Source organism: Bos mutus, chromosome 8, assembly GCF_027580195.1.
Source record: "Bos mutus isolate GX-2022 chromosome 8, NWIPB_WYAK_1.1, whole genome shotgun sequence".
Taxonomy (NCBI): domain Eukaryota; kingdom Metazoa; phylum Chordata; class Mammalia; order Artiodactyla; family Bovidae; genus Bos; species Bos mutus.
In genome coordinates this window covers 93808385-93880473 of record NC_091624.1, presented here as the reverse complement: position 1 = coordinate 93880473, position 72089 = coordinate 93808385, and positions in this window count along the sequence as shown.

Sequence of the window (72089 nt, the reverse complement as noted above, 5' to 3'; positions counted from 1 at the left end):
TCCATCCTTGTTAGGACAAGATCAAGCCAATTTACATATAAAATGCTTTTTGTCTATGAAAATCTGCACTCTCATCAAACAGAATCACCAGTTTTCCTGACTCTTAGGGACATTTTTGACTCATCTGAGGAAGGTACCTGGGTTGAAACCTCTTTGACTCCAACCATTTCTGAACATGTCATATAGTCCCTTGTGTCCCTTGGAAAGGAGAAATAACATGGTTTTCTTTCAGCAGCAGAGACTGTGCTTGGGCAAAATGTGTCATCCCTGGTTTTCCATTCTTGATATTCTCTGAGGGGGATGTAGGTGGGACAAGAACATACTTGGGATTTTTAAAAAAATAAATGTGTCATAAAATCTATGGTGACAGGTTTTAAAGAAGTCCCTGTAACTGGGCAAAAATGAGATGACAACACTGGGAGACTGGACAGAAATGCAACAGCCCTGCAAATTTCTTTATTTCCCTCGTCTTTGTCTCTCCTGCTGAGTTGAAATGTTCCTTCCACAGAGTCTGTGATGCTTGCAGAGTGGAAGGTCTCTGGCACTCCAAAGCAAAAACCCTCCAACAGCCTTCAGTTCCTAAAGAAGAGGCAATTACAACCCCTCTTTCCTGGGAAGTGTCAGTCATGAAGGCAAAGGAGCCTTTGGAAATGGGTTGGAGTGTGCCAGTCATTCAAAGGGTAAATCCGATAGTGAGCAAATGGTGCAGTCCTGCGTGCAGTGCCAGCAGGCAGCTTCTGGCTACAAACTCTTTTGCAGGGATAAAAGCCTTCCAAGTGGAGTTTGAGCAATTCTAAATATTTCATGCCTGTGTTTGAACAAAAAGTTGCCATGGGAAGGCTGGCATGAAGATGTATTTTATCAGCTTGGTATTTTCTAAGTTAGTTTCTCATTAACTTGTCCTTCTCTGCCCCATTTCCACCCAAGTCAGAAACTCTGATGGCAAGCATTCTTTAGAAATTACTGTTCCTATCTTAGGTATCTTCTCTGTTGAAACCTGTCAGCTCTGCCTTGTGAGTCCTGCTAAAGCTATTGCCCCCGTTCATAGGAGAGGAAGCAGAAGCTGCTGTTAGGGTATGTTTAGAAACATTTGTGAAAATCAAGCTATATTAGTGATCAATTGTTTAACAACCCTAAAACTGAATAGCTTAAAATATATATATACCATCTCTCTTGGTTCCTGAGGGTTGGGATTTCAGATAGGGCCCCATGGGGATATCTTTGTCCACGTGTTCTACCTCAGATGGAATATTTGAAGGCTGGGCCTGACATCATCTCAAGGCCCATTTGCTCACACGTCCAGTAGCTCATATTGGCTTTTGGCTGAAAGGCTATGTAGGCTGACCATGTGGCTTCACCTTCCTGAGACCAAGGAGGCTGGATTTCGAGAGCAAGTCTCTTGAGAGATATACTGACTTTTATGGCCTGTGGAAGTTATGCAAGGTCATTTCTGTCACATACTTTTGGTTAATACAGTTATAATGTCCCAAATTCAAGGGAACCTCTCCATGAAGGCATGTTAACATTACATTGTAAGAGAATGTGGGATGGGATACATATATATGTAATAGTCCATGGAAAATACAATCTATTTCTCAAATGCAGTTGAGAAAAGTGTGTAGCTAGGACTTTGGGAGTATTGCCTATGTTTTCTAATTTTGGGCCAGGTAACTTACAAACTGATGGAAACTGTTCAGTTGTTATAATCTATCATATCTAGATAATGTTTTATAAGATCTCAGTTGTCTTTTTATTTGGTATTTAAGTATCACTTGAAGTTGGTAAGTCAAGGACTGTCACTTCCGCATTATGAATAAAGTTGCTGGAACTCAGACATAACATCTTAAAATCACCCAGGTATTTAATGATGGATTTGGGACTAGAACACAGCTTCTCTAACTCCTAGACCATTGTTCTTTTCATCAGAATTTGTAACGTCTACAAGCTATAACATCCTCAACGCATGAACAGCTTACTGAATACTTTTCATAATGGAGTTACAGTGGTAGACACTGAATTTATATGCTGGTGAATATGACACAGTCTCTCCTTTTAAAGAGCTCATGGACAGATGGAGAAAGTAAACACATAAACTCAGATATTCAAAAGTCTAGAGATGAAAGTAGAATGTAGAGATGAACATAGAAAGCCATTTAGTTCATTGGGGTTCAGGAGTGACTTTTGGAGGGGTAATAAAATATTTGAACTTAAATTTTCATTGCTCAGCTCACCAAACTAGACAGCTGTCTGAAAAAGGGCGCATTGGGTGCTTACATTTCAATATACCTTGTGTATATTTAAATACTATATGTTTTACTTGATATATGGTAAGGCAAATTCCCTTTCCTTTTGTCCTTCAATAATTGTGTACTTTTGTAGTATTTTTGATTGTGTGTGTTTTACTTTTTTTTTTTGCTATTTTGAATAGTAATTTTAGATATAACACTTTCTAATTGGTTGTTACTTGTTCATAAATATCCAGTGTTTCACTTGTATGGATCCTGCTGACTTCTACCTACCTGAGTAGGATGCTTAGCTTATTAATTTTCGGCTTCTCTTCTTTCCTATTGTGTGCATTTAATGCTATGTGTTTCCCTTTTATTATATGGTACTTCCTGCAAGAGAGATATTTAGTGATTTGGGTTTTCTTCAGTTCTGTGTATTATAATTTTCATTATAAATTCTTCTTGAAATCAATGCATTTTTAAGAACAGTTTCTTTTACTAGATATTTAATAAATCTTAAATATATATTTCTGTGTACACACACACACACACACACTATTTTATTATTGGTCTTGTTTATCTGAAGAATCCTAATTAACTTGGAGATAATGTTTTAGCCTTTTTCTATAATGCTGGACCCATACTCCTAATATTTTGGTGACAATTTCTATGTTTGTATTCATATGGGATGGTGGTCTATGCTTTTTTTGTTATTTTGATGTTTTTGTTAGGTTTGATATTGAGGTTATACTGGTCTCATAAAATGATTTGGAAAATATTTCTTCCCTCAGTATTGCCTGAAAAGGTACTTATGCCTTACATAAGTAAGGTTAGTAGTTCTTAAAATATTTGATAGCACTCACCAATAAAGCCACCTGGACATGGAGATTCTCTTATGACAAGTTTCTAACCAACTCTTTGTTTTTTATTTATATATTAAACAATTATGTATATATTTTTTATTTTTGCCTGGCTGGGTCTTCACTGCTGCACAGGCTTTTCTCTGGTTGTGGTAAGGAGGGGCTATTCTCAGTTCTGGGGCACAGGCTTCTCATTGCAGTGGCTTCCCTTCTGGTGGGGCACGGGCTGTAGAGCGCCAGGGCCTCAGTACATGCACGTGGGCTCAGGAGCTGACGTTCCCAGGCTCAGTAGCTGTGGGCTGGGGCTTAGTTGCTCTGTGGCATGTGGGATTGTCCCGGTTCAGGCATCCAACCCATCTCCTGCATTGGCAGGTGGATTCTTTACCACTGAGCCACCAGGGAAGTCCAGCTTTTGTTTTTTAAAAGCACATGTAATGACTGTTCATAATTTTTATTTGTTATTGTATCAGTTTTGGTAAGTTTAATCTTTCAAGGAGATGCTTCCTTTTTATCTGAATTCTTCCATATAGTGTCATAAAGTTGGCCATATTATCCTTTTATTTTCCTTTTAAGGTTCAGTGTGTATAATCTCTAATCTTTATTCCTCATATTGATAGTTTGTATTTTCTCCGCCTTTACCTTGATTATCCTTTCTTAGGGTTTACTAGTTTTATTAATCATTTTCAGAGGACCAACTTGTGTGATCCTGTTACTATCTATTTTTCACCTTCTTTCCTTTTTTCTTTGTTGTCAGTGTTGCACTTCTTTTTCTGCTTGAGATATAAGTTTAGATGATTAATCTTTAACTCTTCTCACTTCTAATACAAGCATTTAAAGGCATAAACTTTCCTCTAATAATTTTAGCCATACTCCCTAAATTTGGATCCATTTTATTTTCATTACATTTCAGATTGAAATATTTTCTAATTTCCTTTATACTTTATTCTTCACCTATGAATATTTAGAAAGGTATTGCTTAATGTCTAAACAGTTAGATATTTTATTGTTTGGGCTTATAATTGAATTAGTATGATTGGAAAATGTATTCTGGATGCTTTTAATTTTTTTGGAAATTTTTTGGGGGACTTTTCTATGGCCCCAATATGGTCTTGGGAACATTTTTGTTTGCTTGAAAACAATATATATTCTTTAGATTTTTTGAATGCAGTGTTTTATAAATCTCAGTTACATCTGGTTGGTTGAATGTGTTTAGATACTTTATATTATTTGGATTTTTTTCTATTTGTTGTTTTCAATTACTGAGAGAAGAGGGTTAAAATCTCTGATTATGAATATGAGTCTCTCTGTTTCTCTCTTTTATTCTTTCAATTTTCCTAGTTTAAGTTTCTGTTAGTATTTTGCCAGTGATAATGTAGGCTGCTGTGTTTCATGTCTCTGAAATGAATTTCATTCCTTTAACCATCCTATTACTAAACAGACACCACATAATCTAAATTTCATTATGAAATCATTACATGTCAAGTTACTGATTTCTCTGTTAGCCTAAGTAGGCTAAAGGTTTAAATAGTACAAAAATTGCAGTGATTTAAAGTTTACTTCACCTTCATGTCATAGTTTAATGTATGTTGCCAAGAAAAAGGCTCTTGTTCAAACAATCACTCAGGAATTCTTCTTCCAGTGGCTACACACTTCCCTATGGCACCAGCATCACCAATGTATTCCTGGAATCTGGCTAACAGAAGAAGAAAGAAAGTGGACCTGGAAAGGGGGGATTTCTCTTTGCCTATATTCCATGGTCAGAGAAGGTGATGGCACCCCACTCCAGTACTCTTGCCTGGAAAACCCCATGGACGGAGGAGCCTGGTAGGCTGCAGTCCATGGGGTTGTGAAGAGTCGGACACGACTGAGCGACTTCACTTTCACTTTTCACTTTCATGCATTGGAGAAGGAAATGGCAACCCACTCCAGTGTTCTTGGCTGGAGAATCCCAGGGATGGGGGAGCCTCGTGGGCTGCCGTCTATGGGGTCGCACAGAGTCAGACACGACTGAAGCGAGTTAGCGATAGTGATATTCCATGATGTATAATGCAGTTTCCCAGCCATTCCTATTAAAGCAGAAAGCTAAGAAGTGTAGACTGGCTGTGTGACCAGTTCAGTTCAGTTAAGTCACTCAGTCATGTCCAACTGTTTGTGACCCCATGGACTGCAGCACACCAGGCTTCCCTGTCCATTACCAACTCCTGGAGCTTACTCAAACTCATGACCATAGATTCAGTGATGCCACCCAACCATCTCATCCTCTGTCGTCCTCTTCCCCTCCTGCCTTCAATCTTGCCCAACTTCAGGGTCTTTTCCAGTGAGTCAGTTCTTTGCATCAGGTGGCCAAAGTATTGGAGTTTCAGCATCAGTCCTTCCAATGAACACTCAGGACTGAGTTCCTTTAGGATGGACTGGTTGGATCTCCTTGCAGTCCAAGGAACTCTCAAGAGTCTTCTCCAACACTTCAGTTCAAAAGCATCAATTTTTTGGCACTCAGCTTTCTTTATGGTCCAACTCTCACATCCATCCATGCCTACTGGCTGTGTGACTAGCAGAAGGAAATGCATTTTGGTGCCGTGTAGCATTCTTTCTACAACATTCTCTATTTCCATCAAGATCAGCTCAGCGTTATGCTTAAGTTATATTATATAACTAACATTTCATTTCATTCTAAGCGCTGAAGCAAAAGTAAAGTTTATGGGTTGCATATAATAAATTGAATTCCTGCTCACATAAAATGCCAGTCTTCCAGTATCTGGACTGAAATTAATTATTTTAGCTTCTGTCATTTTTTGGCTTTTGCTTAGAAACTTGGTTAAAATATTTACCACGTCCTTCTTGCATTAAAGGTAGTTGTAGATTCATTTTTCTTTTTCCCTCTAGATGGTGAACCCCTTGAGGTAAAGAAATTATGAATTATTAATCTTTGTATCCCCCAGGTGCCTAGCACAGAGTTTCAACCTCTGGTTCATAGGCAATCAACAGATGTTTGCTGAACTGATTTGAGGGAAGACTATAATTCAAGGAGCTATCAAACAGTTTGTAGACTTTCCATTTTTTATCATTTGATTGCTCCACAAACTGAGGACCAGAGAAATTACATACCATACCCATGCTTATATAGCTAGTTAAATGTTCAGACTGGAAGTCAAACCCAGGTGTTCTGATTGGTATTTGGAGTTGTTTTTAACTAACCAGTTTGACCATGATTATTGCATCTCAGTTGACATATAATAAAAGTGACATGTGTAAAAAAGCTTTTGTTGAAAACACCTCTGTTCAGAGCTATGACATTTTCATGATAATGTTTGTTAATATCACCTGTGCATCTCCAAAATATGTTTCCCTGCAGCTTTTTGAAGATTGTTTTCATTTTGGTAGTTGACAGATAGGAATGATATATGTCAAAAAGGAGCAACAGTGTATCATCTTTGCAACAAAGAAGCATAAATCGTATACATCAGACATAAACTATGCTTAATTTTTACACTTGAGAAAAACAGATCGTCATGAATTATTACTTCCTTTTCTGGTTATTAGAGTTAAAACTGAATCTCGTGTTCTTTTTGAGACTATGTAAAATGGAAAGAAATTTCTAACATAATTTAGCCCATGTCACTTTCACCACAAGGCACCCAGACATTTGATCAAATATTATTCTGGGTATGTCTTCTGTGAGGGTGTTTCTGAATAAGATTAACATTTGAATCAGTAGACCAAATGAAGCAGATTGCCCTTCCAAGTGTGGGCGGGCTCCTTCCAATCAGCTGAAGGACAGAATACAATGAAAAGGCTAACCCTACAGTGAGTAAAAGGGAATTCCTTCTGCCTGACTGTCTTCAAGGTGAGATATCACTTCTTTCCCATTTTGGACTTGGAGTGAAGCATTGGCTCTTCTTAGATCTTAAGCCTGCTGACTTTTGGACTAGTGCTGTACCTTTATTATTGTTTAGTGGCTAAGTCATGTCTGACTCTTTGCAGCCCAATGAACTGCAGCATGCCAGGCTTCCTGATCCTTCACTATCTCCTTGAGTTTGCTCAAACTCAGTGGCCAAAGTACTGGAGCTTCAGCTTCAGCATCAGTCCTTTCAGTGAATATTCAGAGTTGATTTCCTTTAGGATTGACTATTTTAATCTCCTTGTTGTCCAAAGGACTCTCAAGAGCTGTACCTTTGGCCTTCCTGTTTCTCAGGCCACTGGACTAGGACCACAATGACATCATCAGTTCTCATAGGTCTCCAGAATGCCTTACCAACTGCAGATCTTGGGACTTGTCAGCCTCCATAATCACATGAACCTAACCCTTATAATAAACAAACAAACAAGTAAATAATACATTTTCCTTTGTTAGTCAGCATTCTCCAGAGAAATAGAACCAATAGAATGTGCGTGTACACGTGATGATTAAACTTGGGTTCTATAACATTTCTATCCAGCCAACAGTGCTACAAGAGGGGCAAAACAACTAGGTTTGCCCAGATAACAAAGAGTTAATTGAGCCGCTTCAGATAAACATATGGAAAAAAATTATGCTTGGGGTGTTTCCCAAAATAGCAATGCTCACGTTTAAAATTCTAAATAAAAATGTAATTACTGAGTAATTCCTCTTGATTAGCACCTCTGTTCTCATGATGAGCTAGGATTCTATAATAATGTTAGAAGAATGACACTTAGTCGAAAGTTCAAGTGATATGCCACTGTATTAGCAGTACAATGTGGATCTCTTCAATTAAGTATATTTAACAGCAAGGGAGAAGTTATTTTTCTCTACAGAAATAGAAGGAAATCTTTTCCTGATGTTAAAACTGATTGTTTTGTTAACAGTCTATCTAAAACAAAAACTCTTCCTTGATGGCTCAAATGTCCAGTATTTTATTATTCCATATATCATCTTGAGGAAATTATTGACAAGTAACCTCTTTCTAATGAGAATACTGGATTATTCTTTCATTTATGGCAAGGAGTTATGCTGCTACTGATGAGAAACAAATACCATCCGGAAATGGCAACCCACTCCAGTCCTCTTGCCTGGAGAATGCCATGGATGGAAGAGCATGGTAAGCTATAGTCCATGGGATCGCAAAGAGTTGGACACGACTGAGTGACTTCACTCACTCACTCACTCATTGAGAGAAAATGTCCCTGTGCAGGTCTGAGTTTTTGAGTTTGTGTGTGTGTGTGTGTGTTTTCCATCTCCAAGTGATTGTGACTTGGATTAACACTGACATTATCATTTTAGCATAAATACACTTGACCTTCAAGGAGAGTCTGTTGATTAGTACCCTGAGGATACAGCTGGAATTTTCTTCGAAGGTTTGTTCAGCTCCACATTTATTGTGTTATATTATAGACAGAATGGTTTCCCAGGTGGCACTAGTGGTAAAGAACCCGCCTGCCAATGCAGGAGACATTAGAGACTCAGGTTCAGTCCCTGGAGAAGAAATGGCAACCCACTCAGTATTCTTGCCTGGAGAATCCCATGGACAGAGGAACCCGCAGAGGTTATGTCCATGAAGCCGCAAAGAGTTGGACACAACTGAAATGACTCAGCGCACAGAAGACAGAATCAGGAGACTCAGGTGCTGTCTGAAGATCAAGGCTCATCTATTGTGGAACTTCTTTACCACTGACAGATAACAGAATCTTAATAGAAGAAAGCTTTTTCTCTTTTCCTCCTTTGCCTGGAAAATTTCCTTCTGTGAAATGTATGCCTCCCAAGTTATTAGCTACCTTCTGAGACTCAAATTCCATCTTCTGAGCTGTCCTGAGACTCAGACACAGTGTTATTTTTCTTATTTCTTCTTGAAAATCTCAAACGGTGCCTATGTAAATATTTATAAATGGCTTATTACACATTTGAACAAATGTATTGGTGGTGGATTTTTGTGATTACTGCTTTACATAATGGTAGACTAATTTGGTTAGAAACTTTTTCTCACAGATAAAAATTACAAAATCCATAATACGTGTGTCTGTGTCTGGGCTTCCCTGTTGGCTCAGCAGTAAAGGATCTGCCTGCCAAAGCAGGACACCCGGGTTTGATCCCTGGGTTGGGAAGATCCCCTGGTGAAAGAAATGGCTACCCACTGCAGTATTCTTGCCTGGGAAATCTCATGGACAAAGGAGTCTGGCAGGCTACAGTCCATGAGGTTACAAAGAGCTGGATATGACTTAATGACTAAACAACATTTATCTATCTATCTGTCTGTCTGTCTATCTATCTACCAGGCAACCTGAAGGCAGCAGATAATGACCAAAAGTAGGTAAAAAATTGCAGAGGATGTTATGCTTGAAAGATGAAGTTTAACAGGTGAGATTTGCTATTTTGAAGCTCTTTATTTATTTATTTTTTTCGGTACGTGTCCAAATCTCCCAAAGGCTATGAAGGCAGAAAGCCACTGTCTTACTGGCCTGAGGCATCAGAGAACAGTGTGGATCTAAGAAAAAAGAAAAAAAAAAAAGCACAAGGTTAGGAAGAAATCCTGAAAGGAAAAAACACAAAGTAATTCAGGTCTCAAACCTGCTTATAAAATCCACTCAAATCTTTAGCTGCGTGCTGAACTGGCTGGCATGCTTCGAGAAAACCATATGGGGCCCAGCAAAAAATAAAAATAAATAAAACACAACAACAGCATTTCATCTGGAAGTTGAGAGAACTGTGCAGAAGTTTCAGAGAATGTGATCTCTGCAAGGGGAGAAATTTGGAGTTTAAATCCAGCCAAATTATCTGGTTCTAGAAGAAAAAATTCTCTCATCTTAGTAACATAACAGTGCCTAGTTTGTATAGTGTATTATCCATAATATCCAGTATATGAACACAATTCGTATGAAGAAGTAGAAAAATGTGACCCATAATCAAGAAAAAAATGCAGTAAATATAAATTGCTCTTGCAATAACCCAGATGTTACAGTTAGCTGAAAAGGATTTAAAAGCAGCTATTTTAAGTATTTTTAAGGACATGAAGGAAGATATATGTATAATGAATAAAATGATGAAGAATCTCAGCAGAGGAATAGAAACTAAATAAAAAAAGGAGCTTAAACATACAATAACTGTAATATACAGAAACTGCTTATTGAAGGTGACAAGAAAAAGACTATATTTGAAGATGGATTAATAGAAATTAGCAGTGTGAAGAACAGAGATAAAAAAAGATTGAGGTAAAATAAATAGAACCTTATAGATATGTGAACAATATTAAGTGGCGTTAACATACCAAAAATTATGGTCCCCAGAAGGAGAGGAGAAAGAGAATGGTGTAGAAAAAATAAAAATCCAAGCTCTACAGCGTACAGCCAGAGCCAGTCTTGTTCTCAGTTGTATGCCCAGCACCTAGGATAATATACATATTGTGCAAGTACACATTTGATGATTATTAAAACTTTGATGAATAAAAATATAGAGCTTCACAGATTGAGCAAACACATTGTCTAAGTATTTGCTCTATAAAACCATGGTGAATAATTCAGTGAGTGTATGTAGAGATTCTAGTAAACTGAGGTGGTAGGTGAGGTCCAGTAATCTGACTCTTTAGACTACAGAGGAAATACTGGTAGCTATGGAGAATTCTTAATTTTATGATTTCACAAAATTGATTTCTCTGAGTTTTTCCGGTTCCAGTGACTAGCTTTATTTTCCTCTCATGTTCTGTTTGTGAGGCCTTAACCTAGGAACCAAAACAGAAGTGTATCATTGCTTACTGAGTGGTATTGGCTGTCTGGTCAATAGAATGGCATCAAATTGCATTATTTTGACATACTTTATACTTGGGTGAAGGACTTACAAAACAACGTGAGTTAAATATGGAGGAGGGAGACTGTATCAGAACAGAGGCTGGTAGGAACAGGGACCAGCTATGATAACTTACATTCCCACAGTGAAGACCTAGTATCCTTTTTTGAGTTGATTTCAAGAGGTATTGTTAAGCTGTGGACATTGCAAAGCACATGCATGGGAACCCTGAAAAGATACTGTAAATCTGAGATCTTGGTTCCTCCAATTCTAATTTTGGGTTAAAATAAAGCCAGATATCCTGAAGTATATTTTGTATGCAGGGAAGAAAGTGATGAAAAGAAAAATTTCATCCTTCGTACAGTGAAAATAACACTTTGCCTAAAACCAAGTGACCTAGCCACATACCTGTTTTTTCCCTCTCAGTTGTATGATTTGGGTAACCATGTCATCTCTCTGAACTTAAATTCCTCATGTATAACCTATGAGTTTTTTAGTCCCTTTCAGTGTTGTGAAAGAGACAAAAAAAAAAAAAAAAAAGGTATTATAAGTGTTTGTAATTATTTTCTATAATGAGAACCAATTAATTACTCCAAAACAGCTTCTGCTGTTGTGTGCCCACGAGTATCACTATTGTTATATTTAAGCAAAAGCATAAAAGGGTATGGGGGATAAAATGATTGGACAGCATCATCGACTCAATGGACACGGGTTTGAGCAAACTCTGGGACATAGTGAAGGACAGGGAAGCCTGGTGTGCTGCAGTCCATGGGGTCACAAAGATTCAGACATGACTTAGCAACTGAACGACAACGACAGAAGGCGAGGGCATAGACTTCTTTGAGTAATCTTGTGATTTATTTGGTAAATTGAATATTTGAGGGAAGAAATATAAATAAGTAACAAAACGCTTAATGAGTTTGAGGAAATAGCAGGGGGTCTCTCTTTATCTTCATTCTACTGCTATGGTGTTCTTTGGAGGAATGAATTCTTATTTGTTTATTCAACAAATGTTCAATGTTCAACTACATAGTAGAGACTGTTTTAGAAACTGTAAATGGAGCAGAAATCCCTGGCTTCATGGCATATGTAGTTTGGGGCTTATTCCTTTTTGTGACCTGTCCTTGTATATGCCACTTATGCTTTTTAAAGAAACATAAGTTTCAGTATAAACACAAACCGAGGAAAATGTTTAGTATTGAATAAAGAATTGTTCTGGGAAATTAAATGATAGGAGACAAATTTTCCTGCAAGAGATCCGAGAGGACAGAATTCGACAAGACTTGACTCACACTTCATGCTTATAAATGGAAAGAGCCAACAAATGGCTCTTTGGATGGATCAAAGCCAGATCCATCCAAAGTCACCCATCTTTATATAAAGCCATCTAGCACAAATGCCAGAGAAGGCAATGGCAGCCCACTCCAGTACTCTTGCCTGGAAAATCCCATGGACAGAGGAGCCTGGTAGGCTGCAGTCCATGGGGTCGCTAAGAGTCAGACACTACTGAATGACTTCACTTTCACTTTTCACTTTCATGCATCGGAGAAGGAAATGGCAACCCACTCCAGTATTCTTGCCTGGAGAATCCTAGGGACAGGGGAGCCTGGTGGGCTGCCGACTATGGGGTCGCACAGAGTTGGACACGACTGAAATGACTTAGCAGCAGCAGCAGCAGCAGCACAAAATGCAGCCATCATATGTTACAATTTTCCCTGCCAAAAAATTAATTGGCTCAATCTGACTTTGAATTCATCCCAGATACGTAAAACTTGCTGAAAGGTTTGTCTACCTCAAGAAAACTTTTGATAAACCAGTTCCAAGTTTCCGAATTTTACAAAAACCTGAAATCAAGCAAGATTTTCTTGGTTTCCTGTTTTGTACAGCAAATTCTAATTATGAGGCCTCAAGGGAACATAGGGAAAGACAGATACACAAAAATGTCTGAAACAGGTAATTAAGGAGGAAAAACACATCAGGAAAACAAATAAGAATCAGGAGTTTAGCTGAAATCATAAAATTATTAATAATATATTTACATTGAAAAAGTTTATGTGGCATAATGGAGCCTATGAGATATGCATTTCTGGATGCATTGTGCTGCTAAAAGTTAAGAATTTTCAGAATGTATGCCAAACCTGTACAGAGGATGATCAGTAATAGATAATACAGCTATTACAGCACTTTCTTTCTTACCCTAAACATTGTAAAGTTTTACATTTTTTCTTTTTATTTGCTGACATTCAAAGATGAATTAGCATAAAATAGAAAAATGATTCAATTGGAAATGATATTTGAATCATATTCAGGACATACCGCACAGTTGGGATTTAAATGGTCAAATTAATTTGCCTTTGGGTGACTTAACAAAATCAGTCCCAATATTTGATTTCAATGTTTTTATTCAAAATGGTGCCAGATAATCAAATTGTGTTATTACGTTTCCCCATCCATCCTCAGTTTTAGGTCAAGATATATCAAGGGAGTCAACTCAGATTGTTTTTTCTTTGACTCTCTTAAATTTGGAGACAGTTGAACTGTTTTTATTTTTGTTTAAATTTTTATTTTTGTATTGGAGTATAGCTGATTAACAATGTTGTGATAGTTTCAGGTGGCCAGCAAAGTGACTCAGCCATAAACATACATACTTTCATTTTTGAGTCAGGGAATATTATTTCCTATAAGTATTAGTCCGATATGTAAGATGTGTTGGGTTTCTCATTGAAATGGAAACATCTGTGAATGTGTTGTAATTTCATTAATGAAGTAGATTTTTGAAAACCGACTATATGCTCAATCTCAGGAGGTATAGAAACTCAAGGATTTATTCACGGACACAACAGAACTGTGCTAGAGTACAAAACCAGACAACAAATTATGTGGAACATGTACAGTGTTTAAACAAATATTAGAGTGGGAAAGGAAGGGTAGCATAGCTGAGGATATAATTTAGCTGGATAGTTAAGGACACAGAAGTCTTGAAAAGAAGTAATTAAGATATTAAGACAAGAAACTGGTAAGATTAAAGACAAGGAGGAGGAAGACTAAGTGACTGATAAAGACGTATTTACTAAAGTTATTTTTCCTACTTAGGAAGTGTCTGAGTTGCCCAAAAGATTACACTTGGGGAGCCATTGTGGGTCTGGAATTCTTTTCTTTACTAGATTTTTGAGTCTCCCTGGTGGCAGGGGCTTATGAATAACTGTCTTCTTGAATAATGGGATTATTTGAAGCATCCTAACCTCAAATCCCATCTTGAAGACAAATCTCATCTTGGAGACAAATATCATGAGTTTTCTCTAGTCAAAGGTGCAGTCACTGGTGAGTTTGGCTACTGTTGTTGCTGTATTGTTTTTACCTGGTTTTTATTTTCCACGTATAACAATAATACAAAATATGCACGTAGTGCTTACTCTGTGTCTGCCACTGTTTTGATCACATGTATTTACTCATTTGCACTTCATAACAACCTCATCATAAAGATACTCTTAACAGTCGCATTTTTCAGCTTGTTGTTTAGTCGCTCAGTCGTGTCCAACTCTTTGCAATCCCATGGACTGCAGGCCTCCCTGTCCTTCAGTACCTCCCAGAGTTTGCTCAAACTCCTGTCCATTGAGTCAGTGATGCCATCCAACCATCTCATTGTCTATTATCCCCTTCTCCTCCTGCCCTCAATCTTTCCCAGCATCAGGGTCTTTTCCAATTAGTCGGCTCTTCATATTGGTGGCAAAGTATTGGAGCTTCAGCTTCAGTAACAGCCCTTCCAATGAATTTTCAGGGCTGATTTCCCTTAGGATTGACTGGTTTTATCTGCTTGTTGTCCAAGAGAGTATCAAGAGCCTTCTCCAGCACCACAGTTCAAAAGCATAAGCTAAGAGAAGATAATAATTTGCCTAAGATCACATAGTAAGTGGTGGAGCTGGAATCAGAACCCATGTAGCCCCATTTAAGAATCTGTGCTCTTCCTCATTATGGGAATCTGCAGATTCAGAATCCCAAGTAAAAATGGATGAATCATCATGTATTAATTTACTTACAGGTGCAATTGGGAAGTAAATGTGTAGTCAGGACAGCCCCCTCAATTTAGAAATACAAGGTCACTAAATCTAGAAAGTACCTTCTTCCTCAAAGCCAAGTCTCAATTCCAAGACTGCCCAAGTTATGAGTTTCCTAATTCAGCAGACAGAAATGGTAAAAGATAGATCAAGAGTCATTGCTAAGATTAAAAAAAAATTGTTTCAACTTTCTGATCATATTAGGTACACAGAGATTTTGAAAAATAGAACATATATTTCAAATAAAAGAAATTATCAAGAGATTTCTAAAAAACAGCTAAGAGGACAGGTACTGTTACTATATGAGAACAATGGATTTTAGATGTGAGCTACTCTCAATTGGGAATTAAATAATTCAAAGAACTTCCCTCTGTGGTGCTTAATATTTACTTGTTTATGCCAATTTACTAAGCAGAGATAAGCAACTCTTCATTTACATAGGAAGTTAAAATTTCAACAAAATAAAGTACTAAAATTTGGTTCATCCATGATGACACCCTGGAGTCAGATGTTTATTATCAGTGCCTACCAGAAAGCCTCAGGGAATTGAGACAGCATATTAAGAAGCAAAGACATTACTTTACTGACAAAGGTCCATATAGTCAAAGTTATGGTTTTTCTAGTAGTCATGTATGGATGTGAGAGTCAGACCATAAAGAAGGCCGAGTGATGATGAATTGATGCTTTCAAATTGTGGTGCTGAAGAAGACTTGAGAGTTCCTTGGACTGCAAGATCAAACCAGTCAATCTGAAAGTGAAAGTGAAGTCGCTCAGTCGTGTCCGACTCTCTGCAACCCCATGGACTGTAGCCTACCAGGCTCCACCATCCATGGGATTCTCCAGGCAAAAGCATTGGAGTGGGTTGCCATTTCCTTCTCCAGGGGATCTTCCCAAACCAGGGATCAAACCCGGGTCTCCTGCATTGCAGGCAGACGCTTTAACTTCTGAGCCACCAGGGAAGCCCAGTTGATCTGAAAAAGAAATCAACTGTGAATATTCATTGGAAGACTGATGCTGGAGCTGAAGCTCCAATACTTTTGCCACCAGATATGAAGAGCCAACTCATTGAAAAAGATCCTGATGCTGGGAAAGAGTGAAGGCAAAAGGGAAAGAGGGCAGCAGAAGATGAGATGGTTAGGTAGCATCAGTGACTCCGTGGACATGACTCTGAGCAAACTCAGGGAGATAGTGAAGGACAAGGAAGCCTGACATGTTGCAGTATATGGTGTTGCAAAGAGTCAGACACGACTTAGGGACTGAACAACAAATATTTGTATTTTCTAGTATCCCGTACAATATTTTTTCTTTATTTTTTTCCCTTTTGCCTACAAATAACTTTTTGTTCTCAATATAATTAAAGAAAAAAAAATTGAGTGATAGCCTAATAAGAGCGTATTGAGGGCAAAAGCATTCAAAACAGAATAAATAACATAGAAAAAGAGTAGGCTCAATTTAAGGTGAATATACGTGAATGAATAAGCATATTGGAAATCTAACTTGTTTTCTAAACTGAATTGACTTTCTAAGGGATATGGGTTTGTTTCTTCTCTTCAGTACACATACAAGCTTAGTGTTATGGAATGAAGGACATGAGAGGTGTTCGGGTTGTGACCAATGCTTTGGTTTCCCATCTTTACTGGCTCACTTCTGCTTGTCCTTTAAATGTTTGCATCAAGCATTGTCTCCAGCAAGGCATTCTTTCTTCAATTGCTTATTTTGTCACTTTCCTCCAAGCTATTAAAGCACCTTGACATCTCCATTTTGTATTTATCTAGTTGATCTGGAATTGTCCATTTATGCATATCACATATACTTGACCCTCACTCTTCAAGGACAAAGGTTATATCTTGTTAATATTTGTAGCATAATGTTTAGTTTGACGTAGATATTTCATAAACGTTGAAACAAACTGAAAACTAATACATCAAACTAATACATTGATATTATTAGTGACGCAGCAATGATCAAAAGCAAGTTGTACTATTTTTTTAGACCTCTTTTTATTCAACAAATAGTTTATTATTTATCAAACTTTTTAGAATATAATTGAACTTGTTTAGCCTGGTTCCATGGTGTGAAGTTCAGAGCTTGTACAATTTAAGCATATCTTTGCTTCAGCTTATTTGCATAAGTTTATCTAATAAATGACAAATGGCCTTGAATGGTAAAAGTGAAAAAAATCACTTCACCTATTTACTTTTGACCCCGACTAGACATTAAATAAAACTTAAAAAAAATAAAGATGTATACAAGTATTATCATACTTGTTTTATATTAATCCATGTGTAATATATATAAATAAAGTATTTGTAAATGCACAGTTACATAATTTTAACATAGTGAAGTAAGGAAGTCATTAATTTAACCAAGAATAATATAATAGACCCATTTTTTTAATGCATAGGGTTCACATTTCAACAGCTATGGAACTTGAACTGTCAGTCTTTAACTTACGAGCTTTGTGATTTTGGACAAGTTATTTGAGCTGTTTCATTCTCAATATTCCTCACATATAATGTGGGGCCAATTATATAATATGTGTCTTGTAAAATTCTGATTAGGATTAAATTAGATTATTTAAAATGCTTACGATAATTCCTGCCATTTGGTGTATAGTCAGTAAATGGTGGTCTTTCTGTTTTTGTGGCAATTGTTTCAGCATGTGTGTGTGTGCACTTGGTCAGTCACATCCGACTCTCTGTCACAGCATAAGAACAAGAAGCTGAAGTCAGATGGTTCTATGAAGACCTGCAAAACCTTCTAGAACTAATGCTCAAAAAAGATGTCCTCTTCAATATAGGGGGCTGGAATGTAAAAGTAGGAAGTCGAGAGTTCTCTGTACTAACAGGCAAATTTGGCCTTGGAGTACAAAACAAAGCAGGTCAAAGGCTAACAGAGTTTTGCCAAGAGAATGCACTAGTCATAGCAAAAACCCTCTTCCAAAAACACAAGAGAAAACTCTACAGATGGACATCACCAGATGGTCAATACCGAAATCAGATCGATTATATTCTTTGCAGCCAAAGATGGAAAAGCTCTATACAGTCAGCAAAAACAAGTCTCGGAGCTAACTGTGGCTCAGATGATGAACTCCTTATTGCCAAATTTATAATTAAATTTAAGAAAGTAGGGAAACCACTAGACTATTCAGGTATGACCTAAATCAAATTCCTTATGATTATACAGTGGAAGTGATAAATAGATTCAAGGGATTAGATCTGATGGACAGAATGCCTGAAGAACTGTGGATGGAGGTTGATGACATTGTACAGAAGGCAGTGATTGAGACCATCCCCAAGAAAAAGAAATGGAAAAAGACAAAATGGTTGTCTGAGGAGGCCTTACAAATAGCTGAGAAAAGAAGAGAAGCTAAAGGCAAAGGAGAAAAGGAAAGATGTCCATTTGAATGCAGAGTTCCAAAGAATAGCAAGACAAGATAAGAAAGCCTTCCTCAGTGATCAGTGCAAAGAAATAGAGGAAAACAATAGACTGGGAAAGACTAGAGAGCTCTTCAAGAAAATTAGAGATACCAAGAGAACATTTCATGCAAAGATGAGCATGATAAAGGATAGAAATGGTAGGGACCTAATAGAAGCAGAAGATATTAAGACAAGGTGACTAGAATACACAGAAGAACTATACAAAAAAGATCTTCATGACCCAGATAACCACGATGGTGTGATCACTCACCTAGAGCCAGATATCCTGGAATGTTACGTCAAGTAGGCCTTAGGAAGCATCACTACAAACAAAGCTAGTGGAGGTGATGGAATTCCAGTTGAGCTATTTCAAATCCTAAAAGATGGTGCTCCTGAAGTGCTACACTCAATATGCCAGCCAGTTTGGAAAACTCAGCAGTGGCCACAGGACTGGAAAAGTTCCATTTTCATTCCAATCCCAAAGAAAGGCAATGCCAAAGAGTGTTCAAACTACTGCACAATTGCACTCATCTCACACACTAGCAAAGTAATGCTCAACATTCTCCAAGTCAGGCTTCAACAGTACGTGAACCATGAACTTCCAGATGTTCAAGCTGGATTTAGAAAAGGCAGAGGAAGCAGAGATCAAATCGCCAACATCTGTTGGATCATTGAAAAAGCAAGAGAGTTCCAGAAAAACTCTACTTCTGCTTTAATGACTATGCCAAAGCCTTTGATTGTGTGGATTACAATAAACAGTGGCACATTCTTAAAGAGATGTGAATACCAGACTACCTTAGCTGCCTCCTGAAAAATCTGTACACAGGTCGAGAAGCAACAGTTAGAACTGGACATGAAACAACAGACTGGTTCCAAATCGAGAAAGGAGTACATCAAGGCTGAATATTGTCACCCTGCTTATTTAACTTCTATGCAGAGTACATCATGTGAAATGCTGGGCTGGATGAAGCACAAGATGCAATCAAGATTGCCAGGAGAAATATCAATAACTTCAGAAACACAGATGATACGACCCTTATGGCAGAAAGTAAAGAAGAAGTAAAGAGCCTCTTGATGAAAGTGAAAGAGGAGAGTGAAAAAGTTGGCTTAGAACTCAACATTCAGAAAATTAAGATCATGGCATCCTGTCCCATCACTTCATGGCAAATAGATGGGGAAACAATGGAATCAGTGACAGACTTTAGTTTTTTGGGCTCCAAAATCACGGCAGATGGTAACTGCCATGATGAAATTAAAAGATGCTTGCTCCTTGGGAAAAAAGTTATGACCAGACTAGACAGTATATTAAAAAGCAGAGACGTTACTTGACCAACAAAGGTCTGTCTAGTCAAAGCTATGTTTTTTCCAGTAGTCATTTATGGATGTGAGAGTTGGGCTATAAAAAAAGCTGAGCATTGAAGAATTGATGCTTTTTAACTATGATGCTGGAGAAGACTCTTGAGATTCCCTTCGACTGCAAGGAGATGAAACCAGTAAATCCTAAAGGAAATCAGTCCTGTATATTCATTGGAAGGAATGATGCTGAAGCTGAAACTCCAATACTTTGGCCACCTGATGCAAAGAACCGACTCATTGGAAAAGACCCTAACACTGGAAAATATTGAGGGAGGGAGGAGAAGGGGACGACAGAAGATGAAATGGTTGGATGGCGTCACCGACGCGATGGATGTGAGTTTGAGTAGGCTCTTGGAGTTGGTGATGGACAGGGAAGCCTGGTGTGCTGCAGTCCATGGGGTTGTAAATAGTCAGACACAACTGAGCAACTGAACTGAACTGAAGAACAAGTAATTTCATACTTTTGTTTTCTTACCTGACTTTAGTTTCCTCATCTGTCCAATGGTAATCATACTTTTCACCTCACTGATGGTTACAAAAGTCAAATGCGATAATGTCTCTGAAAGTACTTTCTAAAATGTAAGTTTTTGTCACATATAATAAAGTAACAGTTAAAGCTCATTTCTTTTTATTTTAAAGCATAGAATACTGGCTAGAGACAACACACTTTTAAAATGTTTCTGAACTGTAGTTTTATAAGCTACAAAACAATCTCTCTAAATTTCCTGCTTCACTTCATTTTCATTTTCTAGTATTTGGTCACCAGGAGGGTTTTTTTTTTTTTTTATTTCCTTCACGTCTCACTGTGCGGGAGACCTAATCAGTATTGAAGCAGGCTCTGCCAATTAATTGGAGGATGCACTTGTCTCTTTTTCTGATTGTGTACAAAACCCTGGGCTCTGTTTTATCAGTTTAAACAGGTTTGCTACATGACTGCATCTTGAGAAATGTCAATAAGTGTATTTAGACTTCTTGAAAAAATTGAGGTCCATGTGAAAGTTTATTTCTTCCTGGTAAACATTCTTTCCAAGTGAAGGTTTATTTATTCCTGTTAAACATTCTTTCCAAGTCTGCAGGTGTCACTTTTTTTTCATATTTCTAATGTTTCAGTTAAACTTGGTTTTGTTCTTTAAGCTTTTTTTCAAATTCATTCTTATTTCTAGTTTTGGTATTTATGTAATCACAGTAAGTCTGAGTGTTTCAACTTGACAAAATTCTGCCCCGAAACACTACAGCCCTAGTTATTTTTGAGAGCTATATTTTCCCTTCTTGGAATTCAATAGCAATTTAGTGTCCTTTAAAGTTTTGAAAATATTGTACAGCAAAAAGTCAACAGATGTTATATTTATACTTGTTTCTGAGCAAGAATATTATCAGAAACTTGATAGAAGCTTTAAAATTATTTTGTGTTAGTAATGCCCTTCCAGAAGGCTCAAGATACCACACCATAGTTTTTATTTTCCAGTTTTGTATGCCGCCCTTTGCTATCTGTTTATAAATGAGGCATAAGAAGAATAAGATCTCGACCTGACTTCCTTGACTGCCATTGAATACCCCTCTCTGGAACTGCCAGGCTGTCCTTACGCTCTCACTGTTCAGTGCTAGGCCTTCCATTGGTCAAAATTGCATACCTTTCTAGAATACGATGTGCAAATAGGGGGACCATGGAATTCCAAGTATGAATTCCAAGATATTTGACAAAATGTTCAAGACATGTCTTTTAATCTTAGAGATGCCATGGTTAAGAGCATGGACTTTCTAGTTAGATAAATGTAGGCCCAATGACATACTACTCTGCCATAAAAAATAATGAAATATTGCCGTTTGCAGCAACATGGATGCAACGAGAGATTATCGTACTAAGTGAAGTAAGTCAAAAAGAGAAAGACATATACCAAACGATCTCATTTAGTGTGGAATCTAAAATATGACAGAGATGAACCTGTATATGGGACAGAAACAGACTCATGGGCACAGGAACAGACTTGCGGTTGCCAAGGGGGGAAGGTTTGGGGGAGGAATGACGTGGGGTGTGGGAGTTAGCAGATGTAAGCTATTATATATTGCGTGGATAAATAACAACGTTCTACTGTATAGCACAGAGAAGTGTATTTGTTATCCTATGATACACCATGATGGAAAAGAATATTAAAAAATAACATGCATATATGTATAACTGAATCACTTTGCTGTACAGCAGATATTATCACAACATTGTAAATCAACTATACTTCAGTTTACAAAAAAGTAGGTTCAAAATCTAGTGTTAAGCCTTAAAAACTGGCTGATAAGGTGCAAATGACTTACTTTCTATGAGTTTCAGTTTCACTTTCTGTGAAATAAGAATAGAAGTACCCCTTTTATGAGGTAAATTGATGCGAAAATAAAATAAGACAATTGATGAAGCACTACTGCTATAATTACTATTTATTCATAACATATAAAAATATCAAATCACTATGTTATATATCTGAAGTCAATACAATTGTAAAAAAATAATGCAAAAAATGTTGAAGTGAAATTCCCCTATGTTCTTGAGTAGTTGTAAAATATGCCATTCCCCACATTGCATTTAAATCAGATAGGGATGCTTTTAACTGCTAGTGAGAGGAATCCCAACTGTTCTGGCTTATACAAACAGGGATTTAATTTTGTTTTAAAAAACATTCCAGAGGTAGACAGTTGTTGGCCTTGGTTTCAAAGTTTAATAATGTTGGAATGAATATCTCTGAAAATCTCTTGTACTTTATAATCGCAAAAATGTTGCTGCAGCCCTGGCTATGATATAGATGCAAAAATCCTTAACAGAATATTACCAGGTTGAATCATGTAATGTATAAGAAGGAGAAAACATCATGACTAAGTGATTTTTTTCCCAGCAAGACTTCAATATGATGTATAATGATAATTGGCCTTCTCTGGTGGCTCAGACAGTAAAGAATCCACCTGCAGTGCAGGAGACCTGGGTTTGATCCCTGGATTGTGAAGATCCCCTGGAGGAGGGCATGGCAACCCTCTCCAGTATTCTTGCCTGGAGAATCCCCATGGACAGAGGAGCCTGGCGGGCTACAGTTCATGGGGTCGCAAAGAGTCGGAAACAACTGAGCACTCACACCAAGCACACACACATAATGATAATCAATGGAAGCAATTGGATTAATGTTTTTAACAACAGTAAAAATGAGTTGTTATTGTTCAGTTGCTGAGTCATCTGACTGTGACCCCATGGACTGTAGCATGCCAGGCTCCCTTATCCTCCATTCTCTCACAGAGTTTGCTCAAATTCATGTCCTTTGAGTTGGGGTAATCCTATCTAACCATCTCATCCTCTGCACCCGCCCCGCTTCTCCTTTTGCCTTCAATCTTCCCTGGCATCAGGGTCTTTTACAGTGAGTCAGTTCTTTGCATCAGATGGCCAAAGTATTGGAGCTTCAGTTTCAGCAACAGTCCTTTCAAGGAATATTCAGGATTGATTTCCTAAATTTATATAATAATCTTAATAGGTGTAGGAAAAGCATTTGATAAAATGCAACAGTTACCACCTAGGAAATAAAAGGGAAATTCCTCAACCAAATAAACAACATCCACGGAAATCTACAACTGGTATCATGCTTAATGATAAACCATTGAAGGTTCTTTCCCTAATATTGAGAATAAGACAAGGACTTTTATTTGTTAAACATTGTAATGGAAGTCCTAGCTTGTGCAACGATGGAAGAAAAATATAAAGGCATAATGATTGGAAAGAAGGAGTAAACTGTCCCTCTTCACGGATGATATAATTCTTTACGTAGAAAGTCCTAAGAAATTAACCAAAAGGCTGCTAGAATAACTGAATTTACAGATATCACAAGACAGTCATAAAAAATTTAATTGGATTTCTGTATACTGGTGATGCACAACTAGAAAAACAGCGCCGTCTATCATAGCATTAAAACATAAAATACTCAGAGATAAAGTTTAGAAAATACGAATCCAAGAAAAATGAAAATATATATCCACACAAAGACTAACATATTAATAATAGTCCCAAACTAGAAACACCCCAAATGTTCATCCAAGATGAGTAGGTAAAAAATTGTTATATATCCAAACAATGTGATGCTACTTGGCAATCAAAAAAAATAGACCACTGATATATCCAACACCATGGATGAATCTCACAGGCTTTATGCTAAATGAAAGAAGTCATGTAAACAGAAGGCATATTGTACATATCCTTGTCTATACAAGGCAGATCAATAACTATTTTATTTTTTATTTCTAAATAAATTTTCATTGGAATATAGTTGATTTACAAAGTTGTATTAGTTTCTGCTCTACAGCAAAGTGAATCAATTGTACATATACATATATTTATTCCTTTTTAGATTCTTATCTGGTATGGATCATTAGAGAACACTGAATAGAGTTCTTGTGCTATGCAGCAGGTTCTTATTAGTTATCTATTATATATATCAGTTCAGTTCAGTTGCTCAGTCACGTCTGACTCTTTGTGACCCCATGGACTGCAGCATGCCAGTTTCCCTGTCCGTCACCAACTCCCAGAGCTTACTCAAACTCAGGTCTGTTGCCTTGGTGATGCCATCCAGCCATCTCATCCTCTCTTGTCACTTTCTCCTCCCACCTTTAATCTTTGCCAGTCTCAGGGTCTTTTCCAATGAGTCACTTCTTCGCATCAGGTGGCCAAACTATTGGAGTTTCAGCTTCAGATACATTCCTTTGAATGAATGTTCAGGACTGATTTCCTTTAGGATTGGCTGGTTGGATCTCCTTTCAGTCCAAGGGACTCTCAAGAGTCTTCACCCACTACAGTGCAAAAGCATCAATTCTTCAGTGCTCAGCTTTCTTTATAGTCCAACTCTCACATCTATACATGACTGCTGGAAAAACCATAGCTTTGACTAGACAGACCTTTGTTCGTCAAGTAATGTCTCTGCTTTTTAATATGCTGTCTAGGTTTGTCATAGCTTTTCTTCCAAGGAGCAAGCGTCTTTTCATTTCCTGGCTGCAGTCACCATCTGCAGTAATTTTGGAGCCCAAAAAAGTAGAGTCTGCCACTGTTTCCATTGTTTCCCTATCTCTGTGCTATGAAGCAATGGCACCAGATGCCATGATCTTAGTTTTCTGAATGTTGAGTTTTAAGTCAACTTTTTCACTCTCCTCTTTCGCTTTCATCAAGAGTCTTTTTAGTTCTTCTTTACTTTCTGCCATAAGGGTGGTGTGAACTGAGTTTCTGAGGTTATTGATATTTCTCCCAGCAATCTTGATTGCAGCTTGCGCTTCATCCAGTCTGGCATTTTGCATGATGTACTCTGCATAGAAGTTAAATAAGCAGGGTGACAATATATAGCCTTGATGTACTCCTTTCCCGATTTGGAACCAGTCTGTTGTTCCATGTCCAGAACAACTATTTACATATAGTAGTATGAATATGTCAATCCCAATCTCCCAAATTTATTCCTCCCCCATACACCTTTCCCCTGGTAACCATAAATTTGCTTTCTACATCTGTGACTCTATTTCTGTCTTGTAAATAAGCTCATTTGTTCTAGATGACTAGTATCAAGAATATTGACATAGAGTGGTACAAGAAAACTTTGGGCGGGTGCTAGAAATGTTCTATTATTTTAATTATGATTATATTTTGTCAAAATACTTTGTCAAAGCCTTTGATTGTGTGGATCACAACAAACTATGGACATTTCTTAAAGAGATGGGAATAGCAGACCACCTGACCTGCCTCCTGAGAAATCTGTACGCAGGTCAAGAAGCAACAGTTTGAACTGTACATGGAGTAACAGACTGGTTCCAAATCAGGAAAGGAGTACATCAAAGCTGTGTATTGTCACCCTGCTTATTTAACTTATATGCAGAGTACATCATGCGAAATGCTGGGCTGAATGAAGCACAAGCTGGAATCAAGATTGCTGCGAGAAATATCAATAACCTCAGATATGCAGATGACACCACCCTTATGGCAGAAAGTGAAGAAGAACTAAAGAGCCTCTTGATGAACGTGAAAGAGGAGAGTGAAAACACTTACTTAAAACTCAACTTTCAGAAAACTAAGATCATGGCATCTGGTCCCATTACTTCTTGGGAAGTAGATGGGGAAACAGTAACAGACTTTATTTTGAGGGGCTCCCAAATTACTGCAGATGGTGACTACAGACGTGAAATGAAAAGACGCTTGCTCCTTGGAAGGAAAGCTATGACCAACCTCAACAGCATATTAAAGAGCAGAAACATCACTTTGCTGACAAAGGTCTGTCTAGTCAAAGCTATGGTTTTTCCAGTAGTCATGTATGGATGTGAGAGCTGAACTATAAAGAAGGCTGAGCGCCAAAGAATTTGATACTTTTGAACTGTGGTGTTGGAGAAGACTCTTGAGAGTCCCTTGGACTGCAAGAAGATCCAACCAGTCAATCCTAAAGGAAATCAGTCCTGAATATTCATTGGAAGGACTGATGCTGAAGTTGAAACTCCAATAGTTTGGCCACCTGATTCAAAGAACTGACTCATTGGAAAAGACCCTGATGCTAGGGAAGATTGAAGGTGGGAGGAGAAGGGGATGATAGGGGATGAGATTGTTGGATGGCATCACCGATTCGATGGACATGAGTTTGAGCAGACTCTGGGAGCTGGTGATGGATAGGGTAGCCTGGCATGCTGTAGTCCATGGGGTTGCACAGAATCAGACATGACTGAGTGACTGAACTGAACTAAACTTATATTTTGGCAAAATTCACTTAAGCATTGATTCTGGGCATATTTTTCTGTGTGCAAACCATACCTCAGTAAGATTGATTTATTAAAAAAAGAAACATTATCCTTTCTAGTCACAGTTATTCTTAGAAAATGCTCTAGGTAGAAAGGGCAAGGATGGTGGTGCATCATTGACTGGAAATGATACAAGTGTCCTCAAAAGTCGGGGAGTTAACTCTGGTGCCTCTATGCTAATCAGAGCCTGTTGAGCCTCTTAAGGGGGAAAAATTTACTGAGTCGCAAGATTCTAAACTGAATGAAAATATGTCCAATTTACAATCAAATGAAAATGCTATGGGCATAGAGCCAAAGAATATTCTTAGATTGGACTTTGTTTAGCAGTCTAAATTTAACCAGCAAGAATTTTTTAAGGACATTTTTATTCAACATTTTGAAGTGAAGTATTTACTTTTCATGTGAAAAATTACACTTCCTCTGAAAGACAGAACAAAGTGCTTGTTTTTTTTTGTAATGGGCTAACATATTATAGGTTTAGTATATAGTGAGCACAAATTGCAAGCATTTCCTTCCCCTACTCCCAACCCTGGGACAAATTTGAGGCAAGAGTGGTGAAAATGTAGAAAAAGTAAGTTGAGCTGCTCTACTTGTGGGAGTGATGTTGTTAACCTTCACCTCATGAATAGAGATGTATGTAGGTCAAATGGATGGAACAAGGAAAGAGCTCTGTGATATGTGATATTATAATTGTTGATAGTGAACAAATGTATAGGATATGGGAAATTTCCCAGCACCATAATATTATACCTCTTAGATAAATAAAGTTGAAAGGCTCTTTTATTATTTTTCTATTTTTTAAAATAAGCTTTTTTCCCAACCCAAATGAATGAAATATACATTTAAAATTATGAACTTCTTTAATACTTCTCAATACTCATTGGTGTGCATTGGTTCATAGATGATTTGTGACAATGAAAATTCTTTTCATTGTAGTGCTTAATATAACGAAGCCAACTATTGAACTAGTTTTAACAAATTTGGGGAAGCATTTTAGTTTCTCTGTCAAGAGTTATTATTTCCTTTAGGGAATTGAAAATTATATCTGAGATAGTAATTTCCTCATAAAGAGATTTGGAGGGATTATTTTTCCCATAGAGCCAATATTCCAATTAATTCATCCAAAGAAGGAGGTTTCTCGTGTTGAGCCAAACTCAAAGCACCAGAGTATGATGTCATGAATTTTAAAAAGGCAGCCACTCTGCCAGATACTTGAGGTGCCAGTGCACACACTCGGTGATTCACAGTTGGGCTGGTTGACTACATGATTTGTCAAATAGTCATTCTGCTAGGTAAACTACTTCCAATGGTGAAACCTTATTATTTTTTCTTTTCTTAAAAAATTTTTATGACAACATTGAATGAAATTCTCATTCTTTAAAATGTTCAGCCTTTTTGAAAAGGCTTCTAAATATTCTTTGCCTCAAAGGAGTGGCTTCCCTGGTGGCGCAGTCGGTAAAGAATATGCTTGCAATCCAAGAGACTGCCTGCAATGCAGGAGATCCGGGTTTGATCTCTGGGTCAGGAAGAACCCCTGGAGAAGAAAATGGCTACCCACTCCAGTATTCTTGCCTGGAGAATCCCACGGACAGAGGAGCTGTAGGCTATAGTCCATGGGGTCGCAAAGAGTCAGACACAACTTAGTGACTAAACCACAAATCACCACAAAGGAATAAAGAGAAATATAAGACAAAAGGAAAGATAGATACTATTGATGACTCACCTGATTCATGTACTTATAAACACTTCCACTAACATAGATCTGATATTTGGTTGTGTGTAGTTCTCATCAATTCAGGCAAACTGATTACTGGTCTGAGTGTGGCTCTGTGGTATAGAACCCTCTGTATGGAGAACTATGAAGTTTCAAGACGTCTCATGTCCCTGGGAGAAATGGAGCAAGTATCTATGCATCTAAGTCACAGGGACAGAAATTAACAAAAACATGAAGGCAATGATATTCCCACTTGATATGTTGAGTATTTTCCCATTTTGTTTTCCAGATAGAAATATGAGCTATGAAGCTATCTGGCTCAAAATTTGGTGTCAAGGGATACTAAGTGACATAGTATTAGTCACTCAGTTGTATCCAGCCCTTTGTGACCGTATGGGCTGTAGCCCACCAGTCTCCTCTGTCCATGGGATTCTCCAGGCAAGAATACTGGAGTGAGTTACCATTCCCTTCTCCAGGGGAATCTTCCCAACCCAGGCATCAAACCCAGGTCTCCTGCATTGCAGGAAGATTCTTTTCTATCTGAGCCATTGGGGAAGCCCAGTGCCTTGATGAAAAGTCTGTTATACTACTTAAGCAATATTAAACAGGAAGAAGTAAAATAATTTATTTTTAAAACAAGAATGAACAGTTTAATAAGAAGTTTGTGAGACATGTTTTCAAGAGGCTTTCATGTAACAATACAAAAGCAGGAATATGTTCATTCAAAAATACTCAGAAATACTTCATAGAACATTCAGAGCAACAAATGAATGTAAAGTTAGAGAAACACGCAGAGAGGTACCCTGAGCAGCACTGCCTGGAATTTTACAAAGTTTATGAAAAGCATAGGGGACTTCCTAAATTAGTTACAATTAAGAATAGATTTCAGTTATGGAATGTGCTATCGAGCCTTTGCTTCCTGATATTTAAATGTGAACTAGTTTCACAGGGCTGCTGCTGCTGCTGTTGCTTCAGTCGTGTCCGACTCTGTGCGACCCCATAGACGGCAGCCCACCAGGCTTCCCTGCCCCTGGGATTCTCCAGGCAAGAACACTGGAGTGGGTTGCCATTTCCTTCTCCAATGCATGAAAGTGAAAAGTGAAAGGTAAGTCACTCAGTCGTGTCTGACTCTTAGCGACCCCATGGACTGCAGCCCACCAGGCTCCTCCGTCCATGGGATTTTCCAGGCAAGAGTACTGGAGTGGGCTGCCGTTGCCTTCTCCGGTTTCATAGGGAGAGAATGATAATTCTCTCAGTATTAATAGACTTTACATGAGGAAGTATGTATGTAAACATACACACAATATTAAATCACTTTGTTGTGGTAACTCGTAGTCTCTACATTTCAGTGACTTAAAACAGTAAATATTCATTTTTTTTGTTGCCAAGTCTGCAGATTGGCTGCAATCTCATTTGGTCTTAATTGTGTCTATTTTATATATCTTCTCATTCTTGAATCTACGGTGATGACAGTGTAGTTTCTGTCTGGACTGTTTTGTAATTGTTCTCATGGCCTAGGGAGACCACACAGACACGCAAAAGCAAGTCCACTTGGAGCCTCTTTGGATATGGCATGCATCATGGCTGCCCACATTCCAGGCCAAAGAAAGTTGCATGATCAGACCTAAAATTGATGTAGAGGAGTGTCTGCCACCTACTTTGGAAGAGTAACACATGGGAAATAACGTGTGAATCTCATCCTTAAGGATTAAGCAGAGAGTTGGGGAATTTTAATACACCAACCACGGTTACATTTGCTGTGTATTAACTCTCCAGTAAAGTGTTAACTTCCCCTTGTGCAAGGGCAAGTGTTAGTTGCTCAGCTGTGTCTGACTCTTTGTGACCCCATGGACCATAGCCTGCCAGGATCCTCTGTCCATGGAATTCTCCAGGCGAGAATACTGGAGTGGGTTGCCATTCCCTTCTCCAGAATGTCCCATTACAACATGTGATTTTAGTTATTAAAAGTTTTGATTTTTTTTTCTTATAATTCCCCTGTTAAAAACCTGTCAAACATTTAACTATCTGCCTAGGACTTTGGTGAATGTGATAAAATTTTCTGTGCTCAGTCTGGGTAAGTTAGACCCCTTTGAGAAGATTTCCTTAAGAAATTCTGGGTATGATGGACTATACATAGAGAATTTTTAAAAGGGAGTTTTAAAAATGTGTTAACTGAACTATGATACCAAGTTGAAATTTCTGAATCCTGCTCAAAATTTGTTTTAATACAAACAACAGCACCTTGTTATAGAATTTGTCCATCTAAATTCTAGACATTTTTCACAAATAAATTTCCATATTTATTTCCATAGGCCCGATATTATTTTACTACTCTTTTTAGCCTAGAGAATAAGCATGATATGAAAGTCAAACCGGAAGGTTTGAATGTCAAAGACATTATTAAAGCAACAGATATATGCTGTAAAGGGGAAAAAAAAAACCAAGCAAACAGATAGGAAAACATGTTTTAATTTTTTTACCTCATTGTTGAAGCAACCACTGAACAACTTCAAGTGCAGTAACTTCTAGGGTTTCTATACTGAGAAGGACAAGTTTTTCCCTATGAAATTTCTATTTTCCTAGGTTAGGGGGTATGCCCTTTGGTGGAGATAGCAGTCCTTTTATGGTTTGTTGGCGTGAATCTCCTTTGCACTCTCTGGTCCTTTCTCACACTTTCAGGGTAACTTGGAAGAGTGTTGGAGCAGTGGTCAAGCAGCTGACTAGGAGTCAATGGAAGAAACAGAGAAAGCATGTGGGGAATTATAGGCTTTGTAGAGAATTGAATTGATACGGGAAATATGCTGTGATGGAAAACATAAAATGCAGAGATTTGCAAATTATATATTGATTGCAAAGTGTGAAGACAAATAGTGAATATTTGCCTGAAAAGGTGTTTATACATCTTCCATCTGGGTTGCAATAGAAAGATATTACATCAAAAATATATATTTAAAAATGTAATCCAATCAAAGCATATGCACATGAGGTGTATGGAGTGACTTTTTTTCTCTCCTGTGAATCTGGGCTTTCATCTGGCATTTTTTCCCTGCAGCCTGAATAAATTCTTTCATCACTTTTTGTCCTGCAGGTCTACTAGTGATGTATTATCTCCATTTTTGTCTCTGGAAAAATATTCTTTATTTTTTGCCTTAACTTTGAAAGATATTTTAGCCATTGTGGAATTACACTTGGTTAGTTTTTTCTTTCTGTTCTTTAAGTTTGTTCTTTCATTGTCTTTGTCTTCAATTGCTTGTGATACATCAGCCATGATTCTTTTTTTTTTTTAATTGATGGATAATTGCTTTACAGAATTTTGTTGTTTTCTGTCAAACCTCAGTATGAATCAGCCATAGGTATACATATGTCCCTCCGTCTTGAACCTCCCTCCCATTTCCCTCCCCATCCCACCCCACCTAGGTTGGTGCAGAGCCCCTGTTTGAGTTCCCTGAAACATGCAGCATATTCCCATTGGCTATCTATTTTACATATGGTAATATAAATTTACATATTACTTTCTCCATATGTCTCAGTCTCTCCTTCCCTTTCCCTGTGTCCATAGGTCTGTTCTCTATGACTGTTTCTCCATTGCTGCCCCACAAATAAATTCTTCAGTACCATCTTTCTAGATTCCATATATATGTGTTAGTATATAATACTTATCTTTCTCTTTCTGACTTACTTCACTGTGTATAATAGGCTCAAGATTCATCTACTTTCTCAGAACTGACTCAAATGTGTTCCTTTTTATGGCTAAGTAATATTCCATTGTGTATATGTACCACAGCTTCTTTATCCATTCATTTGTCGATGGACATCTAGATTGCTTCCATGTTCTAACTCTTTTAAATAGTGCTGTAATGAACATTGGAATACATGTGTCTTTTTCAATTTTGGTTTCCTCAGGGTATATGCCTGGAAGTGGGAATCCTGGGTCATATGGTGGTTTTATTCCTACTTTTTAAAGGAATCTCCATACTGTCTTCCATAGTGTCTGTATCAACTTACATTCTCACCAACAGTGCAAGAAGTTTCCCTTTTCTCCACACCCTCTCCAGCATTTATTCCTTGCAGACTTTTTGATGATGGCCATTCTGATGGGACAGAAGACAGAGGATGAGATGATTGGATGGCATCACTGACTCGATGGACATGAGTTTGAGCAAGCTCTGGGAGTCGGTAATGGACAGGGAAGCCTGGCATGCTGCAGGGGTCGCAAAGAATTGGACATGACTAAGTGACTGAACTATCACTAACTATTCTGATGGGTGTGAGGTGATATCTCATTATAGTTTTGATTTACATTTCTCTAATAATTAGTGATATTGAGCATCTTTTCATGTGTTTGTTAGCCATCTGTATGTTTTCCTTGGAGAAATGCTTGTTAGGTCTTTTTCCCACTTTTTGATTGGGTTGTTTATTTTTCTGGTATTGAGTTGTATGAGATGCTTGTATATTTTGGAAATTAATCTTTTGTCAGTTGTTTCATTTGCTATTACTTTCTTCCATTCTGAGGGCTGTCTTTTCACCTTGTTTATAGTTTATTGTTGCCATTCTCTACAGAGTATGTCTATGTCCATTTTAGCTTTAAGTTTTCCTCTTTATTTTTGATTTTAGCATTTTGGCTAAGACATGATTGTGTATGATTTTAGTTGTAGCTCATTTATGCTGCTTGGGGTTCATGACATATTTGTCCTGTAGTTTTGATTTTTTTGACAATTTTGGAATTTCTCAGCCATTATCTCTTCAGATAGTTCTTCTGTTTTATTCTCTTTCTCTTCTTCTTTGGGGACTATAATACCTAAGCATGAGTCTAGAGCATTAGATATTGCTTTCCTGCTCTCAGATGTGGTGTTTATTTTCCCATTGTTTGTCACTTTATTTTTTAATTTATATAATTTCTGTTGAAATGTATTAATGTCCACTGAGCCCTTCTCTTAAGATTTCCAGTCTTCTCTGAAGTCTACTGAGTGAATTTTTAAAATTTCTGTGTCATATTTTTCATTTCTAGCATTTGTACTTAGTTGTATTCTTGGTGCCTCAGTTTTCCTTTTTGTAAAATTAAGTTGAGTTAGATGATTGTTTTTAATTTTCTCAACTCATAGTATACTACAGTTAAAGCTCAACTTTTCAGCCAGGCATTTTGTAAGGAGACACTGTAGGTACGAGCCTAGCTGATTAGCCTCTTCCCTGAACAGGTGAGTGTAAATTTTTTTCTGGTTGCCAATCACAGGTTGGATCATGAAGAGAGCTTCTGTGGATAAGCTGACAGAGGTAGAGGCTCAGAATTTAAACCACTTACTTTGCTGCTTACTTTTTGAATGCAAATTATAGTTTAGCCTAGGGAAGGAGAAAGTGAAGAAAAATGTAAAGCCTTGCAGCAGATTGACAAGCTTAGTCATTGGTACTCTGTGAAATGGATAATTAACCCTTAGACTTTGGAAAGTAGTTTATAAATAGACAGCTGCCTACATTTCAAAGACTGGTAAAAGAAGACCATATGTGAGCTTTAAAAACTTTTGTTGCTTAACACAGAGTGAATATGTATAGACAAAACAACTGAATGAGTTACACATCTCAAGTAGAGTCAAAATCATGGAAAGAACCTAAAAAGCTATAGTTGTTTTTGCTTTCAGCTACTCCTTGGCTGAATTGACTGTGAGGCTCAGCCAAATCTCTATAGTTGAGGAATAGTTTTTATAGTAAACAGCCTCTGAGATGGCCCCAACGGTCTACTTCCTGGCATCCACACACTTGTGTAATCTGTCTTGAGTGTAGGCTGGACTGAATGACTTGCCTGTAACAAAAGTATGCAGCCAAGATGATGGGAAGCTCCTTCTGAAATTAGATTATAAAAAAGATTGTGGTTTTCCCTCGGGCATTCTTTCTTGCTTTCTCTTGGGTACCTCATCCTGGGAGAACCTAATTGCTATTCATGTTAGTGAGGCAGCCCTGGAGGAAGGCCCATGTAAATGAATATGAAAACAAGTCTTCTGAGGCCTGCAAATAGCACATGAGTGAGTGTGGAAGTGGATCTTCTGCCAGCTTCCACATGAATGAGCTTGGAAACAGATCCTGCCATAGTTGAGCCTTGAGCAGACCCTGGTTAATGCCTTGACTGCAGCCTCCTTGAGGGTCCCTGAGCCAAAGCCTTTCAATGAAGCCACTCCCAGATTCCTGACCCCTAGAAAGTGTGAGATAAGAAATGTTTGCTGTTTGTAGCTGCTAGATTTTAAACTAATTTGTTACATAGCAATAGATAATTAATAGTTTTTAGTCATGTTGATTCTCTGTATTACTTCTCTTTTCATAGTTTACACATGCCTTGCATCAAGTAAATTGCACAATGGCTCTGTGTTATTGTCACACTTTATGATAAAAGAACTGAGGTTTGGAATCTTGTTTAAGTTTTCAAAGCTAAAATAAATTGAATCAATGTGTGAATTTATACCTTCTGACCCTAAATATAATGTTTTTTCATCTATGACCCTGTTCTTCATTCCTCTTTTCACTAAATGCTGACCCAAAAAGGACACCCATTAATTTAATTAATGAGTTTGGTGAATATACTAATGAGTTGTGATTTTCTATCTTCAGTGTCCAGTGGTTCTTATAAGATCAAATAGTGGCACACATATCATACTGAGCAGTTAAATTCTTGGTTTAGAGGTTATTGTCATGTATGACAGTGGAATCTAGAGTTGAATCCCTCATTTCCTTGGGAGATATGTGAGCCTTTTGATTTCATTAAATTAGTTCTTCCTTCTCCATTTCAATGAGTTATGTGGCCCCATTTTAAAGGACTGCAGTTTGCCTTATCAGTATTAAAATAGTGTCTGCGTGAAGGTGACATTTTGTGCCATCTCTTTGGGTTCCTCTGCCATTGACTTCCATCATAATGTCCCCGGTGCTTTTCATCTCCTTATTCTAATTGCTGTGCTCTTGGATGCTGGTCCTGATTGGGACAGGCAGTTGAAATGACATGCACTGGGTGATTGACACTGCCTGTATAAATACCTATTCTCTTAAGCCCACACCATGTCACAGGCTGTCAGAGCTAGTCTACTGCTAAGGCCTTTTCAAAATCATAATTAAAGCATGATGCTCACTAGTCAATTATAAGTTCATAAATTAGGTTCTATGAAAAAAATCTACAGAGAAAAGTTGAATACTCTTTTCCTTTCCCTCTGTTTTTGAACAGACTTGGTATTTCAGTCCATGTTTCTGGATAAAATTGTTATTTGAATTCATCATATTTGAGAAGCTGTAAAATTTGCTAGAGTGTCAAGTACTCTGCTCTGTCCCCAGTAAAGATTGTTGATGGGTGGACAGCTGTTTTATATAAAAAAGAGGAAGCTTATGTGGCTTATTAGAGAGTTTTACTGGGTAGGGAGGAAGACAGAGGATATGGGGTGTCAGATAAATGTGGGAATGATTCTGAAATAATTCTCAGAATGAATCATGGTTATTAGAGTCCAAGAAGTCAGTAGTAAAAGGAAAGAACATATTTCTAAATGCAAAGCAATCAATCAGACACAAGTTGAATAAATTGCTTAATTTTCAGAATCTTTAAATAGAAATTTCTAGAAAGTCTTGTGGTTAGAATTTTATTTCCTACTCCCTGTTATTTCTTATTGTCTTTCATCCTTTACTTTGTGGTCTAGGATTAACTAACTTAAGCCTCAGTTTCCTCCTTTGTAACACTGGTAGTCTCACAACTTCAAGGTTGTGAGAATTAAAAGAGCTATATAGGTAATGTACCTGCCACAGAGCCCCAGAAAGGGCTCAGTAAGTAAGAGCCATAAACACCAATTCTATCTCAGAGCCCCCATGCTAACTATGAGTCTGGACTTACATGTCTATGAGAAACTATGGTAGAAATCAAGTGCTGCTGTTCCTGATAAGATCCCTGACCCCACCCCTTGAGGCAGATGAGGGTGCCCATCACAGGAAGAAGGAGTTTAGGAGATTCTCCTTACAGACTTGTCCCTCCACATAGTGTCCTCACTTGCCCCTGGCAGCACCTGTGTGGTCCTGGCCCCCTGGTTCCCTCTGCTGATGTCTAGTGGTTTTATTTCTCCATCTTTCTGTCTAACGTGGATACAAGGACCTCAAGTCCTATTGCGTCCTACATTTGATATTGGGTTTAAATACTGTGCATTGTGGTGTGAAGTGAAAATTGCTCAGTTGTGTCTGACTCTTTGCAACCACATGGAATATACAGTCCATGGAATTCTCCAGGCCAGAATACTGGAGTGGGTAGCCTTTCCATTCTCCAGGGGATCTTCCCAACCCAGGGATAGAACCCAGGTCTCCCACATTGCAGGTGGATTCTTTACCAGCTGAGCCACAAGGGAAGCCCAAGAATTCTGGAGTGGGTAGCCCATCCGTTATCCAGGGATCTTTCTGACCCAGAAATCTAACTGTGGTCTCCTGAATTGCAGGCAGATTCTTTTCCAACTAAGCTATCAGGGATTGTGTTCTGAAATTAAAGTGCAAAAAATAAAAATGTAGTTATAAACAAACAAAAAAAATGTAACTACCATACAATCCAGTAATCCACATCTAGGAATTTATCCTAAAGAATTGAAATCAGGTTTTGAAGAGATATTAGTACAATCATATTAATTGCAGCATTATTCACAGTAGTCAAGACATGAAAACAAGCTAGATGTCCATCCATAGATTAATGGATACAGAAAATATGTTGTATTCACACAATAGAATATTGTTTATTCTTTGAGAAAAGAAAAGGAAATCCCACTATATGTGACAACATGGATGAACCTGGAGAACTGTATCTGAAGTGAAATAGACCAGTCACAGAAGGACAAATACTGCTGGGGGATGAGTTTGCTGCCTGGGAAAGGGGATCTGGCTTGGGCAGGACGATGAACCCCTGCAGTTGCCGTGCTCAACTCGCTGTGTTAAGTCAGTGGGGCAAAGAGACTGGAGAACGTGGTACTGAGTGCATATACTCTTCAGAGTGGACTAATCAACTTTGGAAAAACTGGGCCCTTGAAGGGAAGAGTCTGATAATTTATTCAGGCAGATTTTTAGACACTGAAGCATCCAGCAACAAACAGTTCAGTTGTGGAATGGGTTCTGTTACTGTGAGATCCTTTTTCCCTTAACAAATCCATAGTGTTGTCAGATGAAATAGACCCTATCAGACAGACAGCATCTTTTCTGCTTCTTCCTTCAGCAGCTTTCCCTCTCATTCCTTGAGGCATGTCATGCAGCAGTGAGGAAGATGGCTGGGAGCTGGAAGACGAAATCAGGAAGAATAACTCCTGATCACTAACAGATGATGATGTAAATAAAATTGCTAGTTGTTTTCTCAGATATAAACCATCGACACCTCTGTTTATGTTTTTTATTTGAAATTGTATTTACGAAATTACCCTGCTGGGCAGAGAACATCTAATGTAGGGTTGGATGTGTTAAGTATTAAATAATACTCATTATCATCATAATAGACTTGTTATTAGGGTGTTTCAATACAGAATGAGAAGGCCAAAGCACTGTATGTTAATGATGCAGGCAATGATTTCTAATTGTTTTGCACTCCAATAAAAATATTATTTCCGTCAATCATAGTCCAAAAGATGTAATCATCTGCCCAAATAACTATTTTTTTTTTATCCAAAATTTTCAAAGAAAATTATATTTGATTGAAAATTATCCTCTAGGCTCCTGTAGCTACTGTACTGGATAATAAAAGGTTTAAATCACAGATTAAGATAAGTGATCAGGGAAAACAGCAGCATTCATAGGAGGGATACCTTCAAAGTTCAGTCTCATGTGTGTCCTGCACTCTAATTAATGAGCTCATTTCCAAAGGATAATTCTCATGTCCGAATTTCAGGGTATGATCTACCCCACCTCTCCTACCCTTTCCAGAGTGTCCCTTGGAGGCTTTTGGCTTTCAGTTTCTTGAGGGTACGTGTGTAGAGGTGATTAGCTAGTAGATGGAGAGCCTATTGTCAAGGTGTCTATCCTTTTCGTCACATGATCTCTGACCTTGTTTTGAGTAAATCTGTCTCTTCCATCATATTCTGCAGTTATGCAGTAGGGCAAGATGTGACTTAAGTGTTACTTTACTGACCAACCCAGGAATCTTTTGTCTTCTGCTCACATTGGGAACAGAAGAAACCTTTGAGAAATATATTAGAAAGCAGTGTTTCCTAAAGCGTATTCTGTAGGTGTCCCCCACACCCCCACTCCCCAAGGTTCCTGGTCAAAATATTTGAGGACCACTGTTTGACCCCTAAAGACATCACAATGCACAGAAGCATATTAAATCCTTTATCTGATCTAGTGTCATCCCAACATATTTAACAATGAAGTCCTGTTTACCTTGAGACTCTCATTCATCCTTGAAAGGACTCATGTATTTTCTAGTAAAGTGTTTCTAGAAATGAGAAGTGACAACAAATAGTCTTTGTCAAAAGGACAAATGGTTGGGATTACCATTTGGATACCCTGTGATTTTTCCCGCTTCATTAGTCTATCCCTTCTGACCTCTATTGCCCCTTGCCTTAGTAGCACCTCCATCCTTTCAAATGCAAAACAAAGCAGGAAACATTATGGTCTTTTCAGAAACACATCATGGTCCTGTTTTGAGATCCAAATAAGAGGACATCAGTGTTTTCTATATCTGAGATTCTATCTGTACATCTTTGCTTTTCACAAGTGAAAATTCTTGGGTACCAACAGGGATAGAGGAAGAGAAAGAAAAACCATAGTTAGCATATTTCTTTCCTCTAGTACCTAACCATTTAAACAATATACATGCATATAGATATATTAAAAGCCAAACAACCCTAGCAGAGATGAAATAGTATATTTAAACATTTGAACATCAAAATCTATTAAATGAAGGCTGTGATGGAGAAATACCCAAAACATTCAATAAAGCTTTTCAACCTGAATATAGGGTTACCATGACAACGGAACTCAGAACTCCCTCTTCTTCATATAAAGTTGCTGAAAAAATGCCCATGGTGGAAGCAGCATGGAGTCCTCAAATTTATAACTATTGAACAGAGGTACAAAGAATCTCTAAAACATTTGATAAAGCTTCAGGGTGAACATTTTAATATCCTCCTTTTAAAAATAATAGTAATAAAAAGACCCAAGCCATTTCCGCACTACCTCATTCCTCTTTCATCTAAACCATTTTGAGGATTTCATGCTATTTCAAAATAATTTTCTATGAAAGAAAACTGTCATTTACAGTGGCCTAATGAGAAATATTAATAATATTGATCATAAATATGTTTGGAGAATACCAAGCATGGCATGGAAGGAGTTTCTACACAAACCAAGCAGCAGTTGTCAGATTGATGCTGATCAGCACCATCAGTGTGACCTCATATGTCCCACGTATTTCTGGGAAGCCTTTAAATATGCAAAGACACTTGGTCATCTCTATCTGCTACAGCAAATAGAAGCAAGACACTTGGCTATTGTTTTTCCAACACTCAAAGAACTTTTTAGGAGGATGATATGTACATGAACACGTAGGTGTATGCGTGTTTTCATCTCATGTACTTATCTGTGTAAATTTTACTTATGCAGCTGTGTGCATTGTTTGTGAATATCTTCTGTTCTGCGGGTCAATACAAAGGAATGGTTGTATACAGGAAGGGTGGACTTATTGGTAGTTCAAATTTCCTCTCAATAAGGGGTGTCAGGAAGGAAATTGAGATAATGCATTTACCATCACGGATGCAATGGACATGAACTTGGGCAAACTTCGGGAGATGGTGAAGGACAGGGAGGTGTGGCATGCTGCAGTCCAGGGGGTTGCAAAGAGTCAGACACGACTGGGCAATTGAACAACAATAAGTAGTTTCCCCTGTCTTTTTACTCCAAGTGGAAAAAGGTAGAATTTAGAGAGGAAAAATTTCATCCCAATGTTCTCACTAAGAAAGCTTTAGAGTCAGGTAACTGGTATCCAGATGTTCTGAAAAATACACAGCAAGGAGAAAGGCATCAGAACTTAGATATCGTTTCCCATTTTCTGGAAGAAATTTATGACTAAATGGCCTGAGAAGGCGTTCTTTAAGTTAACCTGCACTGCTCTTGGATTGATTTTGTTTGTATGTTAGCTTGATTGTTTATGCTTTTCCCAGCTCAAGCCTGGTAAGTTAGTTCATCAAACTGAGAGGAATGGTGCTTCTTTTCAGACTGTTTTTATTTGGCATAAAGGAGCTGACCTTGTACTCTCTTCTTACAGTTGGTACCATATTGCATGCCAGGAATGGAAAGCAATGACGTTTTCCTCCAAGTGCATTGATCTACAAGGTAGGTCAGGCAGAGTTTTCTAAAAACACACATGTAAAAACTCCTTAATATCCCTTAGGGAGTGTGCTTTTGGAGTTAAGTGCCCATTTTTCTCCCACACGCCATGCTAGTATAGTATTCTAATTTTGCTTTTGTGAATGCATTGAGCAGTAGTTTGCAAACTGGATCACCAGTTGGCTGGATCACCAACACCATCATTATCATCATCACCTGGGAACTTAGACATGTCAATTCTCAGGCCCTACTCCACACTTAACGTACCACACATGCAGGGGATGAGGCTCAGAACCTGCATTCCAATAAGCCATACTGGTTCTTTGGATATATACTAACGTTTGAAAATAACTGCTCCACAGGAGAGATTTTGAAAGGATGACGATGTTGAGGACATGGATAAAGATAATGGAGAGTGGGAAAAGGCGGGGTGGAAAAGAAGGGGAGAAACTTAAATCTTGAGACTTGAAAGGGAGGTGGGGACCACTTGAGGGACGATTTGGTCACAACCTTACAGAACCTGCCTGCCAACGCAGGAGACACAAGAGATGCAGGTTCGAGTCCTGAATCGGAAAGGTCCCCTGGGGTAGGAAATGGCACCCCACTCCGGTATGCTTGCCTGGACAATTCCATGGACATAGGAGCCTGGCGGGCTACAGTCCCTAAGGTCACAAAGAGCAGAACGTGACTGAGCACGAGGACTGTCGCACTGTTAGACTGTTTCATTTCCTATATGATCCACAGAAAGATTAAGTGGCTTCCCAAGGTCAGAAGCACAGTTAGTAAAAGAAATAACATTTGCTGACTCCTGACTCCAAGATGAATAGAAGTGGAATATTAAATAAGAAATATAGAAAGGACTTTTCCTATCTGTGAAGCACATGTCTTCTTTGACACTGCAGTCCTTTCATGCAGTGAGTTCAGCATCCAATCAAACCCAGTAACTCACAGACTTTACTCCAAAAGAGCCATTTTCAACCCACAGCTGTGAATGTTGATGTTGCTTTCCTATTTCTGGAGAAATCAAAATCGATCACTGTGGGAGAAACATGCAATCTTTAGGTCTGTACTACAAAGGCTAATGTCTTACCATTGCAAAGAGCATCAAAATTATGTGAGAATCGCCTACAAAATGTATGCTTTCTGTATAAAAATATGAGCAGACCTTTTGGGACCCAAACTTCTGTGTCAGCGCTTCTCCAAATTGGAAGCACATTAGTATCACCTGAGGAGTTTTAAAAATCCTGAGACCCAGCCCAGACTAATTAAATTGAAACCTCTGGTAGTGGGACCCACGGATGTGTGTTTTAAAAAACTCTCCAAATGATTTTGGGGTACAGCCACATTGGAGAGCTAGAGTTCTATGCCCTTAACCCTAAAGTTGTTGTTGTTTTTTAGCTGCTAACTCATGTCTGACTCTGTAACTCCATGGACCTCTAGCCCACCAGGCTCCTCTGTCCATGGTATTTCCCAGGCAAGAATACTGGAGCTGGTTGCCATTTCCTAGTCCAGGGGATCTTCCTAACCCAGGGATTGAACCCATGCCTCCTGATTGGCAAGCATTCTAACCCTAAGTGGGGTCCTTGAATTGGTGACACTGGCATCACCTGGGTTCTTTTTAGAAATGCAGAGTCCCAGATCCCCTGCAAACTAGCAAATCAGATTCTGCATTTTAAAAAGATCAGTAGTTGATTTATAAGCATATTAAACTTTGAGAAGTCCCGGCTTCTCAAAAGAAAAAGAATTCTCTGCTGATTAGATAATTTTTTAACAGACTGAAATTAAGAGAGAGAAATAAAAATTATCCAAAATCTCACCATTGTTATTTCTTGCCTGTCTCTATAAATATACCATTTACATTATACTTTTGTACTTTGTATTTCATATGCATTATTCATGCACTTCATACAGTTCATATCTTCATTTTAGTTGTTGCTACATCATGGGACACTGCTTTGGGAGAATTTTTCCACAACCAGTTGAAAAAGTATTTGTAGAAAGTCCTACAATGTGTTTATTATTTACATGTAATAAAATTCAATTATTATTTGAAATTCATTTTTGAAGTCACCAATATTAAATTAATTTTTTAAAGTCCCACTCATATCTGATCCTAGGGGTTCATGCTACTGGTCTTAGCCTCTAGTTTCAGTGGATATAAAAAAAGTGAGGAAAAAAATATTTTTTAATGATGAATCAAGACAGAACAACCTCAACCTGCAAATAACACTTATAGAGATATAATTTCCCTTCGTTTATTTTGTTATTCCCAGGTATCTTCATATTTCCCAAAATTCTTAAAACAAATCCATTCATTAAATTTGCTTTAAAGAACACTCAAACTTTTATGGAATGAAAGTGAAGGGGGGTGGTGGTTAATACTGAGCAGTTGTAGTAAAAAGAGAGTGTTATGAAATCAAGCTGTCTATTTTTATGGGCTGTTGAATTTTATGGACTTATAATATGCATCCAAGGAATTATGAAATGAAAGAAAATTGTTTGAATAACACTTTAGACTGACTCTCACTACTTCACTGTGCTAAGCAGAATGTGGGCTCCTGGGCAGTGTGGTGTAGAGATAGGGCTGGTCAACAGAAAAGAGGTCAGACCATCAAGGGACTGGGGGCTTTGAAAGCACCACTAAGTCCCGGTTTGCTAAAGACAGTTCAGGTTGTTACTTGTCGTCATGGAATAACCTTAACACTGCTGTCTTTCACTTTTAAAAGTGCCCTGATTTAGAAATAAATTATATGATTTTACACAGAGAACACAAAATCCAGCTCCATTAATTTATGGGAGAGGAGTTTCTGAGTGGCTGACTGTACTCAGCAATAACAAACACATCTCTTGTCCTCTGGATGGAGTCCAAACTCTTTAGGGCACAATACAGAATCCTGCAGGATTGAGCCCTGGTTCCCGCTGAGTCTCTCTTCCTCTCTCTCTTGCTTCCCCATATTTCTCTTTCACTTTTGCACTTGTTCACCTCTCATTATTTTATGTTGTATATTTGTGGGGACACACCAAAGTAGTATTAGTATTGTTTTCTCAATATTTTCAGCTACTCTCTTTCTTTTAGATACCGAAGAAGATTGAACCTACCAGCTTCTAGGTGATACCAGTTGATCACACTGAGTAGCAAGCGTGTAGGCGTTTTCTTCTTGAACCATGTATCAGAAGCTGAAAATAATTCCATTTTTGAAGTCATCCATTTTTATATGCTCTAGTTTCTGTAGGTCTATCGGATTGTCTTATTCCCATTTTCCTTTAATTTCACTTGTTTTTTGTGGCTTGCTTTTCAAAGGTGAGGCATAAACGAATATTGAAATGCCAGGCATAGTGCTGGACGCTGGAGATCCAAGAGTCAATAAAACAGGGACCCTGCCCTGGGAGACTTAATCATCAGCGGGGAGAGTTGCACCAGTCCCAAGCAAGGAAAGAGGTGTGATATTTATGGGGACCTCTTGGAGACTCCAGCACTGGGTGCACGGACCAGAATGGTGAACACTAAAAATCAAAGGCTTGAAATAAGGGGAATCAAAATATACCCTGGAAAGACTTTTGGTAAGCCAGGCTGTTGTGACCTTGACAGTTTGTGGAGGCTTCTATTAGGCCAGGGGGAGTGTTATAGTTGGGTTGTTTGCTTTTAACTGCTGTGGCCTGGGCAAGAGGCTTTAAACCAGTCACATGGTCTTCTGACCTTGGCGATTGACTATATGGAAGTGCCTATTACAAAAGTACTTGGCTGTGGTCAAACTGTGCAGAAGGCCCACATGAGTGCTGTGAGAATGGGCCCGGCTGAGCCAGAGAGCCTCAGTGGGGGACAGTGGGCCATAGAGTTCTTAGTGAAGAGGCACAGTGGAGGCAAGGATCCAATCAAACCGTGCGTTTCTGATCTCCACTTGCAGGCAAGGGAGCAAAGGCATGGGCCTGAGAGCCTCATCACGAAAGGATTGCAGGCTGGAGCTACAGCTGGGGCTGAGGCAAAGCGTTATTAGAGGAAAAGAGAACCTTCCAGCCTGTTAGGCATGAGTGAACAGAAACGATATCTGCTGTTTTGAGATGGTAAGGCACCCAGCTTCCGCAGGGACCTCTGAACCCTAAGCCGGTTTTGGATTTAAATTGTCAGTGGAAGCCTAGAGAGGCAGGGCCTTGATGGGCTGCCCCGAGTTCCATTCTGTACTTGGGACCAGGGATAAAAATGGGGAGACTGCAGGGACTTCACTGACGGTCCAGTGGTTAAGACTCCGCTCTCCCAATGCAGGGGGCACAGGTTCCATCCCTGGTTGGAGAACTAAGATCCTGCATGCCTGCAGGGTGTGGCCAAAAATAAAAAACAGTAAAAAAAAGTGACTGTAGTTATACTGAAGTGGATTCACCTGGCAAGAGGCCCCGCCCATATGCCGTATTGCGTTGGCTCTGGCTTGGTTAATTACTCAGAACACAAGGAAACTCTGGATTGGTTAATACGGAAAACACGAGGACTCTTCCTCAGGTGTCCCATTTCTGACCTGCAGAGAGCCCTGGTGGAAAGAGACGCTGCCGGTGCCCGCTCACATGGGAGTAAGGATGCTATACCACGACAAAGAACCTTTGTTCAACTTGGAATTATCGAAGCTGGAAACCAAGAGGTTTTAATAAACTCCATGGGAGAAAAAAAAAGATACGACCTGGTGAGTAAGACTGCTACAGTTGTAGATTTCTAAAGCATTCTAGCTAAAGGGGCTGTTTCTGAAAAGTGATGAGGCATACATTATAGACCTTCTTCCCCAAAATTATAAATGGAAGAGTACCAACATTAATCTGTAAAGGAGAGATTTCTGGAGTCAAGTTCACAGGCTAAGAATTCTGAATAACTAGCATTGGCTGACAGTCAGTGAGGCTGAAGCCAGGATGTTCTCCATTTATCCTCTTTCCTCTAGATACTATTGAGTTTCTGTTGTGGTCTTTGCAAATAATACTGAAGTTTGGGAACATAATTTTGAATTTGTTCAGATTTGGCCATAAGATGAATTATAAGATTCTATATATTGTGGCTTCCCTGGTGGCTCAGTGGTAAATAACCTGCCTGCCAATGTAGGAGATGCGGGTTCCATCCCTGGGTCAGGAAGATCTGCTGGAGAAGAAAATGGCAACCTACTCCAGTATACTTGCCTGGGAAATCTCATGGACAGAGGAGCCTTGTGGGTTGCAGTCCATGGGGTTGCAAAGAGTCTGACAGGACTTAGGGACTGAGCACACACACATATATGATGTTTAATGTAAATTCTCAATTCTGGTTGTTAGCTAAGATGTCCATGTGGACTTATTTTGTTTGGAATAGCTAAAAGGTACTATAACTCAGTGGCTACACTTGCATTATGCGTTGAAGGCTGTTCTCTGCTTTGGAAATCTGGCTTTCTCTTCCTGGAATCAAAGCAATTGAACAAACTGAGAAGACATCCACATTACCATTACAGATACAGTATAATAAAAAGCATGCTGTGAGTTTATTTTAAAATTGAGTCTATGACTGCAGTCAGATTGCTCGCTAGGGATTTTAACACAGCTGAAATCCATTCTCTAGAGAGATTCTTTTGTGTTTCCCTTGATTCTACATCCGCTTCTTTGAGTATCTGGATAATATCTGTGTGCATTCTGTTATGTTTATATCTTGCATTGTATACCAAATGTCTTCATTCATTAATCTGTGCATTAATATTGTTCCTTTACTAGTTGGTTAAATGTTTTTCCATTTGTTTCTTTGTATTTAAAAACATGTGTTTCCATTTGCCCCTTGGTGTTGATAAAAGGTTGGAGTTGGGAACTGAAACTGGGTGGATTTAGTTTTGCTTGAGTAGTAATAAGAATCAAGAGTTTACAATGATTTAAAATTGTAATATTTAAGGCATTAGAGTGGCAGCAGTAGACAACGTTGTGGCAAATATAAATGTTACTGTTTTTTGCTTTCTCTCTTTAATCAGAGGTTTTTTAGTCCTTAAAAGCCAGCTGCTGAGCAGGTCATTTCTGTGTTACTGCAAGCAGGAAGTGACTATTTTCAATCTCAGAGGCAATGGAGTGAGCTACCTCAGACACTTCCAGCAATCTCACCCAGTAAGGGTTAAAGGTACAAACCAAAATGTTTTCAAGGAAAGGCTTTTTGGTTTTAAGAAAATATTCTGCTTTTGTTTCCTTAAAAAAAAAAATCTCCCCAAAGGATTGTATCTGGGATACACTTTGTAGCATAGACTTTGTGTAAGATGCTTTTGTTATCTCTTTTCTCTTGTTCTGATTAGTAGGGCTAAGCCCCTGTAAATTTCAGACAGGAAACTTCCCTTTGCACTGCAGTTAATCCTTTAGGTCGGTCTTGTCAGCAGAGTGGACATGCACCACTTTTCCAACAGAGGGCAGTGTGTATTTGCTGAACAACGGAGCTCTCCCTGAGTCCCAAGGTGTGGAAAACTGTCCTCTGCAAAGAACAGAAAGGACACCAGGAAACAATTTCTTTCTTTCAATTCTGCTTCTTCTGTAACTTTGACTACAGATGCCATTTTTTTTTCTTTTGGTGAAAATTATTAAAAGAAAAACCCGAGACCCGTTTCCTTTCATGGGGGGATGCCCAAAGAAAAAGTGGAGAAAATAAAAGGCAAAATGCACAGAGTCCTAGGCACCCTGTCCGGCATGCCACCCAGATTTGCCCACTGCTATGCCAGCCCTCTGGTCCTTTTACAGATACTTCTTGTCTGGAGATAAGAGAGTCCACGATGGGCTCTATCAATGCAGGGATTCCTTTTATACCTTATCTGTGCATTTTGAGTATTTCCTTGACAGCAAAGCACCTTGGAGTAAATTGTGAAATAAAATTTGTAGGTAAGCTTAAGTGTTAGTCACTTAAAAGATGTTCAGTTTGTCCACATAATGAGCTCTGAAACTACCTTCTTGGTCAGGAATCCTCATGAAATTGCAGTTGATTAAGAAAATGAATATTTATTGAATGTTTTAGTGGCTGGAATTAAAACCTTATACAGTTTATCCCATTTAGCTTTCATGACATCTTTAAGAAGTGGGCATTGTGAATATTATTTTATAGGGGAAGAGAGAGAGAGGCAAGATGACCTCTTTAAATCTTGGCCAGCAAACGACAGAACTAGGAATTGAACTTGGGACTGTCTGATGTCAAACGCCAGTTCATTCCCAGTTTCTCATCTTTATTACCCTTCTGTTAAAGGACTGGTTCTGAGAATTCTTGAGTACTAATGCTATTGCAATTTGAAATCATAGAAAACCTTGACTCAGTGTTGAAACCTACCATATGCATGTAGGGTGGTCAGTCTTTCTCTTCTTCTCAATGTATTTTTTAATTTTTTTCTCTGCCCTTAAAAAAATATGCTTTTTTCTATGGCTTCTTTTCTGCTATGTCTGGATGAAAAGGACCTATAGGCAAAAAAAAAAAAAAAAAAATTAATATGTGGAAACTGAAGCTCAGCAAGTGGATCCAGAAGTTCTCTGTATTTATACAGATCTTCCTCAAATTTTGTAATTTGAAAATACCCAAAGTGGAAAATGCATTTAATACACCTAACTTACTGAACATCAGAGTTCAGTCTAGTCTATATGAAATGTGCTCAGAACACTTGTTAGCCTCCAGTCAGGCAAAATCATCTCACACAAAGCCTATTTTATAATGAAGTGTTGAATATCTCATGTAGTTGACTGAAAACTGTACTGAAAATGAAAAACAGAATGGTTGTCTGGGTACAGAATGATTGTAAAGGCATCAGCTGTTTACCCTTGAGATCATGTGGCTGGCTGGGAGCCACTGCCCAACATCACAAAAAATCCCTAGCCTGGAAAAAAATCTTAAAGCTTTTTCTATCATTAAAGTTTCATGTATAGTTAAAGAAGGGCTCCCCAGGTGGCACAGCGGTAAAGAATCCGCCTGCCAATGCAGGAGACGCGGGTTTAGTCTCTGGGTTGGGAAGATCCCTGGAGAAGGGAATGGCAGCCCATTCCAGTATTCTTGCCTGGAGAATCCCATGGACAGAGGAGTCTGGAGAGCTTCAGTCCATAGGGTCACTTTTGGGGTTGGACACGACTAATCTGACCACACACACACACACACACATAGTTAGAGAAGCAATGGTATATACTAAAGGAAAGGGAAGAGATTTTCTAAAGCACCACTTCTAAAGGAATATTATCTCGACCTCCTGGAAGAAACAGCCAAAGAGGAGGCCAGTAGCAGAACTACTGAAAATTCTTGAGCAGAAAGCGAGTGAGCAACTGAGCACAGACCAGAGGGACTCAGGCTTCAGAAAGAAATCGATATGATCTCAGACATCCTCATCAGCTGCCAGACCACCAGACAGAGTGGGCGCAGATTGCATTAGCCTCTCCATTATTTGAATTTCTTTCCCCTAAACACGGCAGTCTGCCTTTTGAAGGGTATTCCTATTGTCAGAGCCAGCCTCTTGCCTTTTCCTTCCCCCACTTTTTTTTCCCATAATGAGTAAACACAGGTCCAGGCAGTCAGAGGTGGAAGCCAACTGAACACAAATGTTTTCAAAAAGCCTCTGGAATAAACATTGAAGTACTGTATTTCATAACCCTACACAAAACTGACAGTAGCCAGCTGTTGTCTGAACTAAACACCATCCTGAAAAGCCAAGAGCCACAAGGCAAAATGGGAGAAAGTGAAAAAACTCCTCTTCTACTGAACCATAGATGACAGATCAGCCAAAAAGGACCCTGGAGGGAGCAAAAGTCAATGAGGCGAAAGTCCTTGCAAATGACCCCTGCCTGCTTCCCTTTACCTCTCTAGAAATCATGCACGCACATGGCCTTTGATTTGTGTAGCATCCAAATGCAGTCTCTTCCTTTAGGATTCTATGTATTTATTCATGGAATCTTGCAATAACTAGATCTCCTATCTCTAATTTTCCCCCAGTTTGGGGATTTTACTTACAGTTTTTCCCTTATCCTGTTTTCTGTCTTTCCATCTCTTCACCTCTTTGGCTTCCTCAAAGCACAAAAATTAAGAAAAACTTGAGAACTCTTGTTGTTCTCACTTTTATGTACTCAGTGATCAGAAAAATTTTCTCAGCTGCTGAAAGGCTTTCTAAACTAACCCTGTAAGTAGCTCTTCTCAGAAAACAGAAATTAACAATTATTTAAAATAGAAGTCCTGTTTGGTAATAGACGGAACTCTGAGAATTTTGTTTGGCCTAAGGTGAGAAATAATGAATTTCAAGGCTCTTTTTAAAAATCTTAGTTTGTAGTAGGAGTAGAGGTGTGTGCTTGTTCTTGTTCAGTTGCTCAGTTGTGTCTGACTCTTTGTGACCCCATGGACTGCAGCACGCCAGGCTTCCCTGTTCTTCATCCTCTCCCGGAGTTTCCTCAAATTCATGTCCATTGACTTGGTGATGCCATCCAACCATCTCATCCTCTGTTGTCGCCTTCTCCTGCTGCCTTCAGTCTTTCCCACCATCAGGGTATTTTCCAGCGAGTCACTTCTTCACATCAGGTGGCCAAAGTATTGGAGCTTCAGCCTCAGCATCAGTCTCTTCAATGAATATTCAGGATTGATTTCTTTAGGATTGACTGGTCCTCGGCAGTCAGTCCTAAAGGATGTGTTGTAGGCAGCTATTTTATTAAAACACCATAAAGTTTATTTTCTGAGTATGTGTGTGGGTATATGTGAAGGTGTACATTTGGGAGCTATACATTAATAGGTTTGAAAGGTTTGAAAGTTCAATTTTCTTTTATTCTTAATTTTATTTTATTTTTTAACTTTACAATATTGTATTGGTTTTGCCATATATTGAAATGAATCCGCTACAGGTATACATGTGTTCCCCATCCTGAACCCTCCTCCCTCCCCATACCATCCCTCTGGGTCGTCCCATTGCACCAGCCCCAAGCATCCAGTATCGTTCATCGAACCTGGACTGGCAACCCGTTTCATATATGATATTATACATATTTCAATGCCATTCTCGCAAATCATCCCACCCGCTCCCTCTCCCACAGAGTCCAAAAGACTGTTCTATACATCAATGTCTCTTTTGCTGTCTCGTATACAGGGTTATTGTTACCATCTTTCTAAATTCCATATATATGCGTTAGTATACTGTATTGGTGTTTTTCTTTCTGGCTTACTTCACTCTGTATAATCGGCTCCAGTTTCATCCACCTCATTAGAACTGATTCAAATGTATTCTTTTTAATGGCTGAGTAATACTCCATTGTGTATATGTACCACAGCTTTCTTATCCATTCATCTGCTGATGGACATCTAGGTTGCTTCCATGTCCTGGAAGAGACACGTGTACCCCAATGTTCATCGCAGCACTGTTTATAATTTTCTTTTATAAAAAAAGGTAGCATCATTTTTCGACAACCCTGGTGGTCTGGTGGCTAAGACTGCATGTCCAATGCAGGGGGCCTGGGTTCAATATCTGGTCAGAGAATTAGATCCCATATGCCATAACAACAGAACAATAAAATGGGAAAGACTAGAGATTTCTTCAAGAAAATTAGAGATATCAAGGGAACATTTCATGCAAAGATGGGCACAATAAAGGACAGAAATGGTATGGACTTAACAGAAGCAGAAGCTATTAAGAGGTGGCAAGAATACACAGAAAAAATATACAAAAAAGATCTTCTTGACTCAGATAATCACAATGGTGTGGTCACCCACCTAGAGCTAGACATCCTGGAATGTGAAGTCAAGTGGGCCTTAGGAAGCATCACTACGAAGAAAGCTAATGGAAGTCATGGAATTCCAGTTGAGCTATTTCAAATCCTAAAAGATGATGCTGTGAAAGTACTGCACTCAATATGCCAACAAATTTGGAAAACTCAGCAGTGGCCACAGGATTGGAAAAGGTCAGGTTTCATTCTAATCCCTAAGAAAGGCAATGCCAAAGAATGTTCAAACTACCACACAATTGCATTCATCTCACACGCTAGCTCAACATTCTCCGTCAGGCTTCAACAGTATGTGAACCAAGAACTTTCAGATGTTCAAGCTGGGTTTAGAAAAGACAGAGAAAACAGAGATTAAATTGCCAACATCTGTTGGATCATTGAAAGAGCAAGAGAGTTCCAGAAAAACATCTACTTCTGCTTTATTGACTATGCCAAAGCCTTTGACTGTGTGGATAACAACAAACTGTGGAACATTCTTAAAGAGATGGGAAAAACAGAGCACCTGACCTGCCTCTTGAGAAATGTGTATGCAGGTCAAGAAGCAACAGTTAGAACTGGACATGAAACAACAGACTGGTTCCAAATTGGGAAAGGAGTACGTCAAGGCTGTATATTGTCACCCTGCTTATTTAGCTTATATGTAGAGTACATCATGCAAAATGCCAGGCTGGAAGAAGCACAAGCTGGAATCAAGATTGCTGGAAGAAATATCAATAACCTCAGAAATGCAGATGCCACCACCCTTATGACAGAAATCGAAGAAGAACTAAAAAGCCTCTTGATGAAAGAGGAAAGTGAAAAAGTTGACTTAAAACTCAACATTCAGAAAACTAAGATCATGGCATCTGGTCTCATCACTTCATGGGAAACAGATGGGGAAACAATGTAAACAGTGACAGATTTTATTTTCTTGGGCTCCAGAATCACTGCAGATGGTGACTGAAGCCATGAAATTAAAAGATGTTTGCTCCTTGGAAGAAAAGCTATGACCAACCTAGACAGCATACTAAAAAGCAGAGAGATTACTTTGCCAACAAAGGTCTGTCTAGTCAAAGCCATGTTTTTTCCAGTGGTCATGTATGGATGTGAGAGCTGGACTATAAAGAAAGCTGAGTGCCAAAGAATTGATGCTTTTGAACTTGTGGTATTGGAGAAGACTTTGAGAATCCCTTGGACTGCAAGGAGATCCAACCAGTCCATCCTAAAGGATATCAGTCCTGCATATTCATTGGAAGGACTGATGCTGCTAAAGCTTAAACTCCAATGCTTTGGCCACCTGATGAGAAGAACTGACTCCTTAGAAAAGACCCTGATGCTGGGAAAGATTGAAAGTGGGAGGAGAAGGGGATAACAGAGGATGAGATTGTTGGATGGCATAACTGACTCGATGAACATGAATTTGAGTAACCTCCGGGAGTTGATGATGGACAGGGAAGCCTGGCGTGCTGCAGTCCATGGGGTTGCAAAGAGTCAGACATGACTTAGTAACTGAACTGAACCAAAAAACATAGCATGTCTTTGAATCCATTCTTGTTAAGAGGAGACAGAGACTTACGAGGCCATGAAGTGTAAAGGAGAAGGGGTGTGTCTTTAAAAATGTGGTCTACAACATGGTAAGATACTGGGGCTTAGTAAGAAGTATATCTGTTAAGCCAGGATCCTGTGTTGACTCTGTCCAAGAAATAGTCCCTGTTGCCTGCTGTTGACTTTCAAGTTGGCTACTATTCTGTGCTCTGGTCCAGTCACCCTATGATGTCTTTAAAAGCACTGATACGAGTTCACTGCATGCACCTGCCTTATAGTGGTGATACTTTGATGGATGCAGAGGAGGGACAGTAGCCAAGTGTAAGTTACACTGAAGGACTTTCTAGAGGGTCCAAAAGAGGAAGACAGACACAAAAATAGGGACAATGGAAAAGTTCTGAGAGATCATTGAAAGCAGAAGTTCATACAGGGAAGTAATGAGAACAAAGAACACCACCCTCACCTCAATCTGCAGGTGCTCCAGGAGAGTACAGATCGTACCACAGTATATGGAATGGGGGCCTAATTATCCAATGAATTAGAGATAAAAAAGACCCCTGAGAGCTGTGGATACCTAATTATATTTGTTTATATATAAATTTTTCTTTCTTTTTTTTTTTTAGCTTGGTGTGAAGTTGTTTCATCCTCTGCTGAATGTTGTCCTAAATTAAGTTGGGACTTAAACTTAAGGTGATTTTTAGTTTGATTACCATTTAATTTTCAGGTGGACATTTAGCCCTTGTTTTGCATTTTAATAGAGAAATGTTGAGTTTTTTTAAGGTCAGTAATATCCACTTAAAAGTTTTAATATGCTCCAGTTTATCTTTTAACACCTGGTATTATGGGAAACATACACATCCTAGAAAAGAAGTGGGTGAGAGGACAGGGATGGAAGTCTATAAATCATCATTATATGACTATTAACAACTCATTTTTTTAAATTCAGAAAGTATATAAAAGTAAATTTAAGAGTTTATTTGAGGAAACATCGGTTCAAATTGAGCAGCATCCCATCTAGCAGATAGAAAGGAGTTCCAAGGAGCCGTACAAAATGCAAGACTTTATAGGCTGAAAGAAGCAAGAGCAAGGAAGTTATACCAGGCAAAAATCAGGTTGGTTATTACAAGATTGTTTTTGGTGACAGAGGGCTTAGCATAAGCAACTCTATTTTAGCATCCCCCCTTTTAAATTCTGGTATATATAATTCTTTATTGCTGTGAAAAACAAAAGACAAGCTTGTCATTTCTCACACCAGCTATTGTGAAAACACATGATATAAGAATGGACACATGATACAAGAATGGAAAAAGTACTATTAAAATAAATTAATTAAAAAAAAAAGAATGGAAAAAGTAAAGTCTTTTTCTGCTCCCTAGGTCCTGCTATGATGCTCTAACATAGAATTTTTTATTCAGAAAAAACATTTTGATGAGCTAACTCTGTTTTTGTTCATTCAGTATGCCCAAACTCTTTCCTCATCATCATACTTGCAGACTTACTTCTTTTCCCTTCCCAGTTATGATCATGGTGCTGATGGTTTAGTTGCTCAGTCGTGTCTGACTCTTTGCCATCCCACTAGGCTCCTCTGTCCATGGGATTTTCCGAGGCAAGAATACTGGAGTGGGTTGCCATTTCCTTCTCCAGGGGATCTTCCCAACCCAGGGATCGAACCTGGCTCTCCTGCATTGTAGTCGGATTCTTCACTGACTGAGCCACCACAGAATCAGTCATTGACACCTTTGATTGTTTCCACCTGGAGATATTCTACAAGTTGGCAAAGTTTCCTGATTTATTACTGTTTGTTTTATTTTACAGTGAAACATTTACTTCCTCCAATTTTATTTACTTAATCTTTCTTTAGGGATTTATACTTTGAGTTTGAAGCTCCCTGGTACTTCCTCCTTGTCATTTGTCTGACTGTCACCATAGACTTTTCTGTCTTCCAGTTCTGCTTTGGGTTGGCAGAACAGTCACATTGTGATGATTGCTTACCCCATACTTTGCATTGTTCTCAGGTTCTCTTCCTGTTCCTGGCACATCTACTTAAACATTTTCACTATTTTCTTCCATGTGTTTGTTCTTTAGGTGAATGTGCCAGATTGAAGACTCCTCTTTGGCAGCGGTCGATCTCATTCCTGCCCGTTGGCATTTCTTACTGGTGCATCACTCATCTCTCTGGCTTTGGGTTCTCTGGTGCATGGCAGGGTTGTTACTGGGCACTTCTGATGACTGCACCTGCCACTGGTCTCTGGTTCAGAACATTGAGATTGCTTGAGCAGTGCTAACCATGACCTCCTATCTCATAGTGGATGGAGTTGCCTATTGTAAAAAAGGTCAAGTTTGGCCTTCAGTTCTCTCTCTGTGGTGTGTTTGGGTAACTTCTTTTCAGAACAAACAGATACAGAGTTCCCTTGAATTAAGTTGTGTATCTTACTGACGTAAGTGACTATAATTCTGGGTGGATAGTGCTGGGTTGGGGGTTATGTATTGCAAGAAGGAACGAATGAAGCAGATTCAAAGATGAGCCCTTTTAACTCTATATTCTTTGCAGGATCAGTTTGATTAATAAGTAGAATGTGACTTGCAGAGCTTCAATTGGTAGAAACCTTTCATCTGCTCCATAGTTAAGCTGAGTACATATTCTGATTTGCTCAGGTTTTCACCCCTTATCCTGGCATTTTGGCCATTTATCTCAGATTTTCTACTTTCAAATAAAATTTTTATTATTAATAGCTGCATTAAAATAAGCCATGATACAAAATCCAAAATTACTAGGTATACAAAGAAAAGGAAATTGTAACCCTAAAAGGAGTCCATTACAGATGGCGCTAATGGTTAAGAACCCACCTGCCAATGCAGGAGCCTTAAGAGATGTGGATTCAGTCCCTGGGTTGGGAAGATCCTTTGGAGAAGAGAATGTCAGCCCACTCCAGGATTCTTGCCTGCAGAGTCCCGTGGACAGAGGAGCCCAGTGGGTTACAGTCCATAGGGTCTCAAAGAGTTGGACACGACTGAAGTGACTTAGCATGAGCATGCAGAGACCAGCACCCTTCTCCAAAGGAGCTAGGGCACTTGTAGCAATAACACAAATTTAAAATGAAGTGCCTGAGAAGAATTTTACAAATTTTTTTATTGGAGTAAGATATGCTTATACTCTAAAAATGAAATACTCTGTGAAGCACCAGAAAGTGCAGCAGTTCGTAAACACCCTCTGCACACTCCAGGACTTTTCTCAGAAGACAGTTTCTTCTTTTAGGCATTCTTTCATTATTTAGAAATTTGATCTCATATTTACATGTCATTTTTCTGAACTGATACTGTGTTTCTTGAATTTTAGAATGTAAATGTAGACATCCTTAGCTAAGCCATTGTATAAGTCAATTGTTATAAAACATAATGATTATCACTAAATGTGGAATTAACGAATATATTTAAATCTATACCTACTTCTAAGTACTATAATCAAAACAGGTAATATAGGAAAAATAATTACCAGCCATCACTATATTTGCAGAGTTGAATTTCTTGCTAGGAGGCAAAATTTACAAATTTCTCTTCCAATACCAGATTTTCATTTTAGTTGTACAATATTATAATTAGTTAAAGCAATGATAATCTGAGTATTACATATTTTTTAATCAGGTCAGCTTCTTGATCATAGGAATTATCAATGGATCATGATTTTAACTTCAGGGGCTTTGAAAAATTTAATGGCTTTTCATTCCTTCTCTCTTCCATCTGAAATAATCAAACCTAACGTGTTATACGGTGAAGAATTCTGAGCTTAAGGAATGAGATTTAAGTTTCAGTTTTGTTATTGACTGAGTCAATGATTTTAGCAAAATAATGAATGGTATTTTCTTCAATGAATAAAACAATGCAAGCCTATTGTAAAGATTAGATGGGAAAGCACATCTGAATGAAAATATAATTATATCTTGCTTAATGTAATAATTCATTATATATACATATAATACTCAGAATTGCTAGTATGGCAATGTGAGATAATCCTGTTTTTTAGTTTAAACCATATTGTTTAAATGTTGAGAAACTTCATATTTTTTGAGTTCCAACTGTAATTAAGAATTGGAAGATTTCCCTTTGAGGGAATGCTTGTTTCTGGAGGGTACTGTGGCAGGCAGGAGACTACACTTTGATGTAATTCCTAGATGAATTGACAGAACTGTCATTACAGAAATGTTCATAGGTGCCCTGCTGCTGCTGCTAAGTTGCTTTAGTCATGTCTAACTCTGTGCGACCCCATAGACGGCAGTCTACCAGGCTCCCCGTACCTGGGATTCTCCAGGCAAGAACACTGGAGTGGGTTGCCATTTCCTTCTCTAAGGCATGAAAGTGAAGTCACTCAATTTTGTCCGACTCTTCACGACCCCATGGACTGCAGCCTACCAGGCTCCTCTGCCCATGGGACTTTCCAGGCAAGAGTACTGGAGTGCGGTGCCATTGCCATAAGTACCAAATGGTTCACACCTCCATGAAGTAGGTGGAGCATATGGAAAGCGCAGAGTTGTAGATGCTCAATATTTCTGAATGAAAATAGGGGATTCCATCCATCCATAATCCACATTCACTGTTAACACTTTAGGGCAGGATTTAGCTAAGCAGATTAGTAATAAAGTTGAATGTGAAAATAGAAGCCTTGTAACCTATTGTTAAGGAAATTTGTTTTCAAAGCTATTTGATAATCCTCTGGTCAGACTGATATGAGACTGTATGTTTTTATAAACAGAATATTTTATTTTCTCTTTATTCCTTAAATTATAGGAGTAATTTATTACATTATTGAAGCAGAATATTCAAATAACATGACAGCATATAGAATAAAATGTATGCCATAGGCTGAATGTTTATGTCTCTTCAAAATTCATGTGTGGAAGCCTAACCCCTTATGTAACAGTGTTTGGAGATAAGGCCCTTGGGAGTTTAACAGGTCATAAGGGTGGAGCCCTCACATGTAGGATCAGTGACCTTATGAAGAAGGACTCTTGAGAAACCTATATGCATGTCAGGAAGCAACAGTTAGAACTGGACATGGAACAACAGACTGGTTCCAAATAGGAAAAGGAGTACATCAGGGCTGTATATTGTCACCCTGCTTATTTAACTTATATGCAGAATACCTCATGAGAAACGCTGGGCTAGAAGAAGTACAAGCTGGAATCAAGATTGCTGGGAGAAATATCAATCACCTCAGATATGCAGATGACACCACTCTTATGGCAGAAAGTGAAGAGGAACTAAAAAAAAGCCTCTTGATGAAAGTGAGAGAGGAGAGTAAAAAGTTGGCTTAAAGCTCAACATTCAGAAAACAAAGATCATGGCATCTGGTCCCATCACTTCATGGCAAATAGATGGGGAAACAGTGGAAACCGTGTTAGACTTTATATTGGGGGGCTCCAAAATCACCACAGATGGTGACTGCAGCCATGAAATTAAAAGACGCTTATTCCTTGGAAGGAAAGTTATGACCAAAACTAGACAGCATATTAAACAGCAGAGACATTACTTTGCCAACAAAGGTCCATCTAGTCAAGGCTATGGTTTTTCAGCAGTCCTGTATGGATGTGAGAGTTTGACTGTGAAGAAAGCTGAGCATGGAAGAATTGATGCTTTTGAACTGTAGTGTTGGAGAAGACTTTTGAGAGTCCCTTGGACTGCAAGGAGATCCAACCAGTCCATTCTAAAGGATATCAGTCCTGGGTGTTCTTTGGAAGGACTGATGCTAAAGCTGAAACTCCAATACTTTGGCCACCTCATGCGAAGAGCTGACTCATTGGAAAAGACCTTGATGCTGGGAGGGATTAGGGGCAGGAGGAGAAGGGGGCGACAGAGGATGAGATCACTGGATGGCATCACCGACTTGATGGTCGTGAGTTTGAGTGAACTCCGGGAGTTGGTGATGGACAGGGAGGCCTGGTGTGCTGCGATTTATGGGGTCGCAAAGAGTCGGACACGACTGAATGACTGAACTGACTGAAAGAAGAACTCAGAGAGCTCCCTCTTCCCTTCTGTCAGGTAAGATTTCAGAGAACCAGGAAGAGTGAGTCCTCACCAGGTACTGTGTCTGCTGATGTCTTGATCGTGGACTTTGCAGCCACGAGAACTGTGAGAATTAAATTCATGTGGTTTAAAAATCAGTCAGTCTGTGGTCTTTTGCTATTGCAGCATAAACACACTACGACAATGTACAAATCCTCTTATTAGCCTCTTCTTTCCATTCCCTTCCCCAGAGGTAATCACTGCTAATATTTTTAATATTCCAATTTTTTCTATGATTTCACATGTACATCGTGTACATGTACATCATATTCTTTGTAGACATTGGTACTTCCAAGTAAAGGAAGGCTGCTCTAAGGTTTCTCCCTATCCTCCTCATTGTCCCTCCTCTCTACTCAAAGGAAAGCAGATTGTCAAATCAGAGCATCCTTAAATTCATTGCTGATCTACACCATACTTGCTATGTGAACTTCAGCATATTTCTTCAATTTTCCAATCTCACAGTTTACTCACCTTTGGAATCAAAGTGAGAACACTGTGCAAAGTTTTGTAAAGAATACATTAGGGAGGAGTTGTGGGTTGTTGGAAAATAAAAATAAAATACTGTACGTATAACTGCTAGCATAATGCAGCAGCAGTATGTTTCTATCTTTCCTTGTCTTAATCAGTTTTCTTCTCTTCCTTTGCTAATTACTATTGTGTTAAGGATGGATTAAAAAAAGAGAACGGATTGCTTTCTCCTTGAGAAAGATATTGTGTCTGTAGTGTTAAAAATTATCAGGGCAAAGTGAAGAGGGACATCTCTAACCTTTTAATTCATAGAAATTTAAAATTGGACAGATGCAAATAGAAGATCATTTAGTCTGATATATTTCTCTCTCTCTCTCTTTCTCATTTCCTCTTCTGAGTAGTGTTGTTTAAATGAGATCTGACTGGAGCTGCTGGTGGGGAGGTGGTGTGTGTGGACAGAACAGAGTCTCACTGCTTAGCTGCTTCTTTATTTGCTGAAGAATCTAAGGTCCCAAATTCTATATTAATCTGAAAGATGACCCATCTGGTCCAAACTCTCTCATCTGTCAGATGAGGAAAGTCCTGTAGACTTTTCATTTCAGTCAGTGATCACCAAAATTTAGGGCATTCAGCCTGCTTGGAAATGATCATTTTTGACCTTTCAAACTTGCATACCCCACACCTTGAAAAATCGCATCAATGATGCTGAATCTGCAGGTGTTCATGTTCATGTCCAGTTTCCAGGACAGCAGAGGGGAGCCAGTGACCTCTTCAGTGGTTTATCAAAGACCCCTCAATTTTATTCTGGCATTTAATCTACCACAGAAACCATTTATTGCTTCATCTTCCTGAGTAACGTGGACACTGTCACTTAATTAACTTACCATTTGAGTGCATGTTTAAAACTGTCAGGTGGGAAGTAAATTTGGTGCTGTCTTATGATTAATAAAATGTTAAAAGTCTTTTTTTGTGAGAGCCAAGTAGCTGGCACCTCAACAAAAACGGCTAGGTTTGTTGATTGTTATTTTGGTTACTGTAATTATGTGGACTGGCAGGAAAAAAGCTGTATTTATTTGTGCTTTTTATATATTTGTTTTTAAGACAAGTCAGTATGTGTATGTTGGTGGTGTGTGCAGTTGATTAAACATAGGATTACATCATATCTTAACAGGTGAAATGAATTATTGTGCCCTTTATAGGACGGGGGAGCCTGGTGGGCTGCCATCTATGGGGTTGAACGGAGTCAGACATGACTGAAGTGACTTAGCAGCAGCATAGGTATGCTTTGAAAAGAAATGCCTCAGGTCCTAGAATTGATAACTGTATATTTATTGAGTGATTATTTATGCTAAGTGCAGACCTAGGCTCATTTACTTATGTTGTTCCAACTAAACTTCCAAGAAATCTGAGAAATAAGCATTATTTTTCCCATATTACAGATAAGGAAACAAAGCTCTGAGATGTTCAGTTGTTTGCACAAAGTCACATACCTAATATTGACTGAAATAATATCAAAATAGTGAGTTTTATGTCTAAAATCAGTACTTCTAAAGAATAAGTAAAATCAGTACTTCTTTTTATTCCAGTGGGAAAATTGCTTTGATTAAACCCAGTGAAATTGTTATGCTTTTGCAGCAAATATACTTGAAGGCCTTGGTCATTGTTTATTTTTCCTCCTGCTTCATGCCCCACTCACAAAGGGATTTGGACTGGGGATTCCCAAGATCACTTCTGTGTTTGGTGATTTGCTAAAAAGAAACACAAGACTCAGCATATAGTTGCACACATGGCTAAGATATAATGAAAGGATAAAAAAGCAAGATAAGCAAAGCTCATGGCTCATGGGCAGTCTGGAGAAAACCCGACACACTTTCAAAACTCCTCTCCTAGTGGAGACACAGTAGATGCGCTTAATTCCTCCAGCAATGAGTTGCAACAGTGTGTGAGTCTGGTTTACAGAAAAGCTCATTAAAGACTCAGCACTCAATGCTTTTTGGTAATAGTTACAAAGGTACTCTGATTAGCACACACCAAAATTCCACAAGGACAGTAAGTGTTCCGAGTAAGCCACATTGTTTGCATAATTTAGGCACAGTGAGATGTTCTTATCCTTTAAAGAAAGTTTTACAGCAGAGTAGGGAAATTTAACCAATCAAGTTTCCAGATGTTGGTTAGGGGCCGTGTTTATAAGAAGGCCTTGTAAAGTATAGCAATCTCAGGGCTAGTATGTTAATTCTCACACAGGATTTGAATAAGGTTATTGAATGATCCCAAATTAAGTTATTATGTCATTTGTAATTCTTGAAATTGAATCAGAAAAGGAGTAAGGCTCATGCCTTGGAGTGCTGAAAGGGACTTGAAACATGTGAGAAATATATCAAAATATCATTCATTTAGAGATTTTATCCCTTCCTTTATGTATTTATTCTCAAAGTATTTACTGACTTACTGTGTTAGGTCAGTTCTCCACAGCAAAGGAAAAGGACAGTTTTCTTTCCAATCCCAAAGAAAGGCAATATCAAAGAATGTTCAAACTACCATGCAAATGCACTCATCTCACACACTAGCAAGGTAATGCTCAACATTCTCAAAGCCAGGCTTCAACAGTACATGACCCGTGAACTTCCAGATGTTCAAGCTGGACTTAGAAAAGGCAGAGGAACCAGAGATCAAATTACCAACATCCGTTGGATCATTGAAAAAGCAACAGAGTTCCAAAATAATATCTACTTCCGCTTTATTAACTTCATCAAAGCCTTTGACCGTGTGGATCACACCAAACTGTGGAACATTCTTAAAAAGATGGGAATAGCAGACACCTGATCTGCCTGCTGAGAAATCTGTATGCAAGTCAAGAAGCAGCAGTTAGAACTGGACATGGAACAACAGACTGGTTCCAATTCAGGCAAGGAGTACATCAAGGCGGTATATTGTTACCTTGCTTATTTAACTTCTATGCAGAGTACATCATGTGAAATGCTGGGCTGGATGAAGCACAAGCTAGAATCAAGATTGCCAGGAGAAATATCAATAACCTCAGATACGCAGATGCCACCACCCTTATGGCAGAAAGCGAAGAAGAACTAAAAAGCCTCCTGATGAAAGAGTAGAGTGAAAAAGTTGGCTTAAAGCTCAACATTCAGAAAACAAAGATCATGGCATCTGGTCCCATCACTTCATGGGAAATAGATGAGGAAACAATGAAAACAGTGACTTTTGGGGGGGCTCCAAAATCACTGCAGATGGTGACTGCAGCCATGAAATAAAAAGACGTTTGCTCCTTGGGAGAAAAGTTATGACAAACCTAGATAACATATTCAAAAGCAGAAACATTACTTGACCAACAAAGGTCTGTCTAGTCAAAGCTATAGTTTTTCCAGTAGTCATGTATAGATATGAGAGTTGGACTATACAGAAAGCTGAGCGCCAAAGAATTGATACTTTTGAACTGTGGTGTTGGAGAAGACTCTTGAGAGTCCCTTGGACTGCAAGGAGATCCAACCAGTTCATCCTAAAGGAAATCAGTCCTGAATATTCATTGGAAGGACTGATGCTGAAGCTTAAACTCCAATACTTTGGCCACCTGATGCAAAGAACTGACTCATTGGAAAAGACCCTGATTCTGCAAAGATGGAAGGTGGGAGGAGAAGGAGACAGCAGTGGATGAGATGGTTGGGTGGTATCACTGACTCGATGGACATGAGTTTGAGGAAAATCTGGGAGTTGGTGATGGACAGGGAGGCCTGGCGTGCTGCAATCCATGGAGTTGCAAAGAGTCAGACACAACTGAGCTGAACTGTGTTAGGTGACATCAGAGAACAGTGATAAAGATCATAGGCTCTGCATCCAGATGCCTGGGTTTAAATTCTAGCACTGCCATTCATGAGTTACATGACCTTTGGCAAGTTTCTTAACTTTTCTATGGTCAGGTTTTCTTATCTGTATCCTAGGTGCCACCTTGTAAGATTAGGGAAGGTAAGAAGCTGTCTGGTACTTGGTAACTGAAGAGAACAACATAGATGGTAGAGGCAAACAAGTATGGGATTACCTTAGAGAGTGATCGCTGCTTCAGTGGGCAAAATTTGACATGCTTTGAGAGCACATGGGAAAAACTGGTACAGTTTGGAGGAAGGTCTTAACTTAAGGCCTGTTTCATAGCAGGTCAAAGGAACATCACAGTTAGAAGGCATTGGGTAGAGAAATTGGTGTGTTCGAATAAAAAATAATAAGTGGTATGTCTGGAAGATAGACGAACTTGTAGAGACAAGCAGAGACCATATAGTGAAGAGTCTTACCCATCCTGTTAGGAAATTTTTACTTGGCATGAGAATAATGAGGCATCCTAGGAGAACCAGCGCCTTTTGGAAACAAGTAAGCATGACCCTCATAGAACTTTCTTCTAGAACTTTCTTACTGAAGATTGCATTGGCAGCTTCTCTTTTCAAAAGACAGTCCTGACTCCTCTTTCTCTGCACTTCTCTCTGGGTAGAGGTCAGGAACATTCTGGGCTGAGTTGAGACAGTTTTAGGGACTGCCAACAATAGATCAGATCGGTTTCAATCTGCCTCATCCTATGAGAAGTATGCATGTGAAAATAACAGAAGGACAGAATGGGGAAGTTTTATTTTATTCATGTCTAGCAAAGGAAGCCAAGGAAGCCACCTCTAAGCACTAATACATTAGTGCTCACTGAACTGAGGCAGAGTGCAGCCCTAGACTGAAGCCCAGTGGAAGGTCATTTCCATGTGTTATGGGAAGGCTCTCATTCTGCAGTCTCTTGGCTTCCTACATTTTTTGACTGATGGTTTATTCCTCCCAATTATTAGTATCTCTTAACACTTTATGTTATTTGCTTTTTCAATCTTTTTTTCACACACAAATGCATACAGGAAATGATTTATAATGAAAGCACCAGCTATAATAATGGGTCTGTCGTTGTTTGTGGGGTAAAGGGAAATGGAAATTAGTAATTTCCTGCTGCTTTTGCTGATTTTACTTTGGTAATAATGCCACTTTATGTGAGATACATGTTTCCATTTGGTTCTAAGTGAAAATATCATCTTAAGCTAATTTTATACAACATATAACCATTAAACTAAATTTTCTAATTGCTTTTTAGTGTGAGGCCACTGTAGTACGTCTTAGACAAAAGGGTTCTCAGCCAAACCCCTGCATTTTACAGAGGTCCTTTATGTTTTTCTGTCTCTCTCACATTTATGGAGGGATATACAAGCAACTCTGCCACAAGCAGTTAGCCTAGAGAAGCCTACTGTGCCAAGCATTTCATCTCACGTTCAGCACTGACCAGCCAGGGTGAATCGTCTCCATATCTTTTGCCCCATGCCTTTGAAATAAAAGGTAGTTAAGTAAATACAGTGAATGTGAGTTGGTCTGCTGCTGACAGTACAGATGGACCCTGCTTCAAAGACTGGGGCAATGGAAGCACTTTAATAGATAAAAGGCAAGTCAATTTAAGTGTCAGCTTTCCCTCTGTTTTCATGAACGTGAAAGATCTTGCATAATGAAGAAAGTTTCCCATATAAATGTCTGTATTCTGGCTTCTTATTCTAATGCGTGTTTCTCATGAATTAGCACAGTTTTGGCATTGCATATGGCATCTGAGGAACATTTCGTAGGTCTATACCTTGCTGCCTGATGTGGAAGCCAATAGCTATAGAAGACTATTGAAATAAAGTACCGTTAACATTTAGTTCCTCAGTTGTACTAGCCACATTTCAGGTGCTCATTCTGCACACATGGCTAGTGGCTAGGATACAGATGACACAGTTATGGGACATTTCCATCATGGCAGTTCTGTTGAACCACACTTGCCTAGATGTAATGTGTATTTCAATTCTTTATCAGTGCTGTATGCTGGCACCTGTATAGACACTGCATACTAGAATTATTAATATGAATAGTTAGAATTAAGTATTTAATTTTCTTGTAAGTTTTAAAAATCTAGGCATGTGTTATGTTGGCCTCCCTCTGTGCTTTTCCCCAGAGCCTCACAAATAGCAGCTGAGGTCCAGAGGCCCTTGTCCTTTCTTAAGATGACCTGTATATTAGGAATACTGATTTCTGTGGGTCTTTTGCTAATTGCACTATTCTGAAATCTTTGGCCATGTGTGAACTGGATCCATGATGACAGTGAGTGGAAACATAACCACTTGAAGCTGTAATTTTGTCATGCAACTCACCTAATAAATAATTTCAATACTACAGATAATCTTTCATTAAATATATCTTAGTAATTGGTGTGCTAAGACATTCTGGCATGGCTTGGTGAGATCCGTGTTATGGTAGTGCCTCTTGGGTTTGCTAATCATATTCCATATTGTGACCATTGAAGATGGCAAAATATAATTTCCACTTGACTTTGATTTTAGGGCGGTGAGTATTGCAGGAACTTAGAGATGGATTCCATTTTATTTCATGATTAATTCTCTCACTTTCTTTCCAACACCACGCAAACACACAGACGAAATTGCACTTTTTCTGTAAAGGAAGAAAAGATATTTGGCTGTAGGAATGACTGACTGACAATGTCATGGTCACTGCGGTGTGTCTGTCACATGATCTTTAGCTTGCTTTAAATCCTATTGTATGGTTTTTACCCTAAGAGAACATCTCAGCATGCAAGTTTCATAGAGGGGTTTGTTTGGGGGAAATAATACCAACAAGTCTGAAATCTTTACATCAAGTGATGAATTTTTTCCCTTCCACTAAGACCATGAGGACCTATCAAATAGGAAAAAATTTTTGTTCTTGTTGTTTTGTTAGAGACCTAAACACCCTCCGTGTATTTAAGGAAACCTATAGAAAGACTCTGATGCCGGGAGGGATTGGGGGCAGGAGGAGAAGGGGACGACAGAGGATGAGATGGTTGGATGGCATCATCGACTCAATGGACATGGGTTTGGGTGAACTCCGGGAGTTGGTGATGGACAGGGAGGCCTGGTGTGCTGTGATTCAGGGGGTTGCAAAGAGTCAGATGCGACTGAACTGAACTGATAGAATGTGATTCTTCTTTAGATTTTTAAATCTTCCCCTGTAAGTATACTTAAATTTTTTTCCAAAATGAAAGAGAAGAATTAAAACTCTTTTAATTTTTAGTAAAAATAAAGATTTTCAGGTTTTCAAAAGAACCATGGAAAGGACTAGAAGCAAAGGTGGTCAATATTTTAGGGGAAATTGCATTACATTGTTTACATTTATAACACAGGCTTTTGGTTTTGTTTATGGAACATTTCCATACAAGGCTCATTGATTCTCAGACTGCTGAATCACAAAGCAGCTGCTTCTAGTAGAAGCACAGTTATTTAACTTCCTACTGATTACCTCGTAAGTGCATAATTTCTCAGTCGCAGTCTCTGGTATATCTTTCTTTCTCTTGAGGTCATCTTTAATGGGGCAGAAAAGCTCTTCCTGTAACTTGCCCATCCATGTGGCAACATTTTGATGTCATTTATCCCTGTTTATCATCTCTATTAGGCTTCTTTTCTAAGAGACAAGAGGTATTTGTTGTGCCAGTTCAAATCATCTCTGGGCCAACATTCTCTTAATTTTTAAAATTTGGAAAAACAGAATTAGAACTGCCATAGCATTTGTTTTGGTGTTGAAGTGGGGATGGGATAGGAGACTACTAGCAGATTGCTCTGTAAGTGCTTAATGATAACACTAATAAAAATTTTAACAATATTGCAAACACTCATTAACTAGACAGGGCAATGCTTCTGTAAAGCTATGATTCATCTCCTTGTTCTGAAATGATTCACGATGGCAATGATTTTGGGTTAATTGTCCATTGTGATACAAGTTTTGGATCCATGGCTTCATTAATTTTAAGTTTCTGTCTATGTTAGATTGTCTGGCATCATTACACTAATTTCCATAGACTGAAGAACACCTTCAAAAGTTTGCTTGTGTTTCCTCTAATGTGGCAGGTAGGTCATTCTCTGTCCCAATGGAAAAGATGAATCAATCCACTGCAGTGGCAGAAAGCCCTGGAGTGGCTGAAGGTACCGTTTGGGGGAAGATAGGAGATTTTTGGACACAAAGGCTAGGCTCTGAATGATGAGGGGATTGAGATGTTCCAACTCTACTTTCAGAGGAAATTGTTAGGGAGAACATTAGCTTTGAAACCAGGGGAATCTAGGTTTCAGTCTCAGCTCTGTCATTCAGGAGCCTGTGGATTATTAGAGCACACAGCATGTGTAAGATAGCGATTGGTGGTGGTGATGGTGAGGGTGGTTGTTAATTATAGTGTGATGTGCTGTGCTCGGTCACTTCAGTTGTGTCCAACTGTTTGTGACCCAGTGGACTATAGCTCGCCAGGCTCCTCTGTCCATGAGATTATCCAGGCAAGAATACTAGAGTGGGTTGCCATGCCCTCCTCCAGGGGATTTTCCTGACCCAGGGATTGAACTCATGTCTCTCATGTCTCCTGTATTGGCAGGTGGGTTCATTAAGACTAGCACCACCTGTGAAGCCCATTATTTTTGGCACCATCTTCTCTTCCATAATATGCTGTATCCCTTCTGACTTAATCTTTGAAACTTTTTACTTCCTTATTGGAGGACAGTAGCATCTACTCAATAGGGTCAAATTAAAGTGAGAATTGAAATTTGGAACCTAGTAGGGGACAGTCAGTGGCTGGAGGGCGTTGCACTAGATTCAGCTGTGTGCTTCTGCTCACTGTCAGTTCTTGACTCCAGCCTGTACTCGTGAGCATCTCCTCCCCTAAACTCCCTAATATGTATACACGTATATCCATGTGTTGTTCAGCTACAGCCTATGGAGACTTTGTGAAAAGGACATTCTTGATAACATATGAATTCAAAGGAGATCAAAGAATCCATTGACTGATTCTGCAAAACCCTTATTCTTTTTTATAATTCCTTTGGGGTGTGGTAAGTAAAGGCTAGAATTTGAAATATGAAAGAGAAGAGCTAAAGACCTTAACTCTTCAAAATCCATAAGTGAAACACAAAGGCAGAGTGTTTCATGGTTATCAATTATTCATTGATTCTTAAAAGTAATAATAAACATCCTCGAGGCTGCTGTGCAGCATGAGCTCAGGGCTAGGGCAGTGGCAACATAAAGACGTAATAAATAGAATTGATACTCATTGATTCTATGTAACTAATAAAACAAACTACATAACTGAGCAGAAAAGATGCCTTTTAAAAGGGACTAAAATTGTCTCCTTTGGGTTTGAAAAGTGTATTTCTCCCCATGGAAATTGTTGTGAACCAAAATAGCACATACTAATAGTTATCATTTACAGAGGACCCACTATGTAATGATGCTTTTTATTTCTAATCCCTATGGCAACCTTGCAAAGCAGATTTCATTATCCCTATGTTCCTGATGAGGAAATTGAGCTTGGGAAGGGTCATATAATTGTCTGAGGAAAATTTTACAAAGCTACTAGGAAAACAATTATGTTTGGAATGCCTCAGATGTCACTCTTACTAGATCCTTTGTCATTCTATCCATAATGACATAGTAATATATCCTCTTATTAATCAAGTAATGCAGATGATATTCAGGTACTTAAGTATTTATCTTTCAAGAACCAGAAAAGAATGATTATGGATTCTTATATGTGGTGTTATGGATTAGGATGTGTGGTTCTTGATGTTTGTGCTGGGCACTGTGGCAGGCATTGAAATGAAAAAATAAAACACATTTCATTACCTTCCAGGATTCACAGTCTAGGGCAAAGATGCCAGACAGCGGGTCCAAAGACAGTTCTTCTCCCTTCTGGTTCCAATAGTAGACAGAGCTTGAATGCAGGTCAAGTAAGCTTCTCAACAGTTCTCTCTCAATATTGATTCCAGGCAACCTCTAACCATTGATTAAAATTAGCATACAACAGAAACAAAACGTGCTTGTCACTCTTCTCTTAGAGAATACGTATAATCGGTCATTTGCAACATATGTGACAGGCTTAGTGAAGAGCTGTGAATAGTTGTGTCTCTAGAACCGTGGGTCACTATGGATTCCCAAAGGACAAGATGATCGCTTCTCACTCTAGACATTGGGAGAGAGCAAACAGAGAAAGCTTCACACAGATTATCTTCAGGGATGGTAGAGTTATCACAAGGAATGAGATGAGTGATTTAGGCAGTGGTCAAAGAATGGAGGAATTTATAGATTAAGGAGTTTTGATTCTATCTTGTAGGTAAAGGGTTTTCTAGAAGATTTTATAAAAGGAGTAAACCAATCAGGAAAACCTTATAAAAAAAGGGCAAGATTCACAGGAATTTGACTGAGTGATGACCCTTGAAATACATCTTGGGAAAAGTAGGTGAAGACCTAGATTAGAACAATAAAGTCAGTAATAGAGACTGGAGGCATGATTGGAAAGCAATCTACAGAGTTTATATACATATAGATCTGATAAACATTAGTGATTTAGATATGGTGAAGGATGACGTGATTGAGAAAGTAATACCTAGGATAACTTTTGATTTCTGATTTGGGCTAATGAGTTGACAGGAAGAACAGTGAGTTTTAGGAGAGAGTCAGTGATTTCAATGGGAAAAACTACAAAAGCATTACTTTCTGTTATACAGGAATTTTTTTTTTTTTTTTGGGGGGATGTTAAAGGACAGGTAATTGTAAGGCAAACTTTAGAATATTCTCATTGATATATTCAAAATTTAATTTTGATGGCAAACAGAAGTAAATTTTGCATGCTACTCATCTTTATTTTTATATCCTTTATTTATTGGTAAAAGTTAAAATCTGTAGAGACTTGAAGTTTATTGATTCAAGACTGAGTATGGAGCCCCTTAGAGGCAATGATTATTACGGAATCAGGTGTGTTTTTCTTCATGAACCGGTGATCATTGCGTTGTTCCATGTGGATATCCATTTCCACACTGGTTTAGGTCGCCTTTAGCTTTCTGGGTTATCATGACTCCAGGTAGACAACTCAATAAGTTTTTCTTACTGGGGCATTCAGTCATGCCAGATTCATCAAGGAGAGTTTACAGAAATCATTTATTCTTTGCTTTTATTTGAAAAACACTGAACATGCAAATAGAAATCAACAAAACTCTAATCAAAAGTGGAAATATTATGAAATTGGTGATCCTCATTTATTATGGTCTGACCACAGTGGATGTTCCAAGTAGCTCCTAGAAAAATCCATTATATGGAATATCTTGTGTGTAGCGAGGGATGTTGGCTAGAACAGTCTGCATTTGAGTCGTATGGTAGCTCTTGATTGTATCTGAATCTTTTTACCTCTTGTGATGGTAAAACTGTGTGTTTGTGCGTATACCCCTGAGCACTTGCACAGTGGAACTTTATTTTTTTCAGAGAACTTCATCTATGTATTTATGGAGAGGAAGGACCACTGAAAATTCCTACTATTTAGAAAACATTTCCACTATTTTCCTAACTTGAAGATAAAGATGACATTGAGTAGTTTTACTAATCCTTTGCTTTTGTGAAGACTCATGTTAGAATTCCTTGATTTACTTATTTATATTAATTTTGTTTATTTAGAATGTATTATACAACACAGAGACAATTTAACTATTGGAGAGAGTCATTAATTCTGCTCAACCTATACGAGAATTACTGAGTGTCTGCTTTTCAAATAATATTCTTCCACTTGCCTGGTGGTCTGAATAAGCCTGTTTTGTTTTGTTTTGTTTTGTTTTTTTTAAACAGCCTAAGCTCAGAGAACTTTGGATCCAATTGTTGAGACAAGAGACATAGTGTTAATGCTATAAGAAATCTTATATGTGGCCTTCAACTTATTGTAGATGTAGACAGGTTTTTATTTTTTTTTTTAATCATCTAAGTTAAAGGCTATGGTTTTTCCAGTGGTCGTGTACAGATGTGAAGGTTGGACTGTGAAGAAAGCTGGAAAAAAAAAAAGCTGAAAAAAAAAAAAAAGAAAGCTGATCGTTCAAAAGAATTGATGCTTTTGAACTGTGGTGCTGGAGAAGACTCTTGAAAGTCCCTTGGACTGCAAGGAGATCCAACCAGTCCATTCTAAAGGAGATCAGTCCTGGGTGTTCTTTGGAAGGAATGATGCTAAAGCTGAAACTCCAGTACTTTGGCCACCTCATACGAAGAGTTGACTCATTGGAAAAGACTCTGATGCTGGGAGGGATTGGAGGCAGGAGGAGAAGGGGACAACAGAGGATGAGATGGCTGGATGGCATCACTAACTCAATGGATGTTGAGTTTGGGTGAACTCTGGGAGTTGGTGATGGACAGGGAGGCCTGGCGTGCTGCAATTCATGGGGTCGCAAAGAGTTGGACAAGACTGAGCAACTGAACTGAACTGAAGTTTTATCATCTTCAAAATGAGAGTTAGGTGAAGTAATTTTGGACCAAGTGTTCTGAAATGTTTTCCCAATTATAATAATCACAATTTTCAACCTTACTGATTGTGAAGTGAATGAAAGAGAAAAATGCAGTTTCAGAAATTGAAGAGAACACTGGTTGGACTTGCAAAATCATTCATCAGATTTGGTTGCTTTTAATAAAGGAAGAAACCATGTGAGTTGATAGAATTCTGTACCAGGGGATAGCTTCTGAGTTTAGGGCTTTGATTTCCTTCCCTCCACTTCTACTCTCACATGGAACTCATGAGTATCAGTTTGATATCAGTTTGATGTAGTCATCTTCCAGACTGAGTGCGCTTCAGGACAATCTCAGCTCTAATGGACCCTTACCCAACTAACTTTGTCACGGTGGGGGAGGGGGGAAGAGTATGGGGCACGTTGTAAGAAGTTGCAGAAGTTTTGGAAGAGAAAGGGGATAGAATTTTTGTTTACAGGACAGAACTAGAATTTCATGCAATTTCTGTTCTATCATCAACTATTAATAAACACAGTGAAAAGAGATTAAAGATGAGTGAAAATGATAGGAT